Source organism: Cydia fagiglandana, chromosome 15 (genome assembly GCF_963556715.1).
Source record: "Cydia fagiglandana chromosome 15, ilCydFagi1.1, whole genome shotgun sequence".
NCBI classification, from domain to species: domain Eukaryota; kingdom Metazoa; phylum Arthropoda; class Insecta; order Lepidoptera; family Tortricidae; genus Cydia; species Cydia fagiglandana.
Genome location: NC_085946.1, coordinates 9,428,192 through 9,498,802, shown reverse-complemented (window position 1 = coordinate 9,498,802; position 70,611 = coordinate 9,428,192). Strand labels below are relative to the sequence as shown.

The 70,611-nt window shown below is 36.4% G+C and overlaps 1 protein-coding gene across 3 annotated transcripts; it reads right to left on the bottom strand.

The window, feature by feature from the left end:
* Window positions 1–10,376: 10,376 nt before the first annotated feature.
* On the bottom strand, window positions 10,377–34,145 carry LOC134671313 (galactosylgalactosylxylosylprotein 3-beta-glucuronosyltransferase 3-like). 3 transcript variants are annotated; one of them, XM_063529138.1, is made up of 7 exons: window positions 33,819–34,145; window positions 31,043–31,196; window positions 29,884–29,904; window positions 28,092–28,151; window positions 25,115–25,246; window positions 19,855–20,076; window positions 10,377–10,840 (listed from the first exon to the last, which is right to left on the bottom strand). In XM_063529138.1, the coding sequence occupies exons 1-7, from the start codon at window positions 34,013–34,015 to the stop codon at window positions 10,676–10,678; spliced, it is 951 nt and encodes a 316-aa protein (XP_063385208.1). In that variant the 5' UTR covers window positions 34,016–34,145; the 3' UTR covers window positions 10,377–10,675. The 3 variants fall into 3 exon arrangements, with proteins under 3 accessions (XP_063385208.1, XP_063385209.1, XP_063385210.1); XM_063529139.1 differs by lacking the exon at window positions 29,884–29,904; XM_063529140.1 differs by lacking the exons at window positions 28,092–28,151; window positions 29,884–29,904 and having other exon boundaries at window positions 33,819–34,142.
* Window positions 34,146–70,611: the final 36,466 nt, after the last annotated feature.

The following is a 70,611-nucleotide window of genomic DNA, read 5'->3' as shown; positions in this document are numbered from 1 at the left end:
CCTTTCAAAAATGGCCAAAATGGCCTCATTGACTATGCCGCAATGAGAGGCGTAGTATTCAAAACTGATATCAATTAGCCAAAAAAGCCAAACGGTCCAGCACAGATAATTTTCGCTTTGTCCTTATCGCATTAGTTTTAGGAGCCGCTTCCGTTAGCGAGATGGGCATATTTAATTTAACTAAAATATTTAAAACTCAGATCCTGTTTCGTCTTAGCATTGAAACTTGTCAGTTTCACATCCGCACCTCCTGATTTGATTGGTAACGGCACAATCTTACAATTGATTCAACCACTTTTCGCGTCACATTCATACAAATCGAAATCGTTTGTGACCCCTTTATAATTATCACATGGGTAGTAAGTGCATCTTACTTATCGATATCATTTTATCGACATATACCCCTGACTATTTTTTCTTTGCTATTCCTGGTATCATTTTATTTGTCAAACTCATGTCAATTTAGTTCGCGAGTTTCTGGAGGCAACTGTATAAAACGATACCCATGAAGACTTTAATGACATAGTGCATGGCCGCCATTTTAGAATCCAAAATGGTCATCATTTTCGAAATTTGCGCCCCCTAAAACCTATAAAACGACACCCATGACGACTTTTATGGCATAGTGCATAGCCGCCACTTGGAATCCAAAATGGTCATCATTTTCGAAATCTGCGCCCCCTAAAACCTATAAAACGACATCCATAACGACTATTATGACATAGTGCATGGCCGCCATCTTGGATAGATTGACATAATTTTTGAAAAAAAACTTAAATAAAAAAAAAAACAAACAATATCGTTTAGTTTAGCCGAGCACTTTCATTTTACAAAAATACAAAAAGTTTATTTACAAATTTAGGTAATATACAAAAATATAACTAAGTATATCCGTCAGAGACCAAACTAGGCTGAGCCTGTATCTTGGCCATCTGATCTGCGAGTGTGGTTATCAATGTACAATTTTACCTTTAAGATAGGTGACTTGATAGTTAAATGTCTGAAACTAAACAAAAACAACCTTATATCTACTCGTGTATAATATAACTATAGCTAGACTTATGGAATGACAATTGTTCCCGTAAGACATGTTACATGCAGGACCTAAATAATTATAATAGCTGGGTTTGTGATATATGTGTGTGTGTGTGTGTGTGTGTGTGTGTGTTTGTGTGTGTGTGTGTTTGTGTGTGTGTGTGTGTGTGTGTGTGAGAGAGAGAGAGAGAGAGAAAGAGTTACCTATTTGCGTGTTGCAGCATTACTTTGCCTTTAAACATTTGATGATGTCCTCTGTGTCGTCGTAAGATAGTGTGAGTAGCCACTGTTTTACTTCGTGTTTCGCTCTAGGGACCGATAGACATTTGATGTTACACTTATTACAGATATGATTATATATTCTGTAGTGGGCGTAAGCGGGTGATCTCCTCGCGAGTGCAGACTTGTAAGGAGGGAGTGCCGCCCTGTACGTTCGCTTGCTTAACATGTTTTCATGTATATTAGAGCCTATAATGTTACTGTGAGTGTTTGTGACCGCCTTGATGATAAAGAGTTGTCTGACTCTTAGGACTTTAATATCACGGTACAGCAGATTTGTGGGGTACCTATAAGACTTTTTTACCATAACCTTTAGTACTGCTCTCTGTGCAGTGTGCACGTTCTAGTGGCAGCAGGTGGGTCTTGCAAGCACAACCCCAGACGGCCACGCCATACTGAATGATGGACTGACCCAATGCGTGTTAAACGATTCGAAGCATGTCCATTGTTGCACAGTCACGGAGCCGCTTCATCGCATAAATAAGTTTTCTGACTCTAGTAGTAAGAGCAGCGATGTGCTGTGCAAAAGAGAGATGCTCATCAAACAGAATCCCCAAATACTTGACTACCTTTTGTCTTTTAATAGCTGACAGTTACATGCAGGACTTGCAGAGGATCGATCTGGTGTTGCTTTTTGAGCACATGTGTGAAGCTGTATGTTTTTTTCCTTTGGTGGTGCAGAGGCCGAGGTTTTTGTGAAAGCTACGTAATTGGTTTTGTCAGCGTTAAGAGTCAGTAGATTATTATTTAGCCAGGTGGATACCTTTTCTAGAGCAACCTCGGCTCCATGATGAGCATCATCCCAAGATCTGCCACTCACCAGAATGACAGTATCGTCTGCGTAACAGACAAGATTTGAGTTGGGCAAATCGATGTTAAAGATGTCGTTTATATAACCTGTCGTTTAGTGTGAATAGAGATGGGCCGAGCACGCTCCCTTGGGGCACTCCAAAGTCAACCGGTATCTCGTTACTGACCAGTTTCCCTATTTTCAACATTTGCGTGCGACCGGTAAGGTAGCTAGCAAACCAATCCAATGCAACCCCTCGGACCCCCGAATGTTCTAACTTTTTAAGTAAGATGCTAACCGAGACGGTGTCAAAGGCCTTTGCCAGATCTAAAAAGATACCTATGCACTTATTGCCACCGTCTAGGTTCCCTGAGATTAAATTTAAAAGGAGGGAAGCCGCGTCCTCCGTTGACATCCCTGATCTGAAGCCGAATTGTCTGTCTGAAATTAAGTGGTTGCTCTCAAGGAAACGAGTCAACCGAACCTTTACTAATTTTTCCAATATTTTGGAGAATACCGATAGAAGCGAAATAGGTCTATAGTTATTTGGCGTATCTTTAGACCCGGATTTGTGAATGGGCGAGACACTTGCTACTTTCCAGCAGTCGGGGAAACACCCTGATTGCATACTAAGGTAAAGTAGCTAACACACTACCGCACCGCACCAAGGTCATTGTGGGACGCACCCATAAGTAAAAGGGAGAAAGCGATATCTCTGTCTCCCTCTTACTTATGGGTGCGTCCCACAATGACCTTGGTGCGGTGCGATAGTGTGTTAGCTACTTTATACAGGGTGATTCAGGAGACGTGAGCAGGACTAACACTGCGCATTTCGTAAATTATAAGCCACTGTTTCGTATCAGTATTAGTGAGGATAACGTTAATTTTCTAGTCGTGTTGAAAAAAAAAGTTATTAATTTATTTACGACATGCATGGTCACCCTACAATTAGAATACTAATCTACCGATATTCTGTGTCAAATTGAATGTCATCACGGTCTGGTTACTTTTGAAAACTCTTATCTCACTCAAGTTTGACAGTTTATTTTCTTCGTAATCATAATGCCGTCATTACGGTTAAAGAGGTTTTATGTTTTAATAAGGTCTTGTAGGGCGACCATGATTGTAGAGAATTAAATTTGCTCTCGCCAAAAAGTTAAAAAATATGAAAAAGTGTGGTTGTGTCACCTAAATACGACGGTGATCGATCAATTATTAGTTACTGAGTGTGCAGGATTAGTCCTGCTCACGTCTCATGAATCACCCTGTATATATAGGTAAGTGGTTCTAATATGACCCCCTTAGACTCCTTTATTAGTAGCGCTTTCACATTGTCCGGACCAGGTGAACTGCCTAACTTAAGTTGGGAAATAATTTTATCAACTTCGTGGGTGTCGGTTGGTTGCATAAAGAAAGAGTTTGAGATTATCCGCGTGGGTTTGAATTTTGCAGCTAAGGCAGCCTGTGATTCTCCCGTTGTGGACAGTATCCTGTCAGCTAGCTTTTTACCATTTGTGGCGAAATACGTGTTACAATTGTTTAGGATATCTAACGCAGGTTTATCGTTTGAAGAAATAAGTTCCTCTGCACAATTTTTACGGTTAGGATTTTGGCAAATTCCTTTAATTGATTGCCAGAGCTTACTAGGGTTATTTTTGCTATCGATTAGTTGCTTGTTTTGATATTCGTTCTTAAGATTGTGCAATAGATTGTCCAAGAAATTTCTGTATCTAGTATAAGACAAACGAAGAATATGATTGTTTGGTGTAGCTCTGACCTGTAAGTGCAATCTGTCCCTATTTTTCATACATCTTATTAATCCCGGTGTAACCCACGGCTTAAGGTTGAATTTTGCGCGACTGACTTTGACGTATTGTGTGTTATTCTTGATTGCCATCGTTACAAGGTGATTAAACTTTGCAGCTGCTTTCGTTCACGTTGCCTAGCTTCAGTGACGACACTCCATCGGCGTTTCCCAGCTCCACTGCTACCCTACCATAATTAATTTTGGTTGTAAAGCGGTTCCGTGTTTCCGATTTGTAGTCCAGTAGACCAGCCATAGCGAAGTCATGATCAGTGACGGAGCATGGGCAAACGACGCCCACAGTGCCCTTGCTGTACTTAACGAAAATGTGGTCTAAACATGTATTATTTCGGGTAGGTTTGGTAATTGATGGAAGTAGACCATGGGAGGCTAAAAGACAAAGGTACTCCGTCTGGTTGCAGGCTGACTGTTGCAATAGATCAATATTGATATCCCCTGCCAGAATTATATGCTGATTATTTTTTACTTGTCTTAGGCATGTATCGAGAGAGCTCAAAAATCCATCAATGTTCGTAAAGGATGGGGATCGGTAAATGCCAAAGAGTACAATTTCATTTGATATAGTCACGGTCAAACAATTGGCACCTTCGAACTGTGGTTCAACCGCCGTTGCATTATGGGTCTCCCTGACATATACAACAACTCCGCCACTCTTATTTATAACCTTAGTGGTATTAAATGAGATGTAACCCTCTAGTTGGTCGATTATTGTGCCCTCACTCAACCAGCATTCCGTCAGTATTATAACGTCAAAGACGACATCAGTTTGCTTTATTGCTACTAAGAAGGAGTCAAAATTACGCTGTATACTTCTTATATTTGTAGTAAAAACTTTAAATTTATGGTTGGAGGTAAGAATATTTTTACATTGATCAAGCGTATTTAGTGTATGACAATCAATTACGAAAGATTGGTCTATATTATATTCAAGGTCACGAAATACCATCTTTGTAGAAGTAAAATGTAGTAGTATTTGTCTCTTCAATAATTTGAGTAGTCATAACTTTCCCGTATATTAAAATATAACCTCTATCCAGGCGTGTTTTGTTTGTGTTGGGGAATCGGAAGGTAGTTGTGTAAGTGTTATATAAGTGTCGTTTGTTTGTGTATGTGAGTAATATTTTTATGTGTAAGAATAATATTAACATAATTATACAAGTTGTCAGCGACGATTTGATACCAAACTCGACCATACTTTCTTCCAATTAAAATGACCAGAATAGCAAGACCCCTCACAAATGGCTTTTTAGCATTTTAAGGTCTTCCAGCTCAATAACCTCTTGTTCGAGCCTGCTCAAAAATTAATGATTAAAATATAATGCCCTCAACTACATTTTTACCCAATTTCATTTAAATTAGAACAAATTTACTTAAGTTCTTGAGTATCAAACTATCTTCTGACAGTTCAGCTTAAAAACATCGAAATGCCGGGACGTGCCGCTAGCCAGCCGCGTGATCCAAGTCGAATGTAAGAACTTCGCTTCGCTTCGCTCGCTCGTTCGATAAAACGATCGTCGTCAAATGCCGTCTATGGCGTCGTTGTCACGATTTTGCGTTGAAGTCAATTGCCGTCTGTGGCGTTCAAAAGGTTAAATGCACATCAAGTCGGTTATCACAGGCGCTGCAACAGGAAGCGACACCGCCAAACCGCCAAATGGGCAGGAGCCCGATTCAGATTAAACAATATGTTATGGTTTTGATACGACTTTGAAGATAGCTAGATTTGGGCGACGTCCAGACATAGAAGTTATTGTGGCAAAATAAAGTGTTTGGCAAGATGGAATGTCGACATGTCTGTTATCGATGTTAACTTATCATAAATATTTATAACACTGTATATGTAACATGACTACCGCGAAGTACAACACAACACGTTCGATATCTTTTTTGATATTTTGTTATAGTTCTCAATTTTTTTAGCACTACAATTTATGTTTTTATTTTTAAGTAACTAAATATAGTAATAAAGAAATTACCTATGTACCAGTTTATAATTTATTTGCGTTCTTAAAATTTGTCGATAATTTACAGCAAGTAGAAGTTACATCTTTTAATTATTATCCTGTTACAGACTTATCGATAACAGATTAATCGATGTTTCATTTTCTCAAGCGCTCGTTTATGCCACAAAAACTTCTGTCTGCATAACAACGTAACTCCGTTATGTGATGTTTATTTACCTGCTTGTGCTATTATGTCCTATTACTCCTGACTCCACTTTACTCACTGACGCCTGAAAGCTGTATTTCGACCGTAAGAAAGGTTTATTCGTTATACCTATACTTTTATATATATATTTGAACAAGTATGTACCTATATATTTCAGCGATATGTGCAATAACTGATCGTTCTCTGGCATGTGAAACTGTAAATCGCATTTAGCTGAACGTGTAACTCTGTTACCATTGCGATATTCTTATTTCAAGTCTGAGATAAAGTTAAAATTTCGATCGAACACATTATTAGGCCCGTCATATTGAACACTATTGTTGCACTGCAGATAATTTGTTGCAGTGAATGATAAACCTGTCAGCGGTACGGCGGTGACCGATCTAAGCTTCTGGTCGATTGTCTCTAATATAATGAAAAACCTCAAGATCGAATTGTCTTCACATCCATGGTTTGGTAAACGGGTAATTAAAAAACCGTACCTACGTTGGAATTATTTATTTCCAGACTAATCATGATACATGATGTAAGGAATTTACAAAATTATAAATACTATGAGCTATCACATAATGAGCTACAATAAAATATGTAGGTATTACTAAACTCTACCCTAAGAAAATAAATAAAATAGAACATAACATAATTAAGAAAAGTATTCATAAATCTGTGTATATAACATAAGTTCGAGCATAGTTTTATACTTAAATTATGTCACGACTTAAATAATACCATAATATACTTTTATACACCTACTTAGTAATGTAGAATAAGACTATATTTTGTGACAGTGCAAAGCAAAAGTATTCTGTATCGCTTGTCAATTAATCCAATTTCTAAATGCACTTATATGCAAAGAGCTCATTACTGACAACCAAAAAAGTGGAACCTTTTGCTCTGGAGCCATATATGTAATGACGGTACATGTAATTTAAACAAATTAATTTCGTCCAAAAAGTCAAATTTATTTAACCTGTGGATATGTTGGTTATTTATGAATTACGTGCTCCTAAAATTACATTTATTTGTAGAGTAAATCGTACTTTTTGCCTGCCACGTAATACTAACATAGTTTCATTCGAAAAAACTAAAGAACCCTGAAACTAAAATTATAAATCTGAAAACAGCCGAAAGTGAAATACAAATACCTTAAGCTACTGCAGTGTTATCAACAAAATCTATTGACACCCACAACACTTTATTGCCTAGCTATATTGCTATGTACCTACCGAATGACAAATCCACGTTACTTACTATTTGACAATAAAATAAGACTCGTTGCTATGGTTTATAAATTATAATATAACAGAAGCAATGTTGATTTTACATTGCAGCACATTTGAACATTTTATTATTGTCAATATATCTACTATAATAAATATAATGCAACAATAAAAATATGTCTCAGAACACTGCAGCATAGTAAAAATTATCTAAATGATGTGTGCAAAATAGCTGTTCAAATTACTTTACAATTGTTGTTCTTAAAACTAACCTAATTATAAGTACAATATAATTCAGTAATTACGTACTAAGTTTAAAAGTAGTAGACCATATTGATCAGTTGAGCACTTGAGTAAAACTTATGATAATATTATTATGCTTTTATTTAGCCCTCAATTATGGAAATTTCAGTAGGTTCGATGAAGCTAATAGGTTAACAATCCAGGAAAATGGCAGATATTCATTTGTAATTTAGTTCGTTGTAGACAGAAAAAAAGTTGACCCGTTACCCTTGCCGACCTTTAAAAAAATGGCATTGCATATTAACTACTTGTTTCTTATTATTTCGCAGTATTGAAATAATCAGCAAGGTATGGCAGGCATAGTTGACATATTTAACACAATATTTTGTTTTAGAAACAATTGAAATAAATAGTAGAAAGTCGATACCAAACAAGATAATTTTTGATATACAAGTATCTCGATAAAGTACAAAAGATATGTATTAAAGACTAGTAGGTAATTACACTTAAATAAAAATAAGTTCAATATATTATGATTACCATTATTACTAATGATAGTAATGATAATAAATACCTTACGATGAATTAATTTATCTTAATAGGCCTGATTATATTGTAATAAGTCAAATATTTCACTAAGTTATAGTTAATACAGGGTGACTAAGAAATAGAGTAGGTAAACAATAAAGCTGGAAAAGTGATAATATCTCTACTTGTCTATTTTAAGTTTGTAAATATCGTTCAAAATAGACAAATAAGATTCACTAAGTAAAACTAGTAAAATTATTTAATGTTTACATAAATAGTTAAATTAGCATCACACCCTCAATCAAAAATACATGATGGTCATACTTGTTGTGTGTACTCATATTATACAAAATACAAACTGATATAAGGATGTGATAGGGCGATATTGCACTAGCAAGAACTGACTTTTATTTTATTACACAGCAGATAAAATAAAATATTAAGCTTGAAAGTAAAAGGTATATATATGGCAGGTAAGCTAGTTTCTGGAGTGTTGGTACTACAATATTATTACCTATAATATTTTATGAGTAAAATAATAATAATATATTATTGTGCGTTCTTAAACTTATACATGGTTGGTAGTCTTCGTAAAATTTTATATTAAATCAAAACATGTAAATTAAATCAATATACATTAAAAACAGTGTTAAATTATAGATGAATATTATAAAATACATACTTAGTTAATAATTATAGAATTTTAGCATAGTTATTATGTAAATAAATTTACTTAGCTACAATTCTAACACAATTATCATATCATCCACACAATATACACACATATTAAAAAGTAAGAATAATAAAATATTGCAGGTTTAACATAAAATAGGTAAACTAGAACGAACGAGGAAGTCTTACGTCGCATTATAGTTCGTTTTTTAGCATTAGAAATAAGGTAAACAATCTTGATGTGTCCTTTAATCGAAAAACACATTTTAAAAATATGTTACGGCAAATACTATGTAACAATTATGAATCTATAATACAATCATTTATATTCTTCTGCTTTCATAAGTAATAGTTACTGATTTTTAAAAAGCGTTTTTAAATTAAAAGACATGTCAAGATCGCTTACCTTCTTTCAACTTTTTTCTAATGCAAAAAAAAACGAACTATAGATATAGTCGCTTCATAAAATATACATATAATTGGCTACATTCTTATATAATCGCTAGCTTTTCTAACGTAAAATACTAAATATATATTATATTATGATACACAATACAGCCGAGCGATATATTAATACTGAAAAAATTGAGAAGAAATGGAATAATTTGTTCTATATAAACACTGTACAGTGTACACCTATTAAATAATGGGGTTATTGTGACTTTGATCTATTTGCGGTTATTTATACAAAGTAGATGTCTAACGATAATTAAATTAAAAAGTTAGTAGGTACATTACAGTAGTCATATACCTATTGAGTATTTTAACAGATGCATGAAACATTTGCTTATCCTTGATGATAGATTCCAATTAATTTAATTACGTACACGTGATTTGTTAGATTACTTCAAAACATCTGATGATAAAATTACTGAAATGATTTTTATTACAATTTAGTTCACAAGCATTTGTGCGCGACTTATGTTTAAAACTGAACTAGAAGAAAGTTGAGAAATACTATTTTGAATTAAAATAATATCAGGTTAAAATTAATATTATCATAGTTTATATCCATATCCAAGTTACATACCTACATTGATGTTAATTAATAATTAGGTACCAAGTGCAAACTCAAAGGAGAACTATTTAAGGGAGTTCTTATATATTTGTTACCCACTTATTAAAGACACATTACACGTTTTAACTCAATTGCGCATTTATTTCCCAACACGTTTTGTTTCTTCTACTTAATACTTATGGAATTCTTGTGGAGAGATACCGGTTGTTAAGAAACATGTAATAGCTACACAACCAGGTACGTTTTGAAACAACATACCTCCTACGTTGATGAATGACGAATATCCAACAATTTATATTAAAATGCATAATTGCATATCCCAACACCTAGCAATACAATGCACTGATAAGTGCAGTTTAACTCGACTTACTTTATTGATAATGCATTATATTTCGTATACCCAATCTAGGTACGTGCAAGCCGAAAGATTGGACATAAAAAGGTCACAGTAGCAAATTTTGCTAAAACGCCGACACGGAATCAACATAGGCCAATATTTACCCTCGGAGTGGGTGACAATTCACGAATTGTCGATTTTCAATCAAACGTGAAGATTTTGATAAATTATAGCATTAAATTTATTTCATAACTAGCAGGTCATAAATGACTCATTTACCTCCCGACATTTAAATTAGTAGTGCATGAGACTGCCTGCCTAAATTTAAAAATTGTGAATTGAGATCGCTTTAGTGATAATAACTGCTAATTGGTAGGGTTGTAGTCGATATTTGGCTAGTATTATACTGAATTTGATACGTACATTGTTTTTATCAAGAAATGTTTTCATATATGGAAGGAGCACAGCTCATTTTAAAAATTAGTCGAAATCCCTCGGGATTCTGAAACAAGCGTTCAACGCTCAGCGTACAACCGATATGATGATTACCGGTAACATTTCAAACCTCGATATGGTCGTCAGGGACCAGGGGTTTTTTGAGTTTTTTCGGGTTGAGTATGGCGGGTTTCTGGGTACGTGTGTGCCATACATATACCTTGGTGCAGTTGTCGGCTAGAGGCTCCAGCTCCTGTTGGGTTACGACGTATTTAAGTATTTCACTCTCCTGAAATAGAGAAATGTATAGGTAAGTACATGTTATAAATATTCGTAATTTATTGATTGTTTTTGCTGTTGTAATTATAGCATCGCTCACAATCTCTCTGCTTAGCCTTAAGGTTGACTGGTAGAGAATGCCTTATGGGATTTAGTCCGCCTTTTGTACTATAAGATTTTTTTTTTGTGCAATAAATATTAAATAAATAAGAAATCGAATCATTTGTTTTCAGGAAAATGCGTTTGCAGATTTCATCACAATTTGATTCACAATGCTGGTTTTATTATATATTTCATCATAATCTATAATAAAAACAGCATTTTATTCGGTCAGAAACCTTTTTATCTTTTAATAAAGTCCGATTAGTTCAAAACAATTTTACATTTGCATTTCACTGATATTAACTTCCTGAACAACAATGTAACAGTGTCAAATTACAAATGTATCTACTATGTAGGTATATTCCGCGTTTATTCTACTTTAGGTTGACATAGTTTACCTATTTTGTGGTTTAACTCATTATTACACATCGGTAACTCGTGGCATTTAGGTATTTAGAATAAATCTTTTAAGTGCTACCTAAATGCCACGAGTTACCGATGTGTACTCATTATCATATACGATGGTCATTAAAATAGTAAGGCTATAAGCTAAATAGGAGATTGTGTGTATTGGGCGGCGTGTTTAAAATAAAAACCTAGATTTTTATTTTTATTACGGTTTCGAATTAAAACAACTGGTTCAGTCGGTAAAAAAAAACCGATAGTACTATTTAATACCCACTTAATGTCATTGATTTAGTTTGTTATCGATTGTAGCTGTATGTAACTACTCTAGATAGTCCAAAATAACAGCAGCCAAAACTTCAACCGAATTGGATTTCCGGCTTCCTTACTTTAGAATTATCGCATCTAATTTACTGCTTTTAATGAAAACATAAGACCACTGTCAAATAAATTTTAAAACCACAGCCAATAGTTATTCCCACCTATTGAAATTATATGGTAAATCGAGAACCTTTAGTGTAAGTAATTTAGGGCATAACATTATGTAGGCAATCATAGGAACTCTTCTATTACCAATTAGGCAAGCTACAGTATTGATTTAGGCTGTTTAAATGAAATGGTTTCCAAGCGTCAAGGTTAAAGAAATCTTGTAGCATAACTTTTACCGATAATTCAAACCTTAAATAAGGTATGGAATTTGTAAGCTGATCGTAACGCTAGCCACATTTCCACACGAATATTTTTTTGCAGTAGGTATGTACTTATTTTTTTTACTGATAGGTACAGTCGACGTCAAAGATATGTTTACACTTTTGCACCTTAATCCTTTGTAATAAGGCGAAAAGTGTAAACATATCTTTGACGTCGACTGTATACTAACTGACCTTCAAAGGAGATTCTCCTATTCGAAAGAGCTTAGCAGATTTACAGTACTAAACTTTTGATTTATTTAACTTTTTAACAGCAGCAGTGCAGTGCAAGCAGTGGTGGCCGAGTGGATATGACGCCTGACTTTCAATCCGGAGGTCGCGGGTTCAAATCCTGGCTCGTACCAATGAGTTTTTCGGAACTTATGTACGAAATAACATTTGATATTTACCACTAGCTTTTCGATGAAGGAAAACATCGTGAGGAAACCTGCATACATCTGCGAAGAAATTCAAAGGTGTATGTGAAGTCCCCAATCCGTATTGGCCTAGCGTGGGGACTATAGCCCAAGCCCTCTCGGGCATGAGAGGAGGCCTGTGCTCAGCAGTGGGACGTATATAGGCTGAAATGATGAATGATGATGATGAACTTTTTAACAAATCAGTATTACGGAGCAACTATGTATGTGTATAAATATAAAATCTAGACGCGGTTCAGAGGATGTGTATCGATATCGCTCTAAAAATGCCCTGATAACTGAATAGGTATCTCGCCCGTATACTGTTATCACTGCCAATACTGTGCTCTGCAAAATGTATACTTTAGCCCGTTTCATCACTAATGTATAGCATTTAAAAATGAACTCGTATGCGAAAATTAAAATGCGACCTACTTTGCAGATTGGAATTATCAGTATTTGTGTGCCTCTAGCCACCCAGAGGCTTACAAAAATGACTTCTTTTTTACAAGCTTTTATTTAGTTTCACCTGTCCCGTTGTCTGTCGGTCTGTAATCAAATTTTGCAAGTTAAATTTGATCCACTTCCCGGTTTCCGATTGAGCTGAAATTTTGCATGCATGTATAAATCGCGACAATGCAATATGTATTATGGTAGCATCGAGCTGATCTGATGATGGAGACAGGAGGTGGCCATAGAAACTGTGATGAAACAACGCAACCTAATTGTGTTAGGGGTTTTTAGAATTGTCTCGATGAATATATTGAGTATTAGTTGTCTGTCATAAGAAAAGTACAGTCAGCGATAAAAGAATGATTTTTTTTCTAAAAACTTATTCCATTTTATTTTGCATCTTTATTTTGTCTTGTCTAAATAGCATTTGTCTTGACACGTTTTGTTTCTAATGCGGATTAACAACCAACGCACAAGATATTATTAGATTTGCTTTCGAGATGTAACGAGTCTGCTTTGAAGATACCATAAACAAAATAGTTATTTACGATACAAGTGCGAAAAAGAGGAAATTCGAAACGAGTGGCGATAAATTAAAACACGACCGAAGGGAGTGTTTTAAATTGACACGAGTTGCGAATGACCTATTCGCACGTGTATCGTACAACGTTTTACAGTACATATGGCCCTTTAAACTTTTGACATCGCACGAAAAGTGCTATTTTACGCACTAGTGCGGAAAAATAGGACCATATGTACTGTAAAAATATTTTTAGAACACGTGTAATTTCTACCAAATTGTATTGTTAACCAGATTCGTCCAAATACCTAAGGAAGGACGTGGAATCAGATTTCATATAATTATGCAGTGTAAATATTTATTTAAGATATTGTGTCATAGCTGTTCCCTACCTCACGCTACGGAGTAGATAACAACTTTCATTCATTCGAATCATAACATAATAACAATGATATATTATTATGTAATGTGACTGTGTGTTTGCGTGGAGATGGGCGAATGTGTGCCGGGAGTGTCTGAGGTTTTGTGAGATGATGGATGAAAGGCTTTCCAGCACTTGCATTTGACTTTTAATGTTTAACTTTTGTATTTAATTTTATATATATTTATTTTATTTGTAATACGTAATTAGTCTAATTATGCGATGTACTGGCATATGCTGTGATGCCGTGTAAATAGTATTTAAATAATAAATAATGTAATAGGTCATAATCATAAGGAGCACAAAAAAAATCTATTATAAAACTTTCGCGATCTTTGTCATACTCGTTGTAAAACATTAAGCTTATCTCTTTCTTCTTTCGGCGTGCGCTTTCTCTCTCGCTTACCTAGGTTCGACTAAAGGTAACTTGTAAACGCTTTAATTTTGGAACGTCTATAACCTATCTTGAGTTATAGTATCATTGAATATAACATATTCATTCAGTGCCCTATCCCACAAAACATTACAAGTGTACAATTCGAAAAAATTGTTAAATTGTATACAAAAAAATGTACCACTATAATTACAAATATGTATTCGTTACAAGTCTGCAGTAATTCCAACACATGAGCTGACGTACGATGCCAGATGTTATTATTATAATTTTTTCATGTTTAATTGCTTCAAGTTTACAAACAAATATGTTCACCTGCTCTCTAATTGTTTAAGCACAGATACTGTTTTTGTCTATTAATAGTTTAAACTCACTTTCTCCCACATGTTAGATTGGTTTTATCCTGTTTTATTGTTTTAATTTTTATTGTGTGTTTCCTGGTTGCCCTGAAAACCAGCGCCATGACTAAGTATCTTAGTCATCGGCATATGCTGAGTGGCATCCATTTTGGTGTTAGAATATATTAGAATAAGATGTATTATAGGTTAAGTTTTATGTTTTACACCAAATAAAGTATTTCTATTCTATTCTATTCTTTCTATTTCAGTATACAAATATGTCATGTTTGTAAAAGCGTATCACAAAGAATAAAGGTATGTGACGACAGCTACGTAATTGTAGAATTGTTGATTTGTAAATATACAAGCGCAAAATTGTAATGTTACTACTACAAATATGTAACAATTTATTTTGCTTCTTTATTGTTGAAGGTGGTCACTTTATACGCAATGCGCAAGAATTACAAGCTAAAATGACCACTTTAAACCTTATAAATGAAAACAAAAACATTCTCTTTAGTAAATTTAGTGATAAATTGAAGCACACAATGAAAATAAACAAATGGAAGGAGATAACGCAAAATTTAAATGATTTAGGAATAATGGAGAAAGATTGGAAATACTTAATGGACACTATGTGGCAAAATTGGAAAAGGCGTAAGATGCTAAGCTCAATTTGAGTATGCATTTTTTTCTTATCCAGTAGGTACCTATATCGGTAATATTTCGTAAATTAAATTAAAGCTAAGCAAAATTGGGGTTATACATATGAAATTCATGACATATGAGGATCTCCAAATTGTAACGCTTTTCATGGTTCCACAGCTAAAATGGCAAAAACGGAACACTTTTAATTTCGATATGTCCGTCTGTCTTTCTTTTCATATTTAATTTTATTTTTATTTATTTTATTTATCTATTTAATAAAGTGCAAACTTACATTACTACACCAATGTATATGTCACAAGCATCAAACTATCAAACGAATATTGATGAAATTTTGGCAGAAGGTGTGTATTGGATTGGATGCCGCTACTTAGTTTTGAAGTAAAATTGTCGTATAGTAACAAGTTAACAACTGTAGCTAGAGGTTGCGACACACGTTTAGAGAATTGGGTAGGTAAAGTTTTTTGAAGATAGGCAAATTATATTTTTTCCCGATAGTATTCATTATAGCGATCACGGAAATGCAGCTCTTTTATTTTTATATCATTTTATTGATTAAATATAATTTTTTAAATGATCGATATGACGTTTGTGAGGTGAAATGGCAGACTCGAGTAATTAATTCCTTTGCACGCAGTAAATGGGCCGAGATAGAAAAAAAATCGATGTCAACTGTCAGTGTCATTCTTGGAAAATAACTTGCAAATAATTGGAAAATAATGGTCGGACGAAACCACGGACGAAACATTTGTGTTTTCTTGTAATTGGATGTCGGTGTGATTTCTAGAATAAGTATTTTTAACGTCCCTAGCACGATCAACACGGATATTTTGATAATGATAACGATTGCTTTCGACTACTTGGCACTGCTTCTTGGAGAACATTTTCATTAACGCCTTCACCACGACTCTTGGACTGCTACACGAGTCATTTTGGATCTCAGTATCAACACAATAGATGGAGACGATCCCGGAAACGTTCGAATGGAAATAGAATATTACAGAGATGAACTCAAAAGTGCGTCGTACCGTCTTGTAGGAAGTACAGACGTTACTTTCCAAATTCAGCGTATTTGAGCACACCAAAGTCTTTAACAGCGATTCGGTGCCAAACTTTGAAGATATATTGGCCAAAATGGTAACTTATACGTTTGTGAGGACTATATAAACGTGATTGTTGTATTATACATATACATAATGATTAAGATTGTAATAGTCTTATAACTAGGTCGTTATTGGCTATTATATATGGGCTCGGCAAGGTGTTCACAATATCTGAACACGCACGCCCTGATAATAGAGGCGTGTTCAGATATTTATGAGCACCCTAGCTGCACCAATATATCTGATGGCGACTGTACTTTAGAAAACTTATAATATAAATCCAAAATAATATAATATAAATCCAGTAAATTCCGTTTCGTTTTATTTTATAAATCCACAATTTATTATCCTTAAGCATTAACATTACAACAGTATATAGGATCACGCTGTGTGGCGTGCCCTTGAAGAGAGTTGAAAGGTTCAAATATGGTCAATATGGATAAGTATGTCTGTAGGGTAAATGTGCTTCACGTTGGGGCCTGTTTACATATTGATTAGTGTTGATTGCGGGTTTAATACATTTGCCACTATACACAAGTAGCAAGTGTATCAACTCGCAAAAATACTACATTTTTGCTTCCATTGAGGTATACATAGTGAGCACTATTCTCAAATTATGTGAGGAAATAAAACAAATTCAATTTAGTAAAGCGTATTTAATAGGGGTAAAGTGACGCGAATACAATTAAAAAAACAACGCATATTCTTAGTTTATATTAAATGTAGATGGCTTTTTAGTTTTCACTTGGTCACAGAAATACGCTAAAAACCACTTTCAGAGTAGGTGTTTCTTGCGTTTTGGCTGTCCTTCTTGTGTCCTTCCACAGCATGAGCATGTCTTAAGTCCTGTTGTATTTGTCCCTGGACTTAGCAGGAAGCTAGTTATTCATTATTAAGTTTGCTTCTGCTTTCAAATGAGGCGGTGTGCCGTCTATTCCAGGTCGTTTTCGTCACTTGAACTCATTTTGTTTATTACGAGTATTAAAATAACAAGCGGTAACTTATTGAGTATTGCACAACGAATAAACTTTGTCGCATTTTATTTGCATATTTTTTAAAATTATATTACCATAGATACTAAGCATACGGTACGCGCATGCGTCAATCAGCGCGCACCGCGCAGCGCCCTTTCGCGGTGCTAAAGCGGTATCCAGACGGGACTGATAAAATCGGTCGATTTGATCAGAAATGAAATTGGCGTCAATCTCCAATTTTAGATTTATGGTGATATTAGAGACATTTAAATTGAAAAAATGCCCCATAACGAAAATACTAGCCTCACAAATTGGTGTTCTTGTGTCCGCACCTCATTTTATCGGTCATTATCGGCGGTTGAATTCGGCGAGCCAAATTGGCGTTTGCGTCCGTACGTCCCGATTCGATCGGGCAATTTAATCAGATTGGCGAAAAATTGACTAATCTGGATACGCCTTAAGCAACATCGAGTTCACGATAATTTGACATATAATAATAATAGATTTTTAGCATAAGTTGCATTTCATAAAACTTAACCCAAATCATTTGTACATTTTCAAGTCAAAGATAAAGACATGTTGGTTTTAAAATTTTAATAAGTATAGACCATAACATTGTCATGATCTTGTAACATTGTTAAAATAAGAGAGTCTCCCATTTTCATTTTATTGCATTTTTTATAAAATGTCTTTAGTTTCTCGGGATATCTTGGTCCTAATTCGATTGCTCTTTTTTATGGAAATAATTACATCCTTCAGATTCACAGGATGCTCGAGGCTTAGCCGAATAACACGAAGTATGTCATGGCTCAATGGTTCTAATTAGCCATCAGTATAATACCGCCAATGAATGTTTACATCCACCTGAAAATAAGAACAACATTCATAAAATGAGGATAACCACACAAAACTAACAGATTGTTGAAATTGTTAGAAAAAATTAGACCGATTTCTTGTTTACGAACTTAACAGCTCATGGCAATTTAATAATAAAAATCAAAACACAAGTGAAGATAGTTTTATGTACCTATGTATTTCACGGATACGTACTCCTGTACGGCCATTGCTCCTCTAATTCAACGGCATTGTGCTTATCACTGTTATGATAATAATTTCAAATTTGTAGAATCTGCTCGCAATCTCGTATGAACTCGCTTATTTTTCTTGCAAAACTCTGTCCAAGGTGGGGAAGAAAACGTTGTCCAATAATTATGCAGTGCCAAGTTATCGAAAGTAAATTCAATCTTTGTCCAAATACGCGCAGATGTCGTGGGGAATCAGAAGTCCGTGGGTCGTGCTGAGGTCGTCGAAAATCTCAATGATAACATTAATAGCAATTCGCAAGGTAACATGAGGCTTGTCCGTTATTTTTCGGGAATGAGAGCTAAGTGACACTGACAGTTGACATCGTTTTTTTTTTATCTCGTACCATTTACGACGCGCAAAGGAATTATTGGGATCTGCCATTCCACCTCACAAACGTCATATCGATCATTTAAAAAATTATATTTAATCAATAAAATGAAATAAAAATAAAAGAGCTGCATTTCCGTGATTGCTATAATGAATACTATCGGAAAAAAATATAATTTACCTATCTTCAAAAAACTTTACCTACCCAATTGTTAACTTGTAGGTACAATTCTACATATATGTATAATTATTACTACAATTTAATGTAGCACAAAACAATTGTCAGCTACAAATTTGTACGTTTTCCGGAAAAACTATGTAGCGTATGTAAAGTTTTGTGATACAATAAATTGTAGACCTGTCGATACAATTTACATATTTGTAAGAATTTTCCACTACAAATTTGTTACTTGTATATTTTGTGGTACGCACATTTGTATTATTACAAACTTGTAACTTGACACTTGTAAAATTGTAATTGTAAGTTTTGTGGGATAGGCCACAGGCCTTTAGCATCTTGACAGATGATTTATGCAGCGTCTGTAAGCGAGGAACAACGTCTCTCGTGGCTGTATAAGCCAATGCGGGACCGGCATTTAAGCATAACATATTATTGACTATTATTTGTTATCACAGTTAAAGACCATGCCATATAGTTGTAATATGTAGTAGTAGTAATCACTTTATTGTACACAACACATATTTACCCAATATTTACAGAAATAAAGGTACAAAGGCGAACTCATTCCTATGGTTATCTTTATCCTGTGGTTTTTACGTTGTATTATTCAATCATTAATAACGACCGGATGTACGATACCGCATTTAACTGCTAATGAACATTTAAATTGAAGGAATCAGGCGTTACAACCGTAAGGCACCGTAAGGTTAAAAAGCTTAACCTTGTTTGTTTATGATATGAACATGATATATTAATGTTGTAGGTTTGAATAAGAAATTTATCTATTTATCGATCATTAGATTCATTAGACATGAGTCGCAGTGTCAGAGGGTATTGTAAAAAAACGGTTGCAAATGATCGTGCGTAACGGAGTAAAACTAGTATGGCTTATATACTATGACTATCATATGGCACTATATAAACTAATAAAAAAAACAGATATACTAACCTGGAAACCAGACTGCACTTTCCTGGAAAACTTCGCCTCAGGAAAGTCCAGGAAAAGCGTCGCGTTGACGGCAAAACCTGCCATATCGATGGGGAACGGCCGGTACGGTTTCCACACGGCGTTGTAACCGGACACCTTGCCGTCCGTCACCAGGGGCATCTCAACACGCATGCCCCCGACTATGCCCACCGGCCAGACACCTACTTTCTTGATTTTTCGCATCTGAAACGATAATTAAGGTTGATTGAGATGTATACGGGTGTATATGGGTTCTTTTTATGAGTGGGGGTTTTATAGTTAAATTAATTATTAAGTAATTGTACTTACAATTATTATATAGTTTGAACTGTAATTTGTAAGTTTTATGTGTATATGTGTAGTTTTAAATTTATTTTATCCACTCAACCGTCCGGCCCGCGAGACTGCTTTCCTGTCAACCGTCCGGGTTTTTTTAGCGACGCACGCCCCGCGCAGCGCATTCACAACTTTCTACAAAAATTATGACTACACTGCCATCTAAATTTTTTTAAAACTAATAACTATTTAGTTAGGCTACGTTGTCGCATCAAGAGAATTAGTAAATAATGCCGCAATATTCCGTTAGATGGCTCTGAAATCAAATCTTTCTTCCACCCCTTTGGATAGTAAGGTTCCCGCGGACGGTTAAGAGCATATTTTTTTCGGATACTATGCTATCGTCGGACGGTCAAGTGGTTAAATCGATTTTAATTTTAATGTATTTTCAATGTTTTTCTAATTTTGTGCCAATTAAATTATAAACATAATTGAAATTGTAATGGATAATAATTAATGTAAATATTGTAAATAATTGTATATACCTACCTTGTACCTATAAAACTGTATTTGCATGTACATGTACTTAACGCAAATAAATAAATACAATACAATACAATATACAATAGGTACATTATTTTCTCCATCTACAATGATGTCACATTCTCTCTCTGTTATGGATGCAACGTTGCGTTGAATTACTATCAAAATTTGATACAGAGTGGAAAGCATCACCATCGGGTTGGATTGAATTTACTTACTTACTTACTTACTTACTTACTTACTTACTTGAATAACTTATTCTTACTTAATATAACTTGAATAACTTATATTAGGTGATTTAATTTGCTTGTTTGTTTGTTCGCTGAACAGGCATACTAGGTATAATCTGTTTGACGTGCTGTGTAATGATTGATAGTTGATAAAAAATATTGTTCTTTCTCTATGACATTATAATTAGGGTTCCGTACCCAAAGGGTAAAACGGGACCCTATTACTAAGACTTCGCTGTCCGTCCGTCCGTCCGTCTGTCACCAGGCTGTACCTCACGAACCGTGATAGCTAGACAGTTGAAATTTTCACAGATGATGTATTTCTGTTGCCGCTATAACAACAAATACTAAAAACAGAATAAAATAAAGATTTAAATGGGGCTCCCATACAACAAACGTGATTTTTGACCAAAGTTAAGCAATGTCGGGAGTGGTCAGTACTTGGGTGGGTGACCGTTTTTTTTTGCTTTATTTTGTTTTTTTTTTTTGCATTATGGTACGGAACCCTTCGTGCGCGAGTCCGACTCGCACTTGCCCGGTTTTTTTTTTTGGTACGACCATTCCGCCTCTTGGGTATTACACTGATGTGGGAGGGGTTCTAACTAGCAACCAGTATGTCCGAAAATACGATACTCAAATAGACTACACCAGGCAACTGAAAGCGCCTCAACGACGAATTCAGCGATTATAATGATATTAACGTCAACATACAGGTCTAATCGGATTTCGAGATAATCACAAGATAGAGACGATTTAGAGATCAACTAGATCTACATTAGATATCGACTAGATGTGACTTGGATATCTAAGTCATAACTTGTCGAAATCGTTCAAGAGGATCTCCAGAATCGCGGAAACGTCAAATTTGACATATCTACTCGTATCTTTCAAATATCTTTAAATTATCCATATCGTAACTTGTTGAAGTCTAGTAGAAATCTAATTCATTTTCCGAATCGAGCAGTAAGAGAAGAAATACGAGTAGGTATGTGATATTTATTGTAGTTTTAACAACAATTACGAAATTTTATTATTTACGCTTCGAGTTTCATAACAGTAATGAGAATGTCACAAATAAATAAACAAACCACGAACAAAATGTAATCCCAGAAGACTAGTAAAGAAATATTGTGTTACAAAAAACATGTTTTCCTTTGGTTACACGTATTATTGAGTTTGGTTCGTATTTACGTTTCATTCGGTAAATCATTGTAGATTTATAAGGTAGGTACAGTCAAGGAATTTAAATTCCGACCCATTTCGTACTTTGTCACAGTGACAATCAATATGAAAGCCGCTAGAGACCTCATACGGTTGTCACTGTGACAAAGTACGAAATGGGTCGGAATTTAAATTCCTTGACTGTACCTACACGTATTATAATTTAGTTTCTAGCAAATAGATATTACAAATAAAATAACTTATGATTTTCTCCATTGTTGATAACGACTAAAAGTGTAATTCTCAAGATTTTTTATGGTTTTCTGTAATTACCGGAAAGTAATAAAAAAATAATTAAGAGCCCTTCAACGTGCACACTAGCGCCGCAGCTAAATAATCGTGATTATTTAAATTTAACGAAATATATTGAAAAAAGGGGGCCGCTACGTACTGTATTGTGTATTTATTTAAGTACCTTTTGAATACATCAAACTAGTTTTTATGTTGCTGGTTTCGTCGATCTAGGAACTCAAAACAAATACGGCCGTTTTAACTTTGGATGCATATAATGGCGAATCCAGCAACATAAAAACTAGTCTGATGTATTCAAAAGGTACTTACATACACAATACAGTACGCAGCGGCCCCCTTTTTTCAATATCTTTCGTTAAATTTAAATAATCACGATTATTTTAGCTGTGGCGCTAGTGTGCACGTTGAAGGGCTCTTAAGTATTTCTTTAAATACATAGTTCCCTACGATTTGATTGTTTTAGGAACGTCTTATCGTAATTTTGATTTATTCTGAAAACGGCGTTATCTGACAAGACTTTAAACACAACATTTAATATTGATTTCACCTCCTGTAGGTAAGGTTGACGAAATATAAAGTGAGCCGGTCTCTCGAACAAGTTTGAACAAGATCGGCTCACTTTACATTTAGTCAACTTTACAGTTGAATTTTGGTTTCTCGCTACACAATACTAACCATTTTACACATGTCATGACCCCACGCGTGAGTGGCGGCACGTTAGCAAAAAAGGTAGTCCCTAAAATGTCATCTTTATATCATATTGGTGATAAATGCAGCGTGTTTATGTTTCTTTTTCAGTCAGGCCTTCACTGCAGAATTTCTTTGAAGAAACTGTGTCGAGCTGCTTGACACATTTTCGTCGAAGCAACATATTGCTCGCTTAACCGGGGTGATAAGTTTTTCCATGGTTTTTCCAAATTTTTATCTATCTACATACCTAAAACCTCAGTGGCCCCTTTACCTCTCCTGCGTTTCAATATTACTACGTTCAAATATCTATAATATCTTTGTGAAAAATATCAACACATTTGTTTTTTTTTATTAATTTATTAAGAGAATGTGACGAAACAATCTGTGCTTCACAATAAACTTCTTTTATATGAGTTTTAGCATTATTAGCGCAAAAATGTGTATTTAGTGTATTTTATTCAGTATAATATTATCATCTCCACAGTTTAAATTAATGTAAGTACAAAAAATATGAATATTAGAGAACATTTTTACTATTTTTATTCTGAACTACTATTCTTGAATGAGGTATATATGTATACTCGATTTGCAGGATTGACCTTAACTATTACCTAGCTAATTTTGATATTATATATTTATGGAAATAGGCGATACTTAAACTAATTACCCTTCTTATCTTCGTAACTACCTACATAATTATAATACATATAATTTTGAAATACAGATACCTAATTGTTAATTACCCATAAAATTTAAGAAAGGTCAAGCGTGAGTTTATCTGATGAAAGAAAAATTCTGTGCGTAATGTCCTTGGATTACGACTCGTGCCTATTTGTTAACTTTGACTGGACGCAATAAAAAATGGAAATGTTATTACGAAAACATCGAATATATGTTGCTAATCAGTAAGTTAATTAAAGCGACGTTGCCATTAATGGGTGTTTTAATTAAATGTTCCCGAGTTCTGCTAGTCCTAACTAATTTTAATAGTATGACCCCACCCGGAAAGTATGTTGCTGGCTTAATAGTTTTTAAATTATAAGATAATATTATAGCTAAATTTCAACGCGCAATGTTTTCTTGAAATACAAGTAGTACGGGTGTGACTTGGGAAAAATCAAATAAGCAAGAATGGAAAAGGCATGAGACGGGCTATAACTTTAAAAGGGAATCAAATGTCGATCCTTAGGGCCCCCCCACATCTAGCGTCTTTCGAGCGTCGGCGTCTGTCGGCGTCTGGTCAGCGCTATGGAAAATGACGTCGCTGCGCAGTTGCGTCGACGCTGCGTCGACGTTGCGTCGAGCAGCGGCCATAGAATTGTAGACGCCGACGCTCGAAAGACGCCAGATGTGGGGGGGGGCCTTAGATCCCTGCCCTGACAAATAAACCAATTATTGTTGGACCGATGTCTACGTCGTAGGATAGCCCATAGTGCTCGTACACTTTTGTACAGTCGACGGCAAAGATATGTTTACACTTTTCGCCTTATTACAAAGGAGTAAGGTGCAAAAGTGTAAACATATCTTTGACGTCGACGTACGGCAAAACAATATCGGCCCAATACCAATATTCAAACTTTAGGATACGTCAATTAACAGATCTAGAAACGGTAAGGATTAGAGATGTCAGTGTCAAATGTGATGTTTCTTCAAACAAAAACGTCACTTTTGACATTGACACATCTAATCCATATCGTTTCTAGATCTATTAATTGACGTAGGTATCTTAAAATTCGATACGGGCAGCATATCTCGGCATTTGCAACGAAGTATCATATGAATAGGTACTATAAATCCGTGTAACATACTTACAACATACTATATGTGACGTCCCATGAGAAAAGGTACCTTATGGCGGTTGGCGCTTTACGCTATTATTAACGCCACTTCAATATTATTGCGGCGCTATGCGACGTAAACGCCAGCTGCCATAAGGTAGGTACCTTTTGCCGTGTAACGTCACATATAGAGATTTTAATAAAGTATATTGGCAGTTAGATGGTAACTGATATGAAGTAATGGTCTCGTACCTCATCGAAGACCTTCAGAGAGTATGTGTTGTCGTCATCCATGAAGAAGACGACGCCCGAGGTCCCTTCTGGAGACTTCAGGTGCGCCCGCAGCCAATCTAAAGCCTTATTCCGCTGCTCCACGCCACTTGCCTGCAATACAACACGTGATATTACACAAAGTGTCGGACCAAGCTAACTCTGCATCGCATTTGCAATGACAAGGTGTGGCAATGTCATCATTAACCTTTGGGACGCCAATGACCGATATATCCGCACCGTAGGTCCAACGCCAAAAACTGAATAATCCGTCACAGACTACAGAGCAACATAGACCTAGGTACTATATGCATAAAGTTCAATTTCAGTTTTGACACTTCGGTGACGTGGCGTCCGAGTGACAGCTTTTGTTTGACACGGCGTCGAAAAGGTTAATGTCAAATTTCTATGAAAATGTGACGTTTATGTTTTTTATGATACTCCCACACTTTGTTTTCAATATGGTGCAAAGTTAGCTTAGACACATAGTCCAACGATTATCATTATCACAAAAGAGTGGTTAGTTCGATAACTACTAGAGGACAATCCTGTTTTTAAAATTTGATATCTTATCTCATCAAATACGTTGACCATCAGTATTAGCGGCTCACACTGAATAGTGCTGACGAAATGCAATCAGGGGCCTTACCATGATGTCCTTATTGCGATTCTGATTAGGACCTAACTGAATCGCTAAAGGACGGAGCTTTATATCTCCTATAAATAGCTATATAAGTTATATAGCTCCGTCCTTTAGCGATTCAGTTCAGGTCCTAAACATAATCGCAATAACATCATGGTTAGGCTCCTGGAGTCATCTCATAACGCATTTCGCTCGCACTTAGTTAGCGTTAGATGCCTGATAACACATTTCAAGGGCGTATCCAAATGAAATGAAAAACGTACCAAATTGTGAAAACAGAATCAGTCTGATTAATTAACATATAGTATTCACATCTCAGTATTGACAAGAGTTAGGGCAATTAGAATCTTCAAACGTTATATGGTACTAAATTAAAGAAATATTTCATACAAGGATTATGCACACTCGCAAAAAGAGGAAGATAAATAATGACAGAATACAAGGTAATTTCGTCAGTAACTGGCCGGTTTTAAAGGGCCCACTGATTAACTGTCCGTCGGACGGTATCGGCCTGTCAGTTAGAACATAATTTTGATAGTCCGAACAACTGACAGGCCGATATCGTCCGGCGGACTGTTAATCAGTGGGCCCCTTTAGTAACTGTCCGCCCTAAACTAAAAATGAATTCTATTCACCTATAAACAGAATTCATTTTATTATAAGGCGGCTAGTTATTGAAGGCTGGCCAGTTATTGAAACTTTATACTAAAATGAACTCTGTTTATAGGTGAAAGAATTCATTTGGTGGCCAATTACTAACAGTGTCCAGTTACTGGCGAATTACCCTACAATGTTTTTCCCAGTACGGATTATGATGGTCGTACTTTTGCCTATCACGTCAAGCGTCACTTTCGCACTTACATACATGTTAGATAGTGATGGCCTCGATGGCAGTATAAAAGCGTGACCATATCGTATTCCCACACAATAAACCCTCTTATTTTGTATTAAAAACCGCGTGGGAAAATAATACAGATTTGTTACGTAACAGTTCACTAAAAGCTGAAATTAACTAGCTTATAAATATACCTTCCATATACAAGGTGTCCCAAGAAGTAGTGATATACTGAAGCTGGGAGGTAGAGGACCTAGAGGGCTATCTGAATCACCCCCATGTATGTTCCGCGATTTTTCGTATTTTCGGAGTTATGATTTTTTTTTTAATTTTTCACCTATCGCCGAGTACGATGAGATTTTTATTTATCGTGACGTGATTATAGCGGTATAAATATTTATCATCCAAAATCATCATTGAAAAATCAATTCTACCAGCAAACGTAAGAAAACAACTCAAAATTTGCATTTTATTACTTTGCCTCACATGTGAATAAAATGCAACTATGCTATCAGTTTTTGAAGTGCAAAGTAAGCCTTTCCGAGTCGGTGTGGTGAAAAGAAACTTTATAGTACCCTTGAGATGATTCAAGTTCAAAACCTACACGCGGGAAATTACGCGCTACGTAAGCGGGAAATTTTATTTTCGCTATCTCAACCACGCATACTTATCATTAACCTAAGTTAATAATTCTTAGTTAAGTACACACAAATTGACACCCATTTATTTTAGATACGAGTAAAGGGGCCCACAGATTACCAGTCCGCCGGACGATATCAGCCTGTCAATTGTTCAGAACTGTCACTTTTTGTGATTAACTGACAGGCTTGGTGTCGTCCGGCGAACTGGTAATCTGTGGGCCCCTTTAGGAAAGTCTCCCTAGCAAATAAGACAGTATGGAACCCAGAAGACACAAGAAATTTGACCCTGAAGCTAAAAGTAACACACACACGGACACTTTCTGGCATCTTACTGCTGGGAGAGACAGGGATATAACACCTCTCTCTGTCCCTCTCAGCAGAATGTGTCCTATGAAAAGGTAGATGGAATAAGCCCTTAAGTACTTCTTAAAATATTAGGACTGTTCAAGGCTACTTAGTTAAAAGCTTTAACTTGAGTATAAAGGTTGCTACATACATATTTAACGTGATTCTGACCCTACCACTACATCGACGAGGGAAAACATAACTAAAAAAATCGATTGTATAAATGGTGACAAGGTTTATGTAGCAACCTCAACTTCTCATGTCAAACTTGAATGGTCAGAGGGGCTACCGTGAAAACCGAAATTCGCAAATTGCCGGGATCTTTCTCCTTCGCTCCAATGAAGGCGTAATTAGAGTGACAGAGAATAATTCCCGCAATTTGCGAACTTCGATTTTCGCGGTTATAGCCCAGAGCACACGTTTTGTTACCAAACCTGAAAGAAATGCAACACCAAAGTTCAAGAAACCAAATTACAACTTTAAACGCCTACATACGCATAACAAAGTTGTGTTGAACCTTTTATTCTTCAATAAACATAAATTGGCATTCATAACCTGAAAATATAATCTTATTTTAATATACCGCATATATATATCTTACTTTACACTTAGAGCATTTAATAACCGGAGTCGCCTTTAAGAGCTTACCCCTCTGCCGAAAAACTTGCATAATGGTAACATTCCATTTCTAACCGCAGCTGCACTACCGGTACCGAACGCGTCACTGTCATTGTCAATTTCCATAGTAAAATGAACAGTAGTGCAGCTGTCGTTGGAAATAGACTGTCACCTTTATTGTGCAAACTTTTGAATGGACTGACATGGCTATTTTGTACGTTACGTACAAATCATGTAGAAATATAGCAATACAATTGACGTCCCCTCCTCCGCAAAAATCGGTACTGTTTCGTACAGAAAATGACAGCCATGACGTCTCCAATTACTAAATGCTCTAAGAGTTTACATATGATTAACAGTTTATTCAAAATAACACTTATAAGTATGTGTTTATAATAAGCAAATAAATTGTTTGCCTTGTTTATATGCCTATGGCACTGGTCCCACCGCGAGCTAGTAAGCTATGAGCTATCGGCTATAAACACGAACAAAAGATAAGCACTCCCGTGTAAATAAAAGAGACACGGCGATATTTATAGTTACTCGCCCAGCGGTGAGCTATAAATATCGCCGTGTCTCTTTTATTATATAATATAGTGAAATATGTTCTAAGAGAAGTTTATACAAATGCACTACAGAATATAAAATCGGACACATCCTAATCTTAGTGACATCACTAAGATTAGGATGTGTCCGATTTTATATTCTATGGAATACCTAGGCATTGTACATAGTTCCTAAAACAACAAGGCAAAGTATGACAAAGTATGGAAGAGATCGCTCTTTAGCGATAAGACCGCCTGTTGTCTGCCTCTACATTTAATCAATTGTACTTTTCTTTTGTATCTTTTTACTGAGGTGTGCCAATAAAGAGTATTCTATCTATCTATCTATCTATCTATCTATCTATGAATGACAGAAGCCCGATTGAGGTCTCGCAACAGACGAAAGGCTAAGCTGCTCGGCCAAGACCCAGAAGTCTGTTTCCCAACAAACCTACGCTGGTAAAATAAAACCGGACAAGTGCGAGTCGGACTCGCCCACCGGGGGTTCCGTACTTTTTAGTATTTGTTGTTATAGCGGTAACATAAATACATCAACTTAAATTTCATCTGTCTAGCTATCACGGTTCATGAGATACAGCCTGGTGATAGACAGACGGACAGTGGAGTCTTAGTAATGGGGTCCCGTTTTTACCTTTTAAGTACGGAACCCTAAAAACCGGTAAGGTCATTGTGGAAGAAGATTGGCATTGCCTATTGGGAATCTGCACCCCGCTTCGCGCCACACGTGACACACGTCACGCCAGACAGCGCTATGCACGTAACTACATATATATACACGGTGGCTAAAAATAACTGCATTCCTGTTGCCAGGGAGGTTTTGGGATTATACTGAGCAACTTTTACTATGGGACCAACTCCAAAATCGCGAAAAAAAATTATGAAACAGGACCAGCAAAAATGTATGAAACAACCAAATTTTTTTTTCGCGGAATCGGGGTTGGTCCCTTAGTAAAAGTTGCTCAGTATATTCCCGGAACCGCCCTGGCAACGGGAATGCAGTTATTTTAAGCCACCGTGTCTATAGGTATCGATGTTTGGCTGTACATGTTTGGATGTTTGGTGGAAACTAGGTATTCTATACAATGACTGCAATATGCACTTACCGTACTGCCATTACCATGGTTCTAAAATACAAAAGGGGCATATATTCATTATGTTTTTTGTTTACCTACCTATTTGATGGGTGTTCTCTGTTCTAATACGAGTTCGTTTCAAGTTAGCCGTTACCAGTGGCGTGCAGTGGAGATAAGACTTAAATCGGGCTCTAGAAGAGTCATTCTTGAAGGAATGTAACGCAAACTATAAAAATCGGCAACTTTTTTTTTGGTCATTTTGTATGGACTGCCTACCCTAGTGCCTACCTTTTTTTGTATGCACTGCACGCCACTGGCCGTTACCTCCCGGCCCGCTTCCCCGCCCTGTCCCCTCTGACGCCTTATCCACTCGGCTACCACAGCTTTACATGTACTTTTATGACTTATGACTTACCGACATTTTATACAATCACAAAAATTATTAAATAAAGTGAGCATTAAAAAGATAATGTACGAAATTCTTTTCTGTCGACTGTAGTAATATTTGTACCTGTGATGTTATTATGACGGTCGCCGACGGCCAACTTGAAGCGAACGGGTACTACGATTGATCATTATTATGATAGTTCTATCATCTCTTTATCTATACCAACATTGAATAACCCATTACCTACATAATGAAAAAATAATCATCAATGGTTGTTATCACAGTTCATGGGTCAGGTCAGATATACGGGTTTTCCGTACATTTTAATAAAGTAAAGGAATTTAAAGATATAAGATCTCGAAAACAATACAAAAGGTAATCACGGTTCATATCCCGGTCAATATGTCGGCGGCCGATCGTAAGATCAGGCATATCGTGAAATTCCTAGGCAGATCGTGAAACGTGAAAATCTTTAACTCGTTCCTTAAGTCGACGGTCGACCTATTTCTGGGCAGTTTGCCCTTCGGGCATCTGAAGCAACCTAACGAACCTATCTTACCTATATATTGGTTTAATGTGACTATCCTCAAAACAATACACAGGAACATTACGATCTGCCTGATCTTACGATCGGCCGCCGACAGATATAAGTCAAAAATAACGTAACTTCAGCATGTTGTTTTAAAATGAGAGTGTAACTTAGGTTGTATGGCTTATTGGCGGCAGGTTTGTAAGATCTAAAATTTGACCAAGTTGAGTATGATTTTCATATTTTTTCAACTATTTATATTTGCTACTTACCGAAGATCCTTTAGGTTTTTCAGTCTTCACATTGAGATGTGTATATTTTAAGTTTGATTCCTTGAGCAAGTTTTCCACTAGCTTAGTCTTTGTATCAGAGTCCTCTATGACGATCCAATGAAAATTCTTCACTAGCATCAGAGTTTGAGATAACCTGTTAAAAAAAGAAAATACATATCTTTAGATGATCCTCTATCAGAATATTGTGTCTAACTTTGTTTTTACTTCCCACTCTTCCCAGTTACTAAAATGAAGAAGAAGAAGAAAGCATTTATTGGCACAATAACATATCCTTAAAAATAAGAAAGAATAATTACACAAAATGAAAAGTTGCGCTAAATGGTCCTCACTCAGCTAGGTGTCACGGTATCAGCCATAAGTCACATACCGAGAGGCTGATTTTTAGTAGGGCCCAGTGGATGGACTAGGAGGCACTCAGTAAATGATATAATGAACAAAAATAAAGGAAAGCATAAAATTGAGTTAAACCAGCACAGTGCTATAATGAGAGTTACCAAAATCATACTGTCCCAACCCATCTGTCACACAAAAGCTGGATATATAGAATGGGTAGTAAATTTATCTTATCGAACATACCAATCAAACTCTCAATTTAATATCAACAATATAAAAACACATACAACATAATATGACCTCTCCCAAGCTGGCTGGTCTCCGTGGGAGAAAATGACCAAAACCCTGATAGAAAATACCTCACAACATTTAATGTGAGAATATATGAATCTTTAATACTGCCCTAGATATAATATAAGAAAGAGTGGTCCAAAAAAGTTTAGATGGTCGAAACAAGAATTGTCAGAGGTAAATGGATGCAAACAGCAAAAGAAAGAATCAAAGCTATGGAGGAGGCCTATGTCAAAAGACGAGTTGAAATTAAATTTGTTAAACCAAATTAATATGCTATGTAAATACTAACTTCAATAATAAAGGCTAATTACAATTACAACATAATATAACCTGTAGGTTAAGTGATTCGCTTAACTTCAAACTCGGGTAAATCCATCTTGGTATTAAGAAATGTAATAGGGGAGATATTTGCTGAGCGGGTGAATGGATTTACCCGAGTTTGAAGCTAAGTGACACAATATGAATGCAGCAAAACAGTGTCTTAGTTAGGAGATAGATTACCCATCTTTTTCTAGCTGTATTCATTAGAAAGGGTTGGGTAGGCTAGCTCGCGCGCGAGATGCTATCGCTGCATACTCATAGTATGAGCATGCAGAGACTGTCAAGAATCGAAGACAGAATAAAAAAAACTAAAATTTCAATGCAGTTCAAAATACATTAATAAGGTAAATAATCAATAACTGGCCGCCAACTCCATAATTTAATGCAGCATTATGAATGCTATGGGCCATTAGTTACCGGATAATAAGACATAAAATTTTACAGCCATTTCCATGCAGCATTGTTGCGTTAAGGCATTATGTACGCTGAATTATAACTGAAATATGAGCTTTAATTGATAATTTCTCTACAAATTGTTTTAGCTATTACATTATCTAAGGAGCATGAAATGGTTTCTAATTGGGATGATGACACGTCATTGTTTGTAAATATAAAATGTGACCTGTAAAATAAATTTTACAAAAAGAGAAGAGATAAGAAGATTTAGGCATCCACCATTGGTACATTTTTCCTGTTTACGCAATAATGTTTAGATAAATAAATAAATAAAGATATGTGTTACATTCTTTTAAAATTTATAACAAATTCTAGTTAAATAAATAGAAAATAAGCAATTGTTAGACTTGTTGTATTGCCTTAATGCAATGGGTCCTATTTAGACATTTGATGCTCAAAACAAACCGGAACGGACAAAACTTGTCCACCGGCCTTGTAACTAATTTTGCATATGGGCAATGCTGTTATGGATGAAATGCTTAGAATGTGTTCTTGTGAAATGCCTACATCAGCGGTTCGCAAACTTTTTTGGTGACATAACACTTTTGGAAAGCGAAATATTTGACGGAGCCCCAAATTAAATATTTTCGTTTGTCACTGTCAACCAGATATACTTATACAAGAGCTGGTTTTTTTTCTTATTATTACAAGTATTTTCGCGGAGCCCCAACAGAGGCTTTGCGGAACCCTAGGGTTCCGCGGAACACACTTTGAGAATGGCTGGCCTGTCATGATGTAGACTCCCAACAAAGTCTGAATACCCTAGACATTAAATTTGAATAGCTATAGGTAATCAAACATTTGAGGAGGTGCTCCTATGACTTCCTATAAAATAGGTTTTGCAACTTCATTCATCTCTTTATTCACTAATCACATGAACTTATCTGCACAAGGTTGAAATGATTGTGATCATATCTTATTTTTGAGTATTACAAATTTCATACAAATACATAAAATTTTAGCAGGCATACACATTGTACTTATTCAATTGAATTGGCTTTGTATGAAAGATTACCTGCACATATTCACCTTCAAATTTATGGAAAAAGTGAAAACATAAATATTTACACATTTTTTAGAATTTATTGGGCATCAGAAATATTTATTACCTAAATGTTTACGTTTGGTTTTGTTTTATGAATACACAATAAACTATGGCCATAAAACGGTACTCAACCATCTACATTTAAGGAAGTAGAAAATTTCTAAAACTGATGACAGTACAAAGCCAATTAATTTAATTTATAAATAGTGAGCCTCATTGCCAAACGCGTTAGGCAAATAAACGCGGTAGTCCGTAATCAAGGGCAAATGCAACACGCGAGATGAACTTGTAAAGATGACCACATACCTTGTCAGGTCAGCCTTCTGCGCCAATCTTGCGTACGTTGGCGTAATCCCGTATATTGTCGGCAAGTAGGCCGCTGTTTCCGGGGTTAACTGGCACTGGAACGCGGGTTTAGAATTAAACAAAAATAATACTACGAAAATCAACATCCCGAGCGCTAAGTATTGCTTCTTGATAATCTTGAGATTGAACAAATGCATTTTATTGTCACGGAATGCGAGTGATCTGCTGCCACGTTCGGTAGCTCGTTGTCCAAAGCGGATTATACGATATTATTGTTATAAATTCAACATATTAAATGTAAACGTAGCCGATGAGCAAATCGACTCGACTGCAGACGCGCCGCGGTGCAAAATGTTTACTGTCAAAACTGTCAAAACCGAAACGTCAATCACGTCACCGTATTACGTCAACACTGAATGACAGATGTTGTTTTGCCATATCACAAAAATGCAATTTCCCACAAAATTTTGTGTACATTATAATAAGAATAAGAATAAGAATAAGAGATGTTTATTAGCACAAATAATAATAACTAATAACACAAAACTAAAATTCAATTACATAAATATTTGTGCCAAAAGGTCCTCACTCAGCTTATTGTCACGTTGTGTATCCTAGGACACACAACGTGACGCTGATTTTCAGTGAAGCCTACTTAAAGACTAAAGCTAAAACTATAAGGTGGCAGAACCAAAATAATAATTCAACAATGAATATAATAAAAAGGCTGAATCAAGATTTTATATATATCGATGTATCTACTTTTGTCGAGCGCGTATGTGTAATCAAAAAGGGGCTCCTAGAACGGCCTCAATTTTGGCAAAATGTGACTGTAAGGCCAAGCGCGCACCACGACTTTTTGTCGCGCGATAATTTAGTCGCAGAAATGTAACGTATGTGTTTATATGGCAGTGCGCGCATGTGCGACAAAAAAATAGCAGCGATTTTAAAATTGTGATTTGTCACATTTTTCCGCGACTGCTCGCGACGCGATTGTCGCAAAGTGATTTGCAGCATACGGAGTTGTATGGCCCCGCGCGCACTGCGATAATAAAATCGCACCCCGGACCTAAGTCGGCATTTTGCTCTCCAAGCGTAAACATATCGGAACCTGCTTCTCAGATGGAGTCATGAGACGTTAGATGTTGACCGTGAGATGGAAATAGAAGGAGATCACCTTTGTGGCATAAATACTCAAAATCATACAGCGATTGCATATAATATAGAAGACACTTTTCACGGCAAGCGACTGGTACGAAATCCATGTCCAGAATGAACAAATCGTCGACTTTTTCATCGCAGTGCGCGCAGTGAATTTTCTGCGATATATATTATTACAGCGCGATTCTAAAATTGTGTCGCAAAAATTAAAATCGTGGTGCGCGCTTGGCCTAACAATGAGAAGGAAAACTGACATTTTATCCCACCAGGCGGTACCTTCATTATTGTCGGCTGTCGGCTTAATATCTTCGTTAAACATAAACATAATTGAAATGCGAATGATTCTAATGAATAATAAATATATAAGAATATAATAAAATAATTCAATTATTGCGGAACACATATTTTAGTAAGTATTTCTGTATTTTAATTAAATATCTGAACTTTCCCTTCGTTCCCTGCTGGGGCGTGACGATAAAATTGTGATCTGATAACCACAAAAAAGAATAAAAACGTTTTTATTCATTATAGGTATCGTTAAACCTTTGAAGTAAAATTAAAATTGCAAGAAATGTCGATAGTTTATCGATATGACTTTATCGACATGGCTACAGCGAGGTGGGCCACATTGTTAATCGTACAATAAACAAAAGTGGTTCCAGTGACAGCTCGCTTGGAAGGTATCTCTGTATATTATAAATCTATGGCCGAACGAAGCCGAGTTTGCCCGAAGGGAGGAGTTTCGCACCCCTACTGTACGTTTTAATAGCGTTACAAGCAGAGGGCCTACCGTGAACCACGTTCGACGTGTTGCCTCACTGTTGCACTTGTAAATTAGTACGTAAGTGTGACAGGGAGGTAACACGTCGAACGTGGTTCGCGGTAGGCCCTCAGGCGTTCCGAATCGCGACATTGGTGCGGTCAAAATATTTCTTTTTCGCTCTCACTTATACCTGCGTGCGTCCTTAACGGACGTATGGCAGACCGCAACTAGGGTTGCGGTTGCGGACGTCTGAGCGGCTACCGCGAAAACTGAAATTCGCAAATTGCGGGGATCTTTCTCTTTTACTCCAATGAAGGCTGTTATGATGGTATCACTGATGTTCATACTATACTAAGACTCTAGTTTATCTATTACACATGCTCTATGTTTGGTCTATTCTATCATGTCTCAGTCTTAGAATGTTCTCTTAATTAAAGTCGTTATATTATATTTAAAAGTCTATTTATTCATATCACTACATGGTGTCAGAAGTGATGAAGAACTAAATAAAGTTATTTAAAATGTCGGACGAAGTCGTCCCAGCGAAAATAAAAGGAAAACATGGAATCCTTGGGTGCGCTCCTATGTGCACGACAGGCAATATGGCGGAGAACTATAAAAAATGGGTCCAGTCATTACATTATATCTCCGTGCGTCATCGTTGGACGAAGAGTCGGAGACGCGCAAAGTCGCGTTATTTCTACATCTAATCGGCGAACGTGGCGTCGAGATTTTTAATTCATTCGAAAAGGATGAAGAAAAAATCAAATACGACGACCTATTAAAATTGTTCAATGATTATTTCATTCCAAAGACGAACTTGACATATGAATGTCACAATTAGAGTGACAGAGAAAAATCCCCGCAATTGACGATTTTCGGTATTGGCGGTAGCCCTACTGTAAGTTTCGCAGTGCGTTTCTTTTTAAGCCACAGATCCGCGACTCACAAATCCGCGAAATTGACTCCACACTCGCGTTCGCCGCTTCGTACCGCGTTTCGCGCACGAGTGTGGAGAGGGCTTTAGAGTTAGACCAGTGCAGTGCAGTGCAGTGTGCAGTGCAAGTATTATTTTAAACGTCAAACTTCTATGAAATTATGACGTATTTTAAAACATGGGAAGGTGAAGGTTACGCGAAACGTCCAAGTCAAGTCGGCCACGGTACATCACGATTTTGCATCGTTTGACCTTTTTTGCCTCATTCTAACTATCCATCCATCTCATTCTATTGGGTTGATAAATTGCAGTAGTCTATGAAGCCCGTAAGGCAAACGGGGTTGTATTGTATTTTCCCCAAAAACAGGAGATGTTTCACTGGCAACATTGAATATAATGGCGATGGTCTAAATTTCGATGATTTCGATTTCGATGTCCCGTCAATTCGTGGTAAATTTTTACAATTACATTAATTATACGTTTTAAATTTATATAACTGCCTTTCCGATAAACTAGATTTCTAGAAAGTCGAACCTTACTTATGTGAGACGATGTTATCGTAAATATAGAAAGGAACGAACTTTGGTGAAAACACAAGTTCCTTGCTGTCACGCTCATGAAAATGGTGTGGGAAACAAAAAATATAGAAGGAATAACATAATATTATTGCATGATTCAGTCAGCGATAGCAAGTCGAAACAGGGATCAGGCCAAAATGAGGCTAACCCGGCTCCCGCATCCGGCATCGTTGTCGATTATCGTAACGATTTGTCATACACACGGTAGATAAAAATGCGCAAATCGGACTGCACAGTTTTATCGCTACGATTTATTGTTACGTGTGTGGCCTGCATAACGGCACACGGTGAGTTGGTTTTTGTTTTGTCAATTTTTACTTCTTTATGCACCTAGTTAGTTTGGTTCCGTACCCAAAGGGTAAAAACGGGACTCTATTACTAAGAGTCCAATGTCCAAAGAATATAATACTCACTAGGAGAAGAACGATAACTCCATACAAAATAATTTGGCCAAACCCGAGATAGCTCGAGGCATTTAGTGTTCCGTACGGCTACCATCAATTTGGCATTGACATAAACGATATCGTGAACGTAATTTACTTCCTATAGGTATATCTCTTTCGCACTAATATGTCAGTACGAGCGAGATGCATAGAAAGTAAATTACGTTCACGCCCACGGTAGCGTTTATGTCAATGCCAAACTGATGGTAGCCGTACCGCTCGCATCGTTACATTTTACAGAGGTTTTTTGTCTGTTTTTAGGATACCGTATTCAACTACACACACAGAACAATAGTATTCGGCCGAGCTCCGCGTAGGGCCGAAGGCCCGAAGCGTCCAGGCTGTCAGTTCTGTGTTTAACCACTGACATCTTGCAGGCTTCGGGCCTTAGGCCCTACGCGGAGCTCGGCCTCCAGCCTTCGCATTTAGACACTTGTATTAATTACCTGTGTTTAGAACTGACCTCCTGGATGCTTCGGGCTTTCGGCCCAATGCGACTTCAGCCTTTGGATCTTGCGACTTAGACACTTGTACTTAAAAATACTTGGAAAAGTTACGGGAGGCGCGCGTCTGTCGGACGCTTCGGATCTTCGAATCGCTCCTTCGGCCTTTGCATTTAGTTAGATTCTTGTACTATTGCTTTGTGTTTGAATACCGAAGTCGAGCATCTCGCGAATGCTTGATGTTATGATGTATTATAATAATTTAGAGTAAGGCCAAGCGCGCACCACGATTTTTTGTCCTGCGATAATTTTGTCGCAGAAATGCAACGTACGTGTTTATATGTTAGTGCGCGCATATGCGACAAAAAAATCGCAGCGATTTTAAAATTGTGATTTGTCACATTTTGCCGCGATTGTTCGCGACGCGATTGTCGCAAAGTGAATTGCAGCATGCGGAGTTGTATGGCCCCGCGCGCACTATGATAATAAAATCGCATCCCGGCCGGACCTCAGTCGGCATTTCGCTCTCCAAACCCCAACATCTCGGCACCTGCATCTCCAATGGAGTCTCAAAATGAGACGCTATAGTTCGTTTTTTTTAGCATTAGAAAAAAGGTAAACAATCTTGATGTGTCTTTTAATTTAAAAACACGTTTTAAAAATAAGTCACAGCATATTTGTAACAATTATGAATCTAATACGATCATTTATATTCTTTTGCTTTCATAAGTAATAGTTACTGATTTTTATAAAGCGTTTTACAATCATAAGACATGTCAAGATCGCTTACCTTCTTTGTACTTAGATAGATAGATAGATAGATAGATAAAATCTTTATTCAACCACAACTTACATGCTTTTTGACAAAATAAATAATAACAAGAGACAAAAAGAAAGTTGACAAGAGACAAAAAAAAAAGAAAAATGCAACATACAATTTTACACTACAATAGCAGTAATAGCAATTTACATATTTGACATATTTTAAGTAGAGGGTCATGTGTTGTGGTAAAGAATAGGCGCTGACTCAGCATAAATACTGCGGAGACCGCAGCGCTGATCTTCCGTCAGGACCTTAAATAAACCTACAGTTATGAACGACCAGTGCAGCGCTGGTCGATGTATGTATGAAATATATATAATTAAAATTAAAATTATATATATATATATATATATATATGTATGTATCTATATGTATTTGTACAATTGTAATTGTGGATATTATAAATAATTGAAAAAAATAAAAAATAAAAATAAAAATAGAATATACATAATGTGTGTCGAGGAACGGTGTGTGTGTATGTGTGTGTGTGTACAAAGCATGACGTATAGTTAAATACTTACTTGTAGTAATTAAGTATTATAAGATTAATATGATGTGAACGCAAGTGGACAGGCGGCGATAGGTATAGGTAGGTAACGGCAGGTAATGGCAGGTAATGGTGTGAGGGGTGGGGTTAAGTTTAAGCATTTCGTTTTTGTGTTTCTAGTAAGTATTGCCGTAATTTTTTTTTAAATTGAGGTTTACTTTTTAATATACGGATTGGTGGCGGTATGTTATTCCAACACTTTGTAGCACTATACCTAAAACTTCCCCTAAAGGCAGCAGCCCGGTATTTTTGAGGCTGCAGCATCAGAATACGCGGGGCTCTAACTGAGTGACAGCTTCTGTTTGTTGACCAAACCAATTTTTTGTATAGATAGCTTGGAGTCTGAGTGTTTATTACATCAAACAGTAAGCATGCCAACATTAGTTCCTGACGTGGTAGCATTTTGAGACAGTTACCGTTATTTATAAATGGAGTGACATGAGTCCGCGGGGGAATATTGTAACAAAACCTGGCACATGCGTTTTGGATCCTCTGAATGCAGCGCTGCGAGCGCGCCAAGAGGCAAGGCCCATATACAGTAATACAGTAATTTAATTTCGATATAATAAGGGCTTCGCATAGTCTCACTCGCAGATCGACACTCAGAAATTCACGAACGTTGTATAAAACTTTTAGACGGTACATACAGTACCGGAATATTTCAGCAATGTGACCTTCGAAACGGAGGTTACTATCCATCAAAAGACCAAGATTTCTCGCTTCGGTAACTGGAGCCACATTCATACCATTCATTTCTATTACAGGATTACAGGCTGTTATAGAGTTTGTCTGGTGCGGTGAACCCAGGATCATGTATTTGGACTTTATAGGGTTTAGAACCAGGCAGTTTTTAGAGGCCCATTCTGAAATACGTTTAAGATCAGAGTTTATGTTAGCGACTGCTGAGTCCGTGTCGTTGGGAAAGAAAGAAAAATATATTTGGAGATCATCCGCATATAACTGGTATTTACAATGATTAATGCATTGGATGATGTCGGCACTGTACAAAATGAAGAGCAAGGGACCCAAAATAGAACCCTGCGGGACGCCTCTTGTCACAGGTATTGGCTCAGATGATATAGAGCTACCGTCACTACGAGTTATTTTGACCAACTGTTTCCTGTTCTTAAAGTAGCTCTCGAACCATTCGATAGTGCGGTAATTAAAACCATAATAATGTAGCTTTGCCAAAAGAAGTGGAATATTAATGCAGTCAAAAGCTCTCGAAAAGTCAAGCAGCACCAAAATAGTGCCTTTGCCCGTGTCTTGGCCAGCTAGAACTTCGTCTACTACATCATGAAGCGCTGTGCTAGTGCTACGTCCTCGCCTAAAGCCCGACTGCATTTCGGGTAAAATGTTATTATATTCCAAGTACTTGGATACTTGGTCATAGACCACTTTCTCTAAAATTTTTGACAAGTAAGGCAATATACTTATAGGTCGAAAATCTTTTAGGTCATTTGGATCATTTGTTTTTGGAATAGGACGTACAACAGCTGTCTTCCATAACGATGGGAAAGTGGATGTAGTAATAGAGCAATTGATTAAATCAGTGATGACACCCAAGGTGCGTGGAAGCGTCGTCAAAATCATGTCAAAATTAATACCATCATAACCAATAGCGTTAGACTTAGTGTGAAGTAGTAGTTTACTGACGACGCTTTCAGTTACAGTAGATAGTTGGAAAGATGATATACCATATAAGCTATTCCTAAAATGCATTATGCTATCCCAATTTGGTATATTATTACCTGGTACATCTAGAAAAGTAATATTCATAGCTGTAGGGTCATCAAACTGTTTTGGTATGTCCGCTTCGTTTTTGAAACTGGGTAATATGTTTTCCTTAAGGTTTTTCCAAAGAAGTTTAGGATGGTTAAGATTAAGATTAATGTTTTGATTAAAGTAAGCCTTCTGTTCATAATACAAGCTGGTATTTACTAGATGTTTTAAGTTTTTATAGTTGATTTTGTCCGTATCAGATTTGGTGAGTCTATATTTTTTTTGGGCATTATTACGGAGAACCATCATGTACCGCACGTTCGGAGTTAACCAAGGTTTCGAGGATTCTTTAATGACGTGCTTACGTATCGGGGCATGGGTATCGAACAATTGTAGTATATTTGCATTAAATAAAGACACTTTGTCCTCAAGGTCGCAGAATGTGTTTATTTGCCCCCAATCAATAAGGTCGACATCTTTATTAAATTCATTAATGTCAATATTTCTCAATGATCGACTCACAATATTTCTAGGTTTAGGCTTAAAACATTTTACGGATAATTCCACAAATATTAAAGCGTGACCTCCTAATTCCACTACATGGTCGATCTCAGTATTATGTACGCTGGTATCTGTACAGATGAGATCAATAAGAGTAGAACTGTTTTTTGTAAAGTGAGTAGCTCCCTTTATATGGTTGTGTATTTTATTTAAGGACATAAACTGTAACAGAGACTTAGTCTTTGCGCTATTTTCATCTAATAAATCTATATTAAAATCTCCACACAGAATTATTTGGTCATATTTTGTGAACGTGGCAATAGTGTCATTTAAAGCCTCCAAAAAAGAGTTAATGTCAAACCAAGGCGGACGGTAAGCGGTCCCAATGAGAAAACAAACTGAGTTTATTTTTGTTTTAATCCACATTTGCTCCACGTCGGGAAAACGCACATGTTCGCATATCTGCACTCTCAAACCACTTTTAATGTAGAAACCCACACCACCACCAGCCTTACGTGTACCGAGCGTGCGCGGGACGTGGCGCAGCTTGCTTCTTGCTTACTTCTTTCTAATGCTAAAAAAAACGAACTATAGATGTTGACCATTTAATTATGGAAATAGACGGGGATCACCTTTGTGTTATAAATGCTCAAAGTCATACAGCAATCGCATATTAAAGACACGTTTCATGACAAGCGACTGGTACGAAATCCATGTTGAGAATGAACAAATCGTCGACTTTTTCATCGCAGTGCGCGCAGTGAATTTTCTGCGATATATTACAGCGCGATTCTAAAATCGTGTCGCAAAAATTAAAATCGTGGTGCGCGCTTGGCCTCATCATCATCATCATCATTTCAGCCTTTATACGTCCCACTGCTGAGCACAGGCCTCCTCTCGAGCGCGAGAGGGCTTGGGCTATAGTCCCCACGCTAGCCCAATGCGGATTGGGGACTTCACATACACCTTTGAATTTGTTCGCAGATGTATGCAGGTTTCCTCACGATGTTTTCCTTCACCGAAAAGCGACTGGTAAATATCAAATGATATTTCGTACATAAGTTCCGAAAAACTCATTGGTACGAGCCGGGGTTTGAACCCGCGACCTCCGGATTGCAAGTCGCACGCTCTTACCGCTAGGCCACCAGCGCTTGGCCTATAATACCTTAAAACCTCCTTCAATTTGAATTTAGAACTCATTATTTTTTTTTATTTGATTTTGTTTCTAGTTCTATGCCATATATATATAGACTTTAATATTATTTAGAACTGCTAAAACACAAGATCGGCTTACTTTAAATATTTCGTCAATTTTACCTTTGTTTGTAAAAACTGTGATATTTAACTGTCATATACTATAAATTTCTTCCAAAACTATTTTCTCGTAACAGGACTGAGGGGCTACCGCGAAAACCGAAATTCGCAAATTGCGAGGATCTTTCTCTTTTACTCCAATGAAGGCGTAATTAGAGTGACAGAGAAAAATGATCGCAATTTGCGAACTTCTACTTTCGCGGTTATAGCCCTGAATCTTGTTGCTCACCGATCCGTTCAAAAATATACATAAGTACTGAATATAATTAATAGGTATTATAATTATACAATTAATACAGAAATGTTACTGTGTATGTGTATGTGTGTTATGTTATGTGTGTATGTGTGTACTTAATGAAAAGGAATATTGTGTATATTGTTTCGACGAATCAGATACTCTCAATAAAATCTATACATGGGGCCAAAGCTGTTCATAATATTAAATGACTTTATTATCTCTATACGCCTTACTAATTCTATGTGTCCTATTGTGGAAAAAAAACACAACTACAGTCAAGAACGGAATTCTTAATTTGAATTTTTCAGATTTTTGAGATGCCTAGTCCATTGGTTGGAAAGCCCGTTCGAAATTTAAACTTATTTGCAATATAATAAGGTCGTATTTTGTAGATCTCTCTCATACTTAGTAGGCTATTGAGATAAAATTAAATATCCCACAAAAATAAGCAAGCAGAATTAAACTTTGTGTCAAAGACATAAGTCATAAATTTCAATGCCTAAGTTTTAACTAAGGATGTTTCTCGCTAAAATGCCTAATATGAATTGACCAGTGTAAGCATCAGTTAGCTAGCCCTAAGCAACCAAAGGTCAAGCTGCAGTTGAAAAACTAATAAAGATAAAGTTAAGCTGATAATTTTCCCGCCGTCTCCATGCTTCTTTAAGTTGGGTATTGACTGGTCAGCTGCCTGTTAGCTATAGTTTTCGCGAAAATCGCCAGGACAGAGGTGAAAATTTTTGTATGAAAACTTGCAACTTTAAATGCATTTTTTTGCCAAACTATTGCAGTCTAAAATGAAGTCAAAATCAGTCCATTTACTTAATTTTTTGCAAGCTTTCTAATGGTACCCCACACGATTCTTACAAATGAAAAAAGTTTCAGCCTACCCCTCTCAACCCCCTAAATTTCCCCCTTTAATAAGTAATAAGCAGTTTTGACTTATTTACAATATGAGTGGTGGTAATTGCTATAACTGTTCCAAATTTTAGGTTTCTATGTCAAACGGTCTCTGAGAAAAACGTATTTAACTGATTTGCAAGACCGAAGTGATCCCATAAGTGTTCCGTAAACAAAGTTTTGTACGGAACACTAAAAATGTCCCCAAACGTTTATACGTTTATACTAGTAGCGCCGAGTTGTGTACCAAGAACTAAAGTTGACAACCGGTTTAGCCTGGCGGGTATTGGCAGGTAGTAATTCTGTTGATAAACATATTTGTTATCTTCATATCACGAAATATATGCAAGATGCAAATATTACCCCTTGTTTGTAGTATTATCAATTGATTTAAATAAAAGGCATATTTATGTTTATAACATTGTATAATTTTATTTATTAAAAATATGTTTTACATATAGAAATATACACTGAAAATTAAACCCTGACAACTTAATAAAAAAATTGACATTAATAAAGCGCATTCACAAAGTTTCCAGTGTAATACAAATAACATTAGGCATGCCTACCTATTACACTTTACACACAGATACACTACACTTTACACACGGCATTTTACACAGATTTCCAACTTGTATTTATACATTTCTTCACGGTTAATTAATACGCTTTCCAGATGCATTATGACTCGGTTCCTTCTGAACCCACTAAAACTGTGAATTTCACTCTGGCTGCTTCAACAGCCGTTGCTCCGCATTTAGCACATTTTCTATGTGCATTGCTGTAATCCATGTAGGTACAGACTTACAGTCTTAAGTGGTAGTACCGCTACGTTGTATTTATTATTTAAAGATTTAATAAATAAAATTTTCGTTATGAACTTTAACCACAGCTGGACAGAGTCATTGACAAATATATTTTTTATTATGGTGGGTAGACGTACCTACCCTCCATATATTTTATGGACATTGATAAAGACAGTTGGGAGCAAATATTAAATTTTAAAACTGAATCGCGCATAATTAAGTTTTAAGCGTTTTAAGTCCCGTTTTATGATTAATAATGTATAAAATTCGTGATAATTTAAATCGGAGTTGGGAGCAATGTTGCTGTAGAAAAATGTTTTTATTTTTATTACTCGCAACTTTTTCTCGGAGGCCAACGCACACATAGAAGCTTCAGGCGCACACATGCGCAATTGTTTGGGGACATAACTTTCTTAGGAAGTGAACAGGCCTTGCCAATGTCCGTCTGTCTGTCTGTCTGTCTGTCGATCTGTCTCTCTGTCTGTCACCAGGCTGTATCTGAACCGTGATAGCTGAAGTTTCCACAGATGACGTTTTATTCTCTTGCCGCTATAACAACAAATACTAAAAAGTACGGAACCCGGAACCCGGAACAGTACGGTGGGCGAGTCCTACTCGCACTTGTCCGGTTATTTAGGATTATGAAAAACTACTCAAAAATAAACATGAGGTTGTGAGAAGGTTTTTAGGTACGCATTATAAGGAGTGTCCGATTTTATTAATTCGCGAACGCTAAGCGAAATTGTGCTCGCGTATGGTGCGTCAAAAAACAAATACGACTAGGAAAATGAGACTTTATAAAACATTTGCATAGTGAAGTTCTACACATGCAATGTCGAGAATGTCTGTAACGGGCATTCGCGGATTAAGTAAATACATACATACCACACAGCATCCTTGCAAACAATCCTTGAAACTTGAAAGGCCGCTTTGCGGCACAGTATTTGCGTGTGCATTAAGCCCCCTCCTGACTATGTGCGTGAATCGCGGCGCGACGTCGCGGAGCGAACATATCGCGAAGTTGACGTATGACTCCACACTCGCACACTTCATGGTGATTTCGCAGTTTGGTTTGCGGCAATATGGCGGAAAAGCATCAGCTGATCGAGTTTAACTGTTAGTTATCTATGGCATCATACGTGATTTACTTAGCTGTTTTTCCATTTTGTTTTATTGTACGACACAATGTGAATTTTAATTCTTTTGTGCTGAGCGTTCCGACTGAACATCTAGCGACCTTCACCAAGGAGGAGTTTTGGCCGTAGGGTGTCAAGTTCCGGCGGTTCCGCGGCCGGCTCCCTGACACTGCGGGGTTGCGAACTGCGTCGCAACCATAATTGTGTTTTTAGTTTTAAGATATATTTTGTAATAATATGTATGCTAGTTTTAAGGTATTTATCTATGGGCCAATAGTTGCCTGAAAATAAATGTTTTCATTCATTCATTCATTCATTCATTGTAAAACCGTAAAATATAGCTGCTTAATATAATATAATCATAATATAATTCATATTTATCTTGCCACAGAGGAACCAAAATATTGTGTAATGTGGAGTCTTGCAAGTTCGCACTTCGCGTTTCCTTTGACGAGGGCCGAAATATCGACAAAAAACGGAGAACAAGGCGCGAAGGCGTGAACAATCTGCGAAATCGACGCCACACTTGCGTTCGCGGCTTCGCCCGCGATTCACGCGCATAGTCTGGAGGGGGCTTTAGAGAATATGGTGCATATACGAGTATGGCAAGCCGCGCGGCAAAACTTACGGGATACATTTATCTAGGTGGTAGAAATTAAAAGATGTATAGTCTGTCAAAGGAAATTTGTCAGTCAATAAGAACAAACACATTTCTCATCATTTTCTTTTGGGTGCTAGTACTAGTGTCAGACAAAGATAGTATGATTCTCTCTGTCTATGTTTGTAATGAGATAGTCCTTTGACCAACTATATAATTGATTTTTTAAGGTATCCCAATTTTCTAAAGAGCTCTTACAATTCGGACATCTTAATAAAATTAATATACTTACCTATATTTACGACATATATTAAACATATATTAAGCCCCCTCCAGACTATGCGCGTGAATCGCGGGCGAAGCCGCGAACGCGAGTGTGGAGTCGATTTTCGCAGACAGCGAAATCGACTCCACACTCGCGTTCGCGGCTTCGCCCGCGATTCACGCGCATAGTCTGGAGGGGGCTTTAGAAAACTGTTCGTAAAAAACTATCAAGTACTTTTGTCCCCTGGACATCAGAATAACAAGGAACAATATTTGATCCACCCATTATCGACTCGTGACGCTCATTTGCGCGAACTGAGCCATCGGAGCGTTCTGAGTTGTATGAGCAAATAAGTGCGTCCATCCACGATGCACGTGGCGTTACACTCACTTTATGTATACCTAACAATTATTATATTATGTATACCCAACAATTATTTATTTAAAATGCCAAAAAAAATTTACAAAATGCCATGACGCATTCTCTACCAGTAACAGGCGTGTTAGTCTCACTCCGCGATTTCGTCGCTTTGTTACAGGTAGCTAAAAGTGCATCCGTTCGGCCCAAATTTTGGGGTTTGCCATAAGCCGCGCGTGTCGCTGTCGCCACCTAGCGGCCATATCTGTGCTGATCGTAACAGACGCGTTTTGTTAGAGAGTGAGTCTTCTTTACTTAGTAGGTACTATTATTTATTCTGTGCCAGTAAACCCTATGGCAATTAATGCAAAGCAGGCCGCGTAGCCAAGATGCCGATCGCTTACGCTCCGTAGCGATCGAAACGCAACTGTCACTGTCGTACCAATTTGGAAGGGTGATAGAGAGATATAATGCTTTTCGTTGTCGAAGCGATAGCGATTGTCACTTTGGCTGGGCCACCGAATATATTGTAGGCATTGCGACGGTGAATTGCAAACCAAAGAACCTCACCTTACCTAATTATAACCTCATAAAATGTATACACACACATTTATACTAGTTCGCTTAGGAAGACCGAGGAATCATGGCGTAGGTAATCCGGTAGGAATCAAGTTAGTATGTAAAATATGGAATACCCTCCACTTAAATACATAGAACTACGACAATCGTTGAGATGCTGCGCAGCATGTCAGAATCCGAACGTAAGTATATAATAGCATACCCGATTATGTACTTACATTCTAAAAAAAAAATTAAGAAAAGATTATTTTACTAAAATTAGTACCTACTTAGAGTCGGAACAGCTAGAGCTGACTTGCTGTAAGTTAATCTGCATAAAATAGATGCGTAGGTACCTATCGTCTTATTTGGTAAAGCAGACGATTATTTAACATTTAAGACGAAACAGGAGCTGAGTTTTAAACATTTTAGGTAAATATACCCGTCTCGCTAACGGAAGCGGCTCCTAAAACTAGTGCGATAAGGAAAAGGCGAAAAATCCTGCGTAAAAATCTCAAATATCGAGGTTTCGTACTCGACTGTTTCCTTCTCCAAAACTTAACCAATCGTAACCAAATTTGGAAATCTAAATAATTATGAAATTATCTGTGTCGGACCGTTTTGCTTTTTTGACTAATTTATATCAGTTTTGAATACTACGCCTCTCATTGCGGCATAGTCAATGAGGCCATTTTGGCCATTTTTGAAGGGCTCTAGCGCCTTAAAGAACAAAAATATCAAAAAAAGCAAAACGTTCCAATACAGATATTTACAATATTAATCTGTGTTGAAAAAATCATTGCTCTAGCATCAAAACCCGTGGAGGAAACAGTCGATGGAGAAATGACCACTCCTGTTGGATCTTAAAAAGTATCGGTTGGCTTGCAAAGTTCGTTGGTAATCACCACAGATCACACAGAAGCCTACGAACGCAAATAGACAGAGAATTCAGTGAACTTCACGTTATAAATAATGCAAGTATAATAATGTAGCGGAACGTTCTCAAAGGCTATTTAAAGGCTTACGTTACCTGGATGTAACATTACCTAAGAGGGCTGAGAGCCTCCAATCTAATAATGGCTTAGACTTACTGCATGAGCTAATATAGTGCAGACTTTGAAGATAAGTAATTCTAGATTCTAAGTCCCCAGCCATTTTTAAAGTTTCAAGTTGAAAGGTTTAAGAAAGGTAGATAACAACTAAATACGAGTATATCAAAGCATCGGTGCTGAATAGGCACATGTACAAAAAAAAATGATGTGAAATTATTTCTATTTCTATTTCTATTTCTATAAAACAACTAAAGTGTCATTCTAATATCTAAATTACGTCAGTTTGTTATCATTTGCCCGTGCATCTCGTTCTGGCTAATAATACACAATTTCGGATAAGCACGAGCATGCGCGAATGATAATTAAATGACAGCATTTAGGTATCATTTTGATCTCAAATGGTACGTTCGAATGGGCCTCCTAGTAAGGTTTTGATGAAGGCTGCCCTTGAAATTATAATCTAATTTGATTTAAACATGTAATAAATCAATATTAAAACTACAATTTTGCGTTAGCCGTCTCTTAATTTAATTTTCCAAACGTGACTGGACCTACATTGATTACCTTTAAACTACGAATTTACATGTAAATTCATTGGCATGTAGAGCTATCGACCTATTTACGTCAACGCGCTCTATAACCGGGAATATAATTGAATTTCAATTTAGGACAAATAATTCAATTTCGATCGATCATTTGATCATTTCATATAGTTACGAACTTGTACGTGAGTCTTGGTCGATTGCGAATATCCACTCCAACAACAAGCGAAGTTGCGAACATACTGCCGTATTCGAACTTCAAGATATTCACAACAAACGACACGTACTAGATCCATTCTAGATACGTTATAGTTTAGATATCAACTAGTTCTCTTTTGCAGCGCAATTCGGGCAACCAATGTCACTTTTACGTTAGCTAGAGTAAGATATCTATTAGATGTGAATTGGATCTCTAAGTCATATCATATCCTGTGGAAATCGTTCAAGAGTATCTCCAGAATCGCGCAAATGTCAAATTTGACAGGTTAGATCTTAAGCATATCGTTATCGTATCTTGATGATGTCTAAAAGATATCATAATAGATGTCTTTTTCAAAATCCGAATCGGACCCTTAGTGATTTTAAAGACGTAAGATTCATGTTCAGAGTATTGTGGTTGGAATTTAGGTAGTCGTATAGATAAAACCGAGTAGGTACCTACATAATTGTAGTTTTGCAACCTTACGCCTACGTGAGGTTTTCTTTAGCTTTTTAATTATTTTAAGATATTAAATTTTATAGTACGGATTATTTGTGTCGCTTAACTTCAAAGTTCAAACTCGGGTTAATCCATTCGACCCTCTCAGCAAATAATGTTTTATCGCTGTCATTGACTCGTTGATCGTGACGATTTACTTGCAATGTTTTTATCCTACACTCATGGACAAATTTAAAGGAACTCAAAAAAAGTTTAGTTTTTAATTTCGAAATTACTTTAAGAGCTGGGCTATAACCGCGAAAATCGAAGTTCGCAAATTGCGGGGATTTTTCTCTGTCACTCTAATTACGCCTTCATTGGAGTAAAAAAGAAATATCCCCGCAATTTGCGAATTTCGGTTTTCGCGGTAGCCGCTCTGTAATCCAGTAACCAAACCTTTTCCTTTGTGTTCCTCTAAATATTTTCTATGAGTACATGCTTGGGTCAAAACTTGTAAGGTAAATTCTCTTCCCATTATTCGATTGAACCGAAACTTCAGATGGACATAAATTAGAATTGTCTCTGGAGAACACAAAATGCGCTTTAATGTTTTAATGAACTTTTATTGAAGTTTTGAATTAAATAAAATTACAAAGTGATCGCGGGACGCGCCGGTTAGTTCGGAACGAGAAAGAAGAGAGAGAATTGCCAGATAAAAATTATAAGGGAACTACAAAATATGTTGCTATATAAAAAATACTTAAGCTAAGTTTACACTCTATATGTTTTGCATTAAACAGTCTCGATGAGTAAACAGCGATAAGTATCAAAATGGATTTTTTTGATAAAAAAACGTTTTAAAATCATCTTTACATTCAACATTCAAGTCAGAAACCGTCCCAGTATTAGGGTATCATTCTTAAGCCAATATTTGGTTAGCGCCGCTTGAAAGCACTCGGAGCTCATTTGTAATCCAATTCAAGTTTACTAAAGACGCAAATTAAACAGTCTAAACACTTTCCAATGACTTAATTAGTAACGCGAGTTTGCAATTAACATCTCGGTAAACATTCAGGTAGTCTGAAAAGGACATCATACAACACATTTCAACGAATTAAATCTAAAATGTATCGCATGATTTTTTTTCGTTTAGTGATAGGAGCATGGCTTAATTTCCCGTCAGGGTTGCTTGCTTAAAACTCAGTACCAGTTCTTGGAATTAGTTGGCAAAAAACGCACTCGAGCTACTTAAGTTTACAACCGGGAAAGCGCTTAGATGAGGTTGAGGATAATATAATTATGTAGTCAGGAGTTGTACTCTAAGACCACGGCCACCAAACGCACGCTTTGAGCGTGCACGGTCTGTGCTGTCGCCGGCCACATGTCGTAACTAAAAACTTTTACTTTGATAAATATCTGTTCTGTGTATCTGGTTCTGTCAATCAAAATCAAAATGTGGTCTGGTAACTATGTATGGGATGCACAGTATAAAGCGAGCCGATCTCTCGAACATGTTTGAACAAAATCGGCTCACTTCATATTTCGTTAACTTTACTGCCTTCTTCTCTTCAACTTTATGTAGCAGTGTGAGATACGAGATTTTTTCAAAGTGACGATATTTGTTTTAACCAATGTATGGAAGTCTGCGTCAGCGTCAAGCGTGCATGCTGTGAACGTGGCCGTAGCCCTCCGGTAAGATCGTATGCGGAATCCCAGTGTAAGTACCAATAGTTTCCTGTGTTTTTTTTGTCCCGTCAGCCAGGAAACAAAGTCAGCCAGAACAAGCAAATACACGCATTCGCTTTGACATTTTCTCTTCAGTAGTTATCTTAATCTTAAAGTGTGCCTACGCTGCTCTAAAATTTGCTCCAAAATTCGAAATTTAATTTAAATTTTTAAATTATTCTGTCAGACACAAGAACTGCGGAGAATAAAGCATTGCGTTTTGTTTCACCTCCCCCTGTATCTTGACTTTGACCTAAATCGCGTAGGCGCGCCCACAGGCCCACTTTACCACTTTAACTAAATGCTACTCGTAACTTATTAAACTTATACCCCCTTATTCATAAACGTTTACTAAAGTTGACAAGCCGATAATAATTGTTTGTCCCTTTCCATAATACCAATAAGTCGGAAAGGGACAAACGATTATTATCGCTTTGTCAACTTTAGTAAACGTTTATGAATAAGGGGGATAATGTTTGATCTTTTCTAATAACATATCAAAGTGAAAGTAATGGATCAGGTTGTAACTTACATACTTAGTGATATTATATTTTTTATCTTTGTCGCTATGCAATACATATTATTATAGTTTATTTCACGATCAGTATCAGTAATAATCACACCAAGTTTGTTTATTATGTAGAGTTAGACCGAGGTAAGTCTGCAGCGATTTTGATGGCACATACGTCATAATTTCATAGATTATTGACGTTTAAAATAATACTTCCCTCGCTTTGTGTCTCTCTATCACTCTTTTATATTAATGTGACAGTGACACGGCCCGATTCGAACTTTAAGATACGTCAGTTAATAAATCTAGAAACGATATAGATTACTTATGTCAGTGTCAAACGTTTCTTCAAACAAAAACGTCACTTTTGACACTGACACATCTAATCCATATCGTTTCTAGATCTATTAATTGACGTATCTTAAAATACGAATCGGGTAGACGACGAGAGTGCGTTTCGTTCGCTACGGAGCGTTAGTGATTGGCATGTTGTCTGCTTGGCTGGGCCAGATTGCTTGTAGCGCTGCTACGAATTTCGTAGACCCCACTTATCCGTAGCAGACGCACGTATTTCGTAGCTGGGAGGGTGGAAATCACTACGTAAACGCAATGGTTATCGTCGTAGCTGGGAAAGGAGGACTACATTTGTATGAAAAGGTGATTTCCCGCGGGTCCTCTACTTCCGTCTTAATCGTTCAATCATTTATAAACATTTTATTCAGTACTCATACTATTTAAGAATAAAAATAAGAATAAGAAATGTTTATTAGCACAAGTAATAACACATAATAAAATAACACAAAACTAAAATTCATTCACATAAATATTTGTGCCAAAAGGTCCTCACTCAGCTTCATGTCACGTTGTGTATCCTAGAACACATAACGTGACGCTGATTTTCAGTGAGGCCTGGTAAAAAGACTAGAGCTAAAACTAGAACTAAAACTATATGGTTGCAGAACCAAAACATAAAAATTCATCAGTGAATAAAAGTGGGAGCAATGAAAAATGTTAATATAAATTAAAACTATTTTCCAACTTACACATTATATATTATTAATTAATTAGACAAGTACGCGACTAAATAGTTCTTTGAAGTGCAGATAGATATACCTAAAGTACTTACATTATTGCTATAACTAAGTAAAATATAATCTCGTCAAATAGGTAGGTTTATATTTTGAGTCACAAATTCATGAAAAATGGTGTAAATTACATTTGAAGAAATTAATACACTATCAGATAAAACTATCAGAATAAGCACCAACATGACATAAAAAAGAGTACCTATAGTTAATTTAAAACTACCTATTTGAGCCATGTTGTAAAAAAACCTCTGGTGTTACTTAAATAATTATTTGAAGACTAATAACCACGAGTTAAAGTTACTATTGTCAAGAGATTAAACACATCTTCAGTTATCTCATATTTTCAGGCTCCATGGGTGGATGTTTCCGCTTATTAGCCGTGCCGTATTTCATTAGGCAGATAAACCTCGTTGACTGACGGGCTCGCAATATGGTAATTAACTCGCTAAACAAGCCAATTTAATATAAAATTATTTGTCGCGGCGTCACGTCAACTATGCGTGGTATTCATGAACTGAACAAATACAGAGATCGGGTTGGCATGCGAAACTTCGTCGGCGCTCCACAAGTGCCGAGCTCGTCGACCTTTTTAGAAGAACAATCGCTACAAAATATAAATGTGTACCTGCATAAAAGAGCGAACAAAGAGAACAACTCTTGCTCAAACAACGTCATACATGTGTGTGACCTTCATGTTCACTTATTACATTACTCATCTGAAAGAACATACGTCGGCTAATGTAGCACGCAGCTAGTTGATGTATTACAGCTAGCCTGTTTCATTGTAAGCGGGGTATAGATAGGGACGAGCTCTGCTGGGGTCGGCCCGGGCTCACCTGTTCAGACCCGTAGGCGCGTCACGCCACACAAACGCAGTGCATGGTGTCCGCACGCGGCGGCGACGCACACGCGCGCAGGTTCAACAATGAAGGCTGTGCGCCGGGAAGGCACACAGGCGCAGTCGCCGACGAGGGATGCCAGCTCGGGACATTGGCGGGCGAGCGTTCCCGCCGCGAGGTTGCGACGATCCGCGCCGTTCGCTCTCGCAAACCACTTGTTGAATCTCTTCAAGACGTTCCTTTCTCGCGTCGCTCTAGTCGCGCGCTCGCGCAAACTATTACTTTTCTCATATATAGTTTGTTTTTAATTTTTTGTGACCTTGGGCTTAAGACTACGTACGATACTTGTGATGTCTCTTAGCTCCTCTGCCTTCTCCGAGTCCTACCTCCTCAATACGCTTAGTTTCGTCTTCCTGTCGGTGCGGTGTTGTTGTTGTTACGAACGATTGTTGCAGAATCGCCCTTTTGAAGTTTTCACCATTAACTTGTTGTAACTTTTGAAATATTTAAAACTGTTATCGAATACTCGTATCTGTGTTATCTGTTACTGTTACTACTTATAGATAAATGTATTCAATTCTTAAATAATATTTTACGTCGCTGTAATACAAAACTTTAATCGTTGCAATGTGGGGAGCTCCTGAATTCTGGTAAGTGATATTTATATTTTTTCAGTGTCATTTATTACGATTATTATAAAATTTAATTTAGTATTGAGTATACAAATGCATCCATTCTCGACAAACTTAAATGTTTGTTTTAGCTCTTTTATATAAATACATATTTACAATTCTTTATATTTTTAGTTTGCATGTTATTATTTACCAATTGTTTTTTGTATAATTTAATTTATTAATCCGTGTGAATACCTATTTATAGGTAATACGATTAGAGATTCTTAAAAAAATACTAACACTATGGAAACAGGGTAATACTATTACTATTTCTATTTACGCGCGTTACATGTTAACTGTAACAAGATTATTTTTCGATTAAAATAATCGTTAAATTAAACTCAGCTTCCAACTAAATATTTTCCGTCCCACATTCACTAGCCGCACGCAAGCTACTTTGCTGGCTTGTCACCAACTTTGTGCCGACGGGAAACTAATGTACCCAATATGTATAAAGAAAAATAAAGTATATTTCTACCTTTTTAGAAACCTAATAATTAAGTGTTAGGAATTATATCTTCTTCCTTGTCGTATCCTCATGGTGGCCGAGGGATATGGACGTGGGTGGTGGACACTTCACCAGTGCTCTCCAAGCTACTCTGTCTTGGGCCTAGTCAGGGGCGTATTTTAAAATTTGGCGCCCCGGGCCAATACGTTTTGTCGCCCCAGAAGTCAAAGAAGAAAAAAACCGGGCAAGTGCGAGTCGGACTCGCGCACGAAGGGTTCCGTACCATAATGCAAAAAAAAACAAAAAAAAGCAAAAACAAAACGGTCACCCATCCAAGTACTGACCACTCCCGACGTTGCTTAACTTTGGTCAAAAATCACGTTTGTTGTATGGGAGCCCCATTTAAATCTTTATTTTATTCTGTTTTTAGTATTTGTTGTTATAGCGGCAACAGAAATACATCATCTGTGAAAATTTCAACTGTCTAGCTATCACGGTTCGTGAGATACAGCCTGGTGACAGACAGATGGACGGACGGACGGACGGACGGACGGACAGCGAAGTCTTAGTAATAGGGTCCCGTTTTACCCTTTGGGTACGGAACCCTAAAAACAAAATGCAATCCATCAGCCCGTAGCGGATTGGCGCCCCACGTCTCGGATGGCCCTAGGGTATAACGCCCCTGGGCCCAGTGACTGCTCGTCTGTAATGTGCCTTACGTCCATCCCTTCGCTTCCTTGCCATGCGGCCAGTAATAAGGAGCTCTTCCAGGCTATCTGGGCCTGTCCTGCTCAGATGGCCAAAGAAACCAAGAACACGTTGGGAGCAAACAGTGGAGAGCCTCGTTCTAATGTTAAGTTTGTCGAGAATGGATGCAATTGTATGGAGTTCAGTCTGCCAAGTTATTATTAATTAAGAAAGAAAGAAAATACATTTATTTACGTCAAACCAAACCAGTTAAATTAGAAACAAGACTTAGATCAGACGGACGTTATTAAAAAGTACTTATGTTAAGAAATTTAATATTAAATATAATATAACATACTTATAGTTATGCCCAAATACTAAACGTTTAGTATTAGTTTTGTATATGTAGTTTTATTTGAAGTTTTTAAAGTACCTAATCTTGACATCCGCATCCTTTAAATATCCGCATTCGCTTCCGCAGATGTCAAAAAATATGCATCTTCAACATCCCTGATTTCTACAACAGCAGCAGTATTTAGTAAAAATGTAATCACATTCGCTCGAAATCATTGATTTACCTCCTTTTGGTGTTCAGTCGGTGGAAACCGAGCGCAAACTCGGGCCACTTTGCTCCGTTCCTTCGCCGCGAAACTTCGTCACATGACGCGAATTGATGTGACTTTGCTAAATTACGTACATGGGTATATTTTTTATTCATTACTTGAAGCATTAAAATGTTTTTTACAACATGAAGCTTGTACGTGTTACGTATTGTTCTTTTAATTGTTATTCGATTGCAGTAATATGTTTTTTAATATGAAGTTTTTAGGGTTGACGACATGTCGATGTTGTTATGTTTGACTGACTAACATGAATACGTATGTAGGTCATTTATTTATTTATTTATATAGCCCTTTATTCTGAACCTGATTGTTGATTTTTAGTTTTGAATGTTTATATGAAGTCTCTTGGTTCAGTGTGCCTGTCGGCAAAGGCCTCCTCCAACTCCTTCCAGTATTTCCTCTCTCTTGCCACCCTTGTCCAGAGTGGTCCCACTGTGAGTATAATTTCGTCTTCCCATCGTGTTAATTGAGGGCCTTGCGATCTTGATCCATCTGTAGGGTGCCACATGAGAATTCTTTGGCTCCACTTCTCTGTTTTGCATCTTATAGTGTGGCCTGCCCACCTCCATTTTTGCCTGTCTATGTGGGTGAGGATGTCTGTCACTTTTGTTCTGGTTCTTATGTCAGAGCTGCGGTTTCTGTCCTGTAATTTTACACCGAGCATGCTCCTCTCCATAGCTCTCTGGCACTTTGCAAGTTTATCTCGTTGTTTTTTAGTAAGAGACCAAGTTTCGCAGCCATAGGTTAGACATGGAAGCACACATGTGTTAAAAGTTTTGCTTTTTATCCGTATACCAAGGTTGCTTTTCATGATTTCTTTGAGTGACCAATATTTGCTCCAGCCGGATGCTATTCTTTTGTCAATTTCTTTATCCATTTGGTTCTTGAATGATATTATTTGACCTAGATATACATATTCTTCAACATAGTCCAGACTGAATCCATTAACTGCAATTTCTTGTCTCCTAGAATTTGTCATCAATTTAGTCTTGTCTGAGTTAAGCTCCAGTCCCACTGCCTCACTCTGTTTTGCTAGATCCAATAGCATGCATTCTAGTTCTTTTGGGTTTTCCTCCTAGTTCATGTAGGTCATACTGAACCATTTTTACTATGGGGTGACAACGCCACTCACTCCGAGTCACTAAACAGAAGGCTCCTGTGTTGCTCGCATATTTAGTAGGTACAGGCACGTAAATGGTTATTTAGGCTATATATAAGAAGCCTTTACTTATAATATGGTACAGGTGAAAACTACGTCAGAGATGGTTTTAATCGATACGAACTTTTTTTAAGAGAAGAACTACATATTGAGAAGTTAAAAACGTTTGTATATTAGTTAATAAGGCTTGCAATGCATATACTGATGGCGTTTATTTACGTTTAATTTACCAATAGTTAAGTCCGTTTAATTTAAGTATGTTTTAAAGAAACTATCTATGTGTAACATATTGAATATAAAATAACTTATTAAAATAAACTAAAACTACAAAGAAATTAAAATTAATACTAAATTAAGTATGTTTTAGTGAGAGCGTTTAAGGAAGTAAGCGTTCATCTCAATAATATAAATGTACCTAGGTATATAACAATGTAACCTATTATCCTGTCGCATACTTCTGTTGTTTCTCCAATAAATAAATACATAAAAATAGTACACATATGATGAGTTTGCTGTCTGATGCGGATCAGTGAACGCACCTTCAATCACTTTAGAATACTGCATATGTTCAGACTGAAGCGTACCTTTACTCTTTGCAAAGTCTTTTGAAAGGGTAATATACAATACGGGAGCCCTATTTTATAAAGCTCCTACAGTTTTGCAAGTCAAACTCCATTGATGCCATTGAAACCGCACTAGACCATTGACGAGAAATTGTTTATAGTTCCCCGACTCGATTATAATGGCCCCGTCTAGTGAGATACCTATCTAATAATTACAAATCCTTAACCGCAAACCGATTCATCAGTAATTCCGAGGCCTCAGACAGACACACAATCATGTTCAAATTAAAATAACTATACCCCTCCTTTTGCTGTTTGATTGCAAACACATCGTTGCAAATTATGACCTACTGCCGTATTCGAGCTTCAAGATATTCACAAAAGAAGACACGTACTCGATCCAGTCGTTTAGATATCAACGTTCTCTTTTGCAGCGCAATTCGGGCAACCAATGTCACTTTTACGTTAGATAGAGTAAGATATCTATTAGATGTGAATTGGATCTCTAAGTCATATCCTGTGGAAATCGTTCAAGAGTATCTCCAGAATCGCGCAAATGTCAAATTTGACAGGTTAGATCTTAAACATATCGTTATCGTATCTTGGTGATGACTAAAAGATATCCAATAGATATCTATTTCAAAATCCGAATCGGACCCCTAGGCGGCCATAATAGTTAGTAAATAATTTAAAATTCACCAACATAATATGTTAACATGTATAAATTTACTCAATGAACATCAAGCTTTCCCATTCACTTGTGCCTTAGGCACTTACATAGAAACAAAGAAATTTACATAATAGTATGTAAATGGCCATGGATTTCATACCGATACAGCCTTATCCGGCCTGATATAGAATGCTCGCCGACATAATTTAATAACATGAGCATTCTGCTCGAAAGAATTTTCTGCTTTATCCCAAACCAGCATAAAGGTTATGTATGTCAAAGATAGAATTTGAAATAAGTGAAGAATTTCTTTTGTGTGTAATGTCAGTATCCCAAAAAGGTATTTTATAGATCTAAAATTCATACTCGTACCTAGAAGAAAGAGCTCTTGTTTTTTTGAATACCTACTAGATGCCCTTTGGAAATTATACAACACCCAAATATGTACAATCATAAATGAGCCACAATAGGGATTTTTTGAAGAAATTATTTGAAGAATTACATGCTTCAGTAAATTATAGTATTCTAATAGATTCTTCTGGATAGGTCATTAACTATAAATTGAAGGGATGTTTCCAAAAACAACATAACTGCTTAGAGTGGTTGACACTTTTTTAAGAACATTGTTAATCGTTTCAGGTGTCAACCAGTGTAGTCAGTTATGTTGTTTTGGTAAACATCCCTTCAATTGTGCATTATAATATTGGTGACAAAATTCCAATATTCTAGGAACTTCTTTTGTATGTACACTTTGCTACAATATTTTTAGTTTGCTTAAGTAAGTACTAACATATTAACTGCATGTACAATGCAAAAAGTCAGAATAAGGATAAGGATATTGGTATGTATATGGAATAGCACAAACCAAAATATTATTATGAACCGGTCGTTTAAAACAACATCAATTCTTGCGTCATTTTGTTAATTTAAGTGTCCTCTTGAACCAAACTCGGCCGCACTCTTTGGAAACCTAGTCCTGCAGCGCTGGCTATATTTTGAGCCCTAACTTAAAGTAATATTAAAGTCAAATTTTTTTTCGCTTTCGAATGCTGTTTTAAGATGTTAATCTTACATTTTGTTTTGTGTCACAGATATTATTTGCTTTTTAAGTTATTTAATAATTTGTGGTAATTATTTTTATTTTGAATTATTTTGGAGAAAAGAATATTCGAGAGAAAACATGTAACCGTGTCGCATTTAGGATAGTTTTTTTAATGTGAAAACATAGTTTGTGTCAATTACGTCCATTGCAATCGGATACTATGTCATACTATTCAAAATGACTCAAAAAATAATTAAAGTTAAAATAAATTGCTGAAGTCGCATTTAATCGTATCAATATGTACATTACATGTTTTTGTGTCTTATTGAGGCACAGCTTCATAAGATTTTTGATAATTTTTGTTCTAACAGGCTATTACCATAACAAAAGAATATTAAGGTTACTAGAGTTCACACCTTATTAATATAAAAGGCGGGATAAATAAGAAATATGAATTTGTGTCAGTTTCATCCATTGCATAAACAAATAATACAAAAATAATGTTCGCGTTCATACGACGTTAGCGGGTGGCTCTTAACGGGCAACGCGGGCCGTGCACGGGGAGCGGGCGCGGCGGGCGCGGCGCGACCTTGGCGTGACGGCGGGTAAGGGCCTCTCTCTAAAAACCACATGTTTTCTTCGCCTGCGCGCCAAATTAACGCAACTTATGCAAAGTTATACTACTACAAAGAGAACTTATAGATATTGTACATTATGTCACCATTTAGCAAAATAACTGTAAGTGTGTAAGTAAGAAAGAGAATTAAGGTCTGTTTATATCTATACACATTGAGAATGTGAAATTCCTCTTTGACATTCGTTACGTAATGTTGATTAACAAATATGCGACATATCCATCCTGAGGGCCTACCGCGAACATCGCAATTCGCAAATTGCGGACATCTTTCTCTGTCACTTTTATTACGTCTAATTGGAGTAAAAGAGAAAGAGTTCGCAATTTACAAACTTTAGTGTTCACGGTTACGCATCATATACTTGTGACAATGACAGGGAAAGGGTACCACTTGAGTAAAATTTGCTTATTAATGCCGTGACTTGAGGTAACTTTCATTCTTTGATAAAAATATTACTTCTTGAACTTAATTTATATTAATGTTATTAATATTTTGATTTCTATATCTAATTATCTAATCAAGTCTAACTTCAATATATCTTAAGAGCCAACAGGAGTGGTCATTTCTCCATACAAACGTACTCCTCGTTTTCCTCTGTGGTTTTTGAATCTAGAGCAATGATTTTTTCAACACAGATTAATATTGTCAATATATGTGTCGGACCGTTTTGCTTTTTTTGATATTTTTGTTTTTTAAGGCGCTAGAGCCCTTTAAAAATGGCCAAAATGGCCTAATTGACTATGCCGCAATGAGAGGCTTGGCATTCAAAACTGATATCAATTAGCCAAAAAAGCAAAACGGTCCGACACAGATAATTTCATAATCATTTAGATTTCCAAATTTGGTTACGATTGGTTAAGTTTTGGAGGAGGAAACAGAGGAGTACGAAACCTCGATTTTTGAGATTTTTACGCAGGATTTTTCGCCTTGTCCTTATCGCACTACTTTTAGGTGCCGCTTCCGTTAGCGAGACGGGTATATTTACCTAAAATATTTAAGACTCAGCTCCTGTTTCGTCTTAATTATATGGACTAATAAATTTTAATATAAACATTTTTTTTTTCATGATAAACAGCACAAATCAGTCTTTCCATACTTAACGTAAATTATGCACATTATTTTTTTAATGTATTTTTTTGTACTTAGCATTTTTTTACAATAGATATTATTAATTACACGTATTGAGGTTATTTAAAGCCTGTTTATTCTTATGTTTTGAATACATTTACCTTAAATAATAATTACCAACACTTTTGATAGTTCAAGCTTCTTGGATAATACCTTTGGGTTCAATTGGCGTAAAGGACATTTTGGCGAAAATAAGTTATATGCACTACCGTAGCCTCAAAGGGCTTAACTGACAAAACGCGATTTCCCAGGAGAGCCAAAAATCAGTTTTGTTTTGAGAAAAAAATCAGACACTTTTGTTTGTATGAATTAACTGATGCCTGTATGTGGCTTATTCCTAATTTTTTGAGGTCTTTTAAACTGATTTCTTGAATACAATGCTTATTTACGAAAATAGCATGTCCGTTACGCCAAAAACACGACTATTTTTAAAAAGGCGTCCCTTACGCCTCTTCTTTGCAATATTGGCAACTTGCATTTAGGGAACACTATACTTCTAGTTTTTTTTTTTTTTTTTTTTTTTTTTTTTTTTTTTTTTTTTTTTTTTTTTTTTTTTTTTTTTTAATTTTATTGGTAAAAGTCACAGAATTTTACATGTCAGGCATAAAAATATATTATAACTAATATGTCACATTTTTAAATTATATATCTTTCTTAACACACAGTTGGTTATTAGTTTAAGTTTAATTGTAAGATATTTTCACAACCATTGCCAGTTTAATATTGACTAAGTATGTATTACAATATTTATGAGTGGGCCAATGATATCATTTCAAAGTATTCGTCAATTGTGTAACAAGCCAAAACTAGTAACCGATTTTTAACCTTGTTTTTAAAAACTGTATCGCTGGGCGCGTTTAGTATGTCAGCTGGAAGACAGTTGTAAATTTTAGGCCCCAGTACACCGAGTGTTCCTCGAACCTTAGCTAGTACTATACTTTACATTTTTTTTCCGAAAAATTATAGAGATGTATTCACTGTCAAGTTTTCCCCATTTTTGTTATTTTGGATACTTAAACGTGGAAAAGGTCGTTTTCTTAGCCACAAAAACAATGTTTTTTTTTTATTTGTTTATATTACTTCAAGTATATTAATTTAATTTAATTTGGTAGGTGAGAAGAGATCTCTGCTAAAAACAATTGAAAACTGAAGGGGAAACATGTTGGGGCACATGGTACGTCACGATACTTCCATAAACTCTATAATTGAAGGCAGAATAGAAGAACAGAGAGGCAGAGGAAGACCGAAACGTGCATATATTGACCAGGCCAAAGAGAAAATTAATGTAGTGACGTGACGCATCAGGAGCTCAAAACAGTGGCAGAGAAAAGAACGGAATGGCGAATACTCCACCGACAAGAGCTAGGCTACTATGAAGTATTTGAACAAATTAAATTGAAGTATTATTATTATACATTTACCCTCAATAATAATTACCAACAGTTTTGATAGTTCAAGCTTCTTTGATAATAATTAACTTTGGGTTCAATTGGCGTAAAGGACATTTTGGTGAAAATGAGTTATATCGACTACCGTAGGCTCAAAGGGCTTAACTGACAAAACGCGATTTTTCAGGAGAGCCAAAAAACAGTTTTGTTTGAGGAAAAAAATCAGACCTTTTTTGTTTGTTTGAATAAACTAATGCCTGTATGTGGCTTATTCCTAACTTTTTGAGGTCTTTTAAACTGATTTCTTGAACTTACAATACAATGCTTATAAACGAAAATAGCATGTCCGTTACGCCAAAAAACACGACTGTTTTTAAGAAAGGCGTCCCTTACGTTTCTTCTTTATTGTTTATCTTATTAGAAAAACTGTTTTAGTACCATTTGGCGTAAATCCAATAATTTCGTTGCAATATTGCCAATATTGCTACTACTTGCATTTAGGGACCACTATACTTCTAAATACTTACTATAATTTACATTTTTGTTCCGAAAAAATATAGAGATGTAGTATTCACTGTTAAGTTTTTCCACATTTTTGTTATTTTGAATACTTAAACGTGGAAAAGGTCGTTTTCTTAGCCACTAAAACAATGTTCTATTTATTTGTTTAGGTATATTACTTCAATAGAATCACTGCTGTCCTACCATTGATGTATATATTGATATACAACAATTTCTAACAAATTAATTTAACTATAGAAAGTCTTCGAGCAACACGGAAGGGAGGCGGCATTCGCACTATTTCCCCTCTGCCGAGGTACAAGATTAGCGCGTCAATCTAATCTAGCGCGGGTAATAAAACTAGTTGCACTTGGATTTTTCACTAGACCGAGTCCAGACGCGCGCGTGAACACTGCTGCACAAAAATGCCTGTTTGCTCGGTTTTTTGCTATAAAAAGAGGTCGGGGACATCAAATTTACAAAAAGAAAGTGTTACATTTCACATGTAATATTTTTTTTACATATCATACGTTTAATTACATTTAAATACAATTATTATATTTTAGTCTCAAGTAGTTGTTGGATTTATCGATTTTGCTCGCTCAGTACAAATTGCGGATCGGTCGAGCGACAAATCCGACTTCTCATCTCTCAGAATACAATGACATACTTCAACGAAAATGTGTTAGTGTGCGTGTTGTGACACTAGTCACTCGTCCGTACACAAAAAGAGAACGAGGTTTGCAAGATTTGTCTTTGACGTGTGTCATTTTCTATGTATTCGTGTCGTCATTACAGAGGGCCTACCGCGAACCACGTTTGACGTGTTGCCTCCCTGTCACACTTACGTATGAATTTACAAGTGCCATAGAGAGGCAACACGTCGAACGTGGTTCGCGGTAGGGCCTCTGATTGGATTTTGTATGTAAGTGTGTGAGAAGTGCGACTGTGTGCACCTTCCCCCCGCGAAAAATGGCAGAAAGATTTGTACGGTGAGATATCGCTTGGGCCCCTCCCTTCCGACGTGTCGGAAGCCGGTGTTGCTCGAAGTAGAAAGTATTATGCGTTATTTCTGTTTGTAATGTTAATTAGATTATAAATTTTACTTTTACATACTAAAATACTATTAGGTACAATAGTAGTTTAGAAATTTTATATGCCTATACAGTAAAACTTAATGAATATGATCGCATATTTATGACATTACATTAGAGTAGAAAAAGGCCAGGATTTAAATGAAAACGTTAATTTAACTAAACAGTAACTTTCATAAGGGTAATCCTGTAAATTAGGGTTTAAACAAAAAAGTATTAATGATACGTTTTAATCAATAGGTATTACCAATGACCCAGTCACAAACAAAACTAAAAGTTATCAGTCTTACCTTAATTAAACGCCATAATTATCATTTGAATATAGTCATGTTTTATTATTTTCATAAATCTAATGAAAAAGTACCCACTAGTTCAGTTTAAATTGTCAAAATTTAGTAACCCTATAAATAAAGCAATGAGCACATGAGCAGGTAATGCAAGTACCTACTTAATAAAAAAATTCACAAGGAAAGTATAACTAGCTCATCCCACTTAAACACAAAAAAAAGCAAAAAAACAACAATTATAAACCCGAAATTATACATAGTATGGGGGCGTATCTCGTACATTGAATTATCTAACACTCGTGTAAACATCCATTAGTTGTGGGCGTAACGTACATTTAGCACTCAAAAAGCGCAAAGAGGCGTAACGGACAAAAAATTACCACATATTTATTTAATAAAATTTCAGATGCAAAAGACATCCACGCAAATCGTACACAAAGTTGGGAGTTACGCCAAAATGTCTCACAAATTTTTTTTTAATTGGCAGATACGGCCAAATGCGTTGGAAAATTGTGTTCAAGCATTGATTTTTCATAGTGCTTAGCGGACATTTTTTTCAAGTTATCGAGACGTTAAATAATACTATTCGATAGAAAAAAAAATACTGAGTATAACTGCATTTTCGCAATTTTGTCCCTTACGCCCTTTGAGCCTACGGTAGTCGTTATATACAGTTTTGTTCAGAATTCCAAGCGCTTTCGTTCGATATCTTTTAAAAAGTTGCCTTTACGACCCAATTTTTGCACTATGAGCTTGCAAAAACAGCTTATCTCAATGGTAAATTACCAGTTATAAATTAGAAATATGGATATTATCGTAAAGGTTACCGCTATAAATATTGTTGTAAATGACTTACATGTGTTTTGTCGTCCTTTAAGCCCTTCATTTGTCTTGATGATTTTTCATATCGTATCTCGTATGGTCAATATGGTCGTAAAGGACATATTATACTACATATTGATATTATTTTACTTGCCCTTTATTTTCGTCCCTTTTGCGGAGGAAACTGCGGGCTGCTGGGGTGCTGACGCGAAACAATTTGTGCGTGACATAGGCAAAAGGGAGAGGATCCCCACTCTGAATCTTTTCTGGTGCAGATGCTGTCCATAGCCATCCAGCGGGGTAATGCCGTGAGTATTATGGGCACTTTTGCACCGGAAGCGATAAAGAACGGGTTTAACTAATAGTTACTGTGTAATTATTTTTAAGATGTAAAATTCCTATGTATGAAAATTTTAATAAACAAAGTTCTTAGGATTTTAGATACTATACTATTATAACTCTAATCGGGATATACCTGGCATAATCCACTACCGTTTGATACATTTTTAAGCTTCGTAACAGTAAATTATGCTGAGAAAAGTTAACATGTGAACCGTGACTGGTAACTAATACACCCCGAATTTGGAATAAAATAGTCTGATAACGTCTCTTACGTCCCCCTAATAAACAAGATTCACTAAATTATCAAAAATTTCATGGGCGTAAAGGACATTCATAGTGTTTTTGACCAATTTTAAAGGAAATTAACTTCTTTCGTATATAATTTATAGATATGATTGCTAATTCAGGTTAAAGAGACTAACATGTTGAGTACTTTTCCAATACACATCAAAAACATAGCTCGATAAACCACAAAAATATATTATAAACATTTTAAAAAAATGCAGTTTTTCGCGTCTCCTGAAAAGTAGCATTTTGTCCTTTACGCCAATTGAACCAAAAGGTATCGTAATAATATATATTACTAAAATTAATAAAATCAGTCTTTATATTATGTATCAACTAGGTACATATTATAGTTGCACATGCAAGTGCAAATATTTTCATTGCATTCAATTCATGCTATGTTGTGGGGGGCGTGGCTAACGATAATCGCAAGCCAACATTTTTTCTCATAATTATACCAACCCGGTGGAGCCCGTAATATCACCAAAATAATTAAAACAATTATATTCTGCTCCTCAAACGAACATACTTTTTTTTTCAATAACTTTTATAATTTATGAAGTCTTGTATTCAATGTACATCATCATCATTATAATTGACGTTGCTTGCCAGGCTTTATACATCACAAAATTAGCAATACATTGCGTCTTAAAATAATCTTAAAAAGTGTTCTAAATATCGAATAAAAGTTATTTTTAATAGTCGCTGATGTTGCATTCTCATTCAAAAGGTAGGGACCACTTTGTCGTTTACCATAAAGACGAAACTTTATTGTATCTTTATACAAATAACCTGTCAGAGAGTCCTTATGGCAAGGATAAAGTGGTACCTTTTGATTGCGAACTTCACAAATGTTGGTCAGTATGAGGAGCCTATGAAAAGATGCCTCCGAATGAAATAAATACACTGTAATGGCTCCTCTACACGATGGGCCAATGCCGGCCACTCCAAGGGACGCATTTATGCGTTAGAGGGAGCAAGTGATATTGCTATCTCATTCTACCGCATGGCTGCGTTCCTTGGAGTGGCCGGCGTTGGCCCATCGGATAGAGAAGCCATAATGTTCATCTAACAAGCACCCTACCCGCGTAGGTAGCCTTCCCCGCGTATGCAAAGTTTTATTTTTCCAAATAGTAAAAAACCGTGGTTGAAAATGACCCAAATTATGAATGTTGTCTCGATGTGGCATTATAATAATGTAGACGTAAACTTAATAACATGAATTTTTTTTTGTGGCAGATACTTGATTTTTATAAGAAAAAAAAATATTAAAAATAAAAGCGGTGGATGAATTTGACACACATTTGTTTGAATAACATATTATAATATTCTGTGAAGTACAACACTTCACTTACCGACTATAATTTTATTTTAGGCATTTTAGGTTCACTATTAGGTATTTATTAAATGTCATTATACCCGTGGATGAAAATGACACAAAATGCGTGTGTATGTCGGAAGCCACTTCGCTTTTACAGGGAAACAAAGAATTTCATCTCGAATATTGTTTTTACCGAATGCTGTTTAAAAAAAGAAATACCTAAATTTCTACCTAAGCAAATACCTAGGATGACACAAATTATTATTATTAGGTTTAGTATGTGGTCTGGAAACTATATGTAAAAAATAAGCAACATTAATAATCTTATAACTTCAAAAGTTATTGCTACCGGACTAACCAGTGAGTGGATCGACTAAAAAAGGTCCCTTAAGGGGTTTGAACAAAAAATTTGGCAATCTGAAGGAGAGGGGCGCGTCGGCTGCGTCCTTAGAGCATTTAGTAACTGGAGACGCCTTGGCTGTCATTTTCTGTACAAAACAGTCTGCCGATTTTTGCGGGGGAGGAGATTTTACACGTCAAATGTATGGATATTTGTACATGAGTCGTACGTAACGTACAAATAGCCATGTCAGATAACGTCAGTCCATACAAAAGTTTGCACAATTGTGCAAGGTTTTCGGCAGAGGGGTAAGCTCTTAAAGGCGACTCCGGTTATTAACAGCTCTAAGGCTGCGTCGCATTAATTGGTCAATTCAAGTAGACTTAGGTTCGCCCGCGCGCTTTCGGGGAATTTACCAGCTAATTACAAAAACTGAATTTATGTTCATTTGAATTATATTAATTTGCTGGATTTGTCGAGTAACTACATAAGCCTGGCTTTCTGATTCCGACTTCCAGTGGCCTATTTTATAAAGCTACAAGTTACAATTTACAAGCGGAAGTATCTTTCTAACCCTATGTGTTAGAACGAGACTTCCGATTGTAAATTGTAACTTGTAGCTTTATAAAATAGGCCACTGTAGTTCTGTTTTTTTTTCTGGCTAATTTGTATGATCTAGGTATTATGTATTCGAATATCATGATTGCCCAATGTTAAGTTTATTTTCACTGCTATAATAACAGGGTTTGCGAAGTCTATCAAGTTTTGAAGTTTCGACACATGACATTTCATCGATAATCGCTTCAAGTAATATTTTAGTTTTACCCAAAGTTAATATTACCTTTGTAAAATCAATTGTTTCTAGACTTTCATAGCTCATAATATTTTAAAGTCTGAGCCAAAGTCCGAAAACCCCTGAACAATGTTTGAACAGCTTGTCTAACTTTTTGGTTAACGCAAAGTATAGTTTGGTAACCTTTGACGTTTAGTCGTTAAAAGGAGTCTAAGTTGTTATTTGAAAGTTCAAGTAAGGTTTGTAAATATTTCACATTACGAGTTAGTTAAATTAGTTTATTACATTATTACAGTATTTTAGTAAAATGGTTTTTCAATTCAACTTGCAGTAAATTGGTTTTCAACATTACGGAGGGCACCTTTTCACACATTTTGTGGTACAGTCACCTGCAATAGTATGTTACACAAGGAAGCCCACAAAAATATCTGACACGATCTTACTTGTAGAGCCATAACAGCGTGTCACATATTTTCGGGGCCTTCGAAGAGTAACATATTATTGCTGGTGACTGTACAAATGTTATGTTTAGTTCAGACTGTACTAAATTTGAGTAGTAAAAGTTGAGTGGCCAGGGGCAAAATAGCATTATTTAAAAATTTGGGCTTATAGTCACCCTGTTAGATTGAACTCATGCCAGCTAATAGTTTAGGTCAGGTTCAGGTTAAGTATTAAATTGGAGCTACAATAGCTTTCACGGAGGCGGGCAGAAGATGGTCATGTAAGACCCTTCACGTAAGCTGATCACACTTGATTGATGCGATAAACAAAAGACAATCAATTTGTAATGGATGATCGTTATGATGAGGCGGTTGGGGTATTATTTGCGCGCTAGGTATTAACGTCGGACAAATGATTTATCGTTAGGCTGGATCGGAGGCCTAAAAGATAAACTTCCTTATGTTCTGGTACATTAATTCTATAGGGCTTACATATTGTACCTATCATTAACCAGATGTTAAAGAAACAATAGGTACATCCATCACAGTGTAGAATATTTAGGTACACATTTACGGATCACGTCATTACCAAACTAAATACTCTCATTATTGATACAATAAGCTTCATTTGCACCATCTCACTAGCCCGGGGTTAACCGGTTAAACCGTTAACCCAGTGTCGAATTGTACTGGTAACCATGGTAACTCCAGGTTTAACAGGTTAACCCCGGGTTAGTGGGATGGTGCAAGTGGCCCTAAGTGCATTCAGGCACTCCGTGGCTAAGTAAGTTATTGCAGTTGAACCAATATTCAACAAACTTGGCTTATTGTCGCTAACTACTCGTACACAATACATAATCGAAACGTATCTGGGCTATAACCGCGAAAATCGAAGATCGCAAATTGCGGGGATTTTTCTCTGTCACTCTAATTACGCCTTCATTGGAGTATAAGAGAAAGATCCCCGCAATTTGCGGATTTCGGTTTTCGCGGTAGCCGCTCTGTTGTGAATCATATTACCACAAAACTCATTCGATTAGTGACTAACGCGCGCAGGCATTAAGCCGACC

Bases quoted from the DNA above. Each gene is read 5' to 3' on its own strand.
- LOC134671313 (XM_063529138.1), bottom strand. From the start codon at position 34,015: ATGCATTTGTTCAATCTCAAGATTATCAAGAAGCAATACTTAGCGCTC. The intron at 29,905-31,042 runs GTAAGTAGCAAA...TTTGTATTTTAG, and splicing joins AAAAACCTAAAGGATCTTCG to AACCATGGTAATGGCAGTAC. The intron at 10,841-19,854 runs GTTAGTATATCT...TCTCTATTTCAG, and splicing joins AAGTGCAGTCTGGTTTCCAG to GAGAGTGAAATACTTAAATA.